Source organism: Schistocerca cancellata, chromosome 6 (genome assembly GCF_023864275.1).
Source record: "Schistocerca cancellata isolate TAMUIC-IGC-003103 chromosome 6, iqSchCanc2.1, whole genome shotgun sequence".
Taxonomy (NCBI): domain Eukaryota; kingdom Metazoa; phylum Arthropoda; class Insecta; order Orthoptera; family Acrididae; genus Schistocerca; species Schistocerca cancellata.
The window spans coordinates 265,999,031-266,071,119 of NC_064631.1; the positions used below are offsets into that span (position 1 = coordinate 265,999,031).

Here is a 72,089-nt window from a genome sequence, read left to right on the forward strand (position 1 = left end):
TATCTCGACAGGTAACGTTCCCGTTTCGTTTTAAGGCATTTTCTAATTCGTGCCATGAAAATGACAGGGGTTTACGTGTGAAATACTGGAATTTTGAGGAATTTTTTCCAGCCGCTTTCTCGGGAGTAAAACAACAGATTGAGAAGACCTTAACTTCTCCTTGAGATATGTGTTGGACATTATAGTCTGAACACTTCACAGGCTACATATTCCTAATCAATAAAATCGAAGAAGCGGTCATATACCGTGTATGTAATTGATGCTGTTGTTGTGTCTTCAGTCCACAGACGGCTTTGACTCAGCATCACCCGATTTAATTCGACTACATTCCATTATCCTCGTTTGGTTTTTGTTGATGTTCATCTTATATCCTCCATAAAGACACTGTCCATTCCGTTCAGCTGCTCTTCCCGGTCCGTTGCTGTCTCTGAAAGAACTACAATGTCATCGACGAACCTCAGAGTTTTTGTTCCTTCTCCATGGATTTTAATACTTACTACGAATTTTTCTTTTGTTTCCTTTACTGCTTGCTCTATATACAGATTGAATAACATGGGGAATAGGCTACAACCCTAATCACCGCTTCCCTTTCATGACCTTCGAGTCTTACCCTCGAGTCTTATAACTGCCATCTGGTTTCTGTACAAATTGTAAATAGCCTTTCGCACCCGGTATTTTACCCCTGCCATCTTCAGAATTTGAAAGAGAGTATTCCAGTCAACATCGTCAAAGGCTTTCTGTAAGTCTACAAATGCTAGAAACGTAGGTTTGCCTTCCCTTAATCTATTTTCTAAGATACGTCGTAGGGTCAGTATTACCTCCCGTGTTCCAACATTTCTACGGAACCCAATCTGATCTTCCCCGAGGTTGGCTTCTACCAGTTTTTCTACTCGTCTGTAAAGAATTCGCGTTAGTATTTTGCAGCTGTGGCTTCTTAAACTGATAGTTCGGTAATTTTCACATCTGTTAACAACTGCTTTCTTTGGGATTGGAATTATTATATTCTTCTTGAAGTCTGAGGGTACTTCAACTGTCTCATACATCTTGCTCACCAGGTGGTGAGTTTTGTCAGGGCTGGCTCTCCCAAGGCTTTCAGTAGTTCTAATGGAATGTTGTATACTCCCAGGGCCTTTCAGTGCTCTGTCAAACTCTTCACACATATCTCACATTTCATCTTCATTTACATTCTCCCCCATGTCCATAATACTGTACTCAAGAACATCGCCCTTGTATAGACTCTCTATATACTCCTTCCACCTTTCTGCTTTCCCTTCTTTGCTTAGAACTGGGTTTCCATCTAAGCTCTTGATATTCATGCAAGTGGTTCTCTTTTCTCCAAAGTTCTCTTTAATTTTCCCGTAGGCAGTATCTGTCTTACCCCTAGTGTTATATGCATCTACATCCTTACATTTGTCCTCTATCCATGCCTGCTTAGCCATTTTGCACTTCCTGTCGGTCTCATTTTTGAGACGTTTGTATTCCTTTTTGCATGCTTCATTTACTGAATTTTCATATTTTCTCCTTACATCAATTAAATTCAGTATCTCTTCTGTTACCCAAGGATTTCGTCTTTTTACCTACTTGGTCCTCTGCTCCCTTCACTGTTTCATCTCTCAAAGCTACCCATTCTTCTTCTACTGTATTTCATTCCCCTATTCTTGTCAATTGTTCCCTAATGCTCCCCCTGAAACTCTGTACAACCTCTGGTTCTGTCAGTTTATCCAGGTCCCATCTCCTTAAATTTCCACCTTTTTGCAGTTTCTTCAGTTTTAATCTACAGTTCATAACCAATAGATTGTGGTCAGAGTCCACATCTGCCCCTGGAAACGTCTTACTATTTGCAACCTGGTACCTCAGTCTCTGTCTTACCATTATATAATGTGTCTGAAACCTTCCAGTATCCCCTGTCCTCTTCCATGTATACAAGCTTCTCTCATGATTCTTGAACCAAGTGTTAGCTATGATCAAGTTATGCCCTGTGCAAAATTCTACCAGGCGGCTTCCTCTTTCATTCCTTACCCTCATTCCATATTCACCTACTACATTTCCTTCCCTTCCTTTTCCTACTGTCGAATTCCAGTCACCCATGATTATTAAATTTTCGTCTCCCTTAACTATCAGAATAATTTATTTTATCTCATCATACATTTCAACAATCTCTTCGTCATCTGCGAAGATAGTTGGCATACAACCTTGTACCACTGTTGTAAGTGTGGGCTTCGTATCTATCTTGGCCACAACAATGCGTTCACTATGCTGTTTGTAGTAGCTTATCATCACTCATATTTTTTATTCATTATAGAAGTTACTCCTGCATTACCCCTATCTGATTTTGTATTTATAACCCTGTATTCACCTGACCAGAAGTCTTGCTCCTCCTGCCACCGAATTTCACTAATTACCACTATATCTAACTGTAACCTATCAATTTCCCTTTTTAAATTTTCTAACCTACCTGCCCGGTTAAGAAATCTGACATTCCACGCACCGACCCGTACGACGCCAGTTTTCTTTCTCCTGATAACGTCGTCCTGAGTAGTCGCCTCCCGGAGATCCGAATGGGGGAATATTTTACCCAAGAGGACGCCAGCAGCATTTAACCACACAGTAAAGCTGCATGCCTTCGGGAGGCTGTTTTGATTAGTGTTGCAAGGCCAGATCAGTGTTATCCAGACTGTTGCCCCTGCAACTACTGAAAAGGCAGCTCCCCCTCTTCGGGAACTACACGTTTGTCTCGCCTTTCAACAGATACCCCTCCGTTGTGGTTGCACCTACGGTACGGCTACCTGTATCCCTGAGGCACGCAAGCATCCACACCAACGGCAATGTCCATGGTTCATGGGGGGGGGGGGGGAGGGGGGGAGGAGGGGACGGGACGACGACGACGTAATTGATATGTTGACAAAACCATTTTTAAGCGATGAATCTTTAAAACCAAAGGAAGATTATTACTTTATTTTCATTCCAAGTCTACATCATAATACCATCTGCTATCCAAATCTATGTCTGAACAATGTGATTGAAAATTTGTGATGATTGGTTCAAGTCTTATTCATCTTCACCTCCTGTGAAAGCTTATTTCCGAAAATTTTCAGAGTGACACATACAGTGTCCCAACGGTGAAGGGGGATGTTGTCTGTTGCTTCACGCACAAGCTTTTCAGCGTCTGTTATCCCGAATGTTTTGTTTTTTCCCCAAGTAGCTTGTAACCTGCGCGCAAATTCATTTTATCGGATTATAGTGACAGTAATATGTGGGTAAACGCAAAACTGTGTGCCACATTCACGAGCAAGAAACTAAAATTTGTACGTTGTGTCGCGTGAGTTTTGTAAATTAACTGCAGGAGTTCAGGACGAGTCTGGCTTATATTGTCCGGAACATTTTTATTTTTCAGCCAGAGCTCAATATCCCCTTTCCTGCTGCTCGTACTTGGTCATTTCTCTGTACAGCTGAATGATAACTGGCACGGTAGTGACACTGACCGACTTCGAAGCTCGGTATCTCAAGAACTGTTCAGCAAACGACTTATTGAAAGTGACAGCGTTATTTTTAGAATGGTAGTCACTACTGTTTGTCTTACACTTACATACAAGTTTACTCTCAGAAACCAAATCAAAGAACAGCCAGCATGCTGAATAAGTATCCGAGAACTTTTTCCTAACGGAACTTAGTACCATCACTCACTTTCCAGCAGGTATTCACGGAACGATTTTGATTCACCCATGTTTCATCAAGGTAATTCACTGTAGAACTACCTCCACCTGTTGTATCCTGCGTCTTTGTAGCGGAAGTGGTTCGTGCTGCTTCTGTGTCACTTCTTTTAATTAAAAACTGTCTTCTTAACATACTTGAAACCAATGTATTTCAAAATTCTTTGCATTGACGAAGCTCTATCTTTGAAGTCGATTTGATCAGTTTCTGTGATGCTGGGTATTCCCTTCTTATATACGTTTCAAACATCGTTATCAAAACCATCTACGGTATTTGTGTTACAGGTTTCATGTGATTTCGATGACTTTCAGGTGACACGAAAATGAATTTCCCTGAGGTTTCTACAGCTCAGACACTTTTGATTACTATTCTCTATACAGTTTGTAACCTCCCCCTCACTTATCGACCTTAATGACAGGGAAAAATTAAACCGCGTGTACCTAATGGAAATTTGGGAAAAGCAATCGTCACCGAAGTTAATTTGTCGGAAAAGAGGGAGGAAAGGGTTACATCTAAATGAAAGGAAAAATGCTAATGAAACTGGTGGAAATTAATTTTGAAAAGGGGTAAAGTTAATAAAGAGAGTAAATGTGCGGCCGTTACGTCAACAATTAACTAGCTTTAATTAGTTATTTGAGATTTGGGGGAAATTACGGTCGCCAGTCCTAAGGACAATTACTATAGTAACTGAAAAAGAAAGGTTATTACACATATAATTACCACTAGAAGCGTGGCAACTGAAGGTTGACACGTGTAGTGTGAAAACTGAAAGTTTGTCAGAAGTAATACATTTCGCTACACTCTAACTTCATTTAGCAAAAGAATTAATAAAAGCGAAAAATCGAAAGTTAATTTAGTGAGTGTAGTTAATAGTGAGCTTTCTTTCTGAAGCACATCGAAATTCAGTAAAATACGATTAGTCTTGGACTACCTCAACAATCATTTCAAAAGCTACTTGAATCTACGCAATTTAGAAATAAGAGATTTAACTTTGAACTTGAATTAAATGATTCTGAACAATTAACAATAGTAAAACTTAGTACGTCCCAAGCTGAGCTGCAGTCACAGGTAAGCTAAAATATGGTAACAAAAGTCGCACTCATAATTTGTGCTTGTGTAATTTAAATATTGTAGCCAGCTATGAATACTTTAACTGGACTTTGAAATTAAAGCAGTGAAATAGAATAATATTGCTTTAATGCTGGCGTTTGAAGTTCAACGACACTCGGGTTCATTCCGGAAAAGGAAGGGACCCTGCTTGGTAATGCAATTGGGACAACGAGCAACAAAGGTTCATGCTACGTTGCTGTAATTTGGTGATTTGAACAGTTTTAAAAGCTGAGGTCTGCCATACAGTTCTAAAACTTTACGTGCTTCCAGTCTTCCTTGTTGGTTGATAGAAGGTTTTAAGCTGTAGATCGAGGAGGTGGCGACAGTCACTCATTGTCGGCCATCGCTGTTGCAGAAGCTGGATGTTGGCGCGCCTCATTTTCGACACGGTCACCAGGCGAAACGGGCTCTTGATGTGCGCCAGCTAATGCTTCCCGTCGGCGACACCGTGTCAGAAACTATCTTAGCAAGTCGAGCGCAATTACATTCAGCCAAACACCGAAAGCGCGGCAACTCGCGGGAGCGTCACACAACACACCTGCTCCACTCGCTACTCCAGGCAGACTCTCTCTCTTCCCGCGCTCCAAGCGACAGAGTTCCCACTACCAAAGATCCTAAGCACTTTCGTTCTCCAGATGACCTTTCGATGTATTCGTTCGATAGCATAGTTTTCCCTAGGCAAGACCCAGCGTAAAAATACAAATAATATTCACAAAACAAACCAATTATAAATGCATAAATACACTCCTGGAAATTGATATAAGAACACCGTGAATTCATTGTCCCAGGAAGGGGAAACTTTATTGACACATTCCTGGGGTCAGATACATCACATGATCACACTGACAGAACCACAGGCACATAGACACAGGCAACAGAGCATGCACAATGTCGGCACTAGTACAGTGTATATCCACCTTTCGCAGCAATGCAGGCTGCTATTCTCCCATGGAGACGATCGTAGAGATGCTGGATGTAGTCCTGTGGAACGGCTTGCCATGCCATTTCCACCTGGCGCCTCAGTTGGACCAGCGTTCGTGCTGGACGTGCAGACCGCGTGAGACGACGCTTCATCCAGTCCCAAACATGCTCAATGGGAGACAGATCCGGAGATCTTGCTGGCCAGGGTAGTTGACTTACACCTTCTAGAGCACGTTGGGTGGCACGGGATACATGCGGACGTGCATTGTCCTGTTGGAACAGCAAGTTCCCTTGCCGGTCTAGGAATGGTAGAACGATGGGTTCGATGACGGTTAGTATGTACCGTGCACTATTCAGTGTCCCCTCGACGATCACCAGTGGTGTACGGCCAGTGTAGGAGATCGCTCCCCACACCATGATGCCGGGTGTTGGCCCTGTGTGCCTCGGTCGTATGCAGTCCTGATTGTGGCGCTCACCTGCACGGCGCCAAACACGCATACGACCATCATTGGCACCAAGGCAGAAGCGACTCTCATCGCTGAAGACGACACGTCTCCATTCGTCCCTCCATTCACGCCTGTCGCGACACCACTGGAGGCGGGCTGCACGATGTTGGGGCGTGAGCGGAAGACGGCCTAACGGTGTGCGGGACCGTAGCCCAGCTTCATGGAGACGGTTGCGAATGGTCCTCGCCGATACCCCAGGAGCAACAGTGTCCCTAATTTGCTGGGAAGTGGCGGTGCGGTCCCCTACAGCACTGCGTAGGATCCTACGGTCTTGGCGTGCATCCGTGCGTCGCTGCGGTCCGGTCCCAGGTCGACGGGCACGTGCACCATCCGCCGACCACTGGCGACAACATCGATGTACTGTGGAGACCTCACGCCCCACGTGTTGAGCAATTCGGCGGTACGTCCACCCGGCCTCCCGCATGCCCACTATACGCCCTCACTCAAAGTCCGTCAACTGCACATACGGTTCACGTCCACGCTGTCGCGGCATGCTACCAGTGTTAAAGACTGCGATGGAGCTCCGTATGCCACGGCAAACTGGCTGACACTGACGGCGGCGGTGCACAAATGCTGCGCAGCTAGCGCCATTCGACGGCCAACACCGCGGTTCCTGGTGTGTCCGCTGTGCCGTGCGTGTGATCATTGCTTGTACAGCCCTCTCGCAGTGTCCGGAGCAAGTATGGTGGGTCTGACACACCGGTGTCAATGTGTTCTTTTTTCCATTTCCAGGAGTATATATATACAAACAGTAAAACAATTAGAATATATAAAGACACAGAAATGTCAACAACGGAAAAATTATAGTGCAGGAGATGGAAATAGGAAGATATGCATTTCCGGCGTTACAAGTTCTCTTGCCAACATGTGCTTCTGCAGTTCTTTCTTGAGTCTTCAGAATGTCAAAAATTGAAGTATCGCCTTCAGATTCACATCTAAAGAAGTTATAAATGTGGGACACAAACCTCCTCGACTGCTTATGAAGCACCTAAATCCACATCTACATCACCATGATTACTTTGCAATTCACAGTTAAGTACCTGGCAGAGTGTTCATTGAACCATCTTCATGCTATTTCTCTACCGTTCCCCTCTCGAACAGCGCGCAGGGAATACGCACGCTTTACTCTTCCTTTATTTAACTGTGATTATCGTTCCTCCCTATGTAAGTAGGTGCCAGCAAAGTATTTTCACACTCTGAGAAGGAAAATTGGCGACTGTAATTTCATGAGAAACTCTTGCCACAACGAAAAACGCCTTTGTTTTGATGACTGCCACACTAATTCGTGTATCGAGCGAGGTGGCACAGTCATAGCGGGACGACGACCGTTCAACCACGCGTACGGCCATCCAGATTTAGGTTTTTCGTGATATCCCCAAATCACTCCAGGCACAGGCCAGGATGGTTCCTTCTAAAGATCACAGCCGATATCCTTGACGAAATCCGAGCTTGTGCTCCGTCTCTAATGATCTCGTTGGGGGTTGGACGCTAAATCCTATCTTCCTTCCTTCTTCTCAATTCGTGTATCACATCGGTAGCAGTCTCTCCCTTATTTCGCGAAAATACAAAACGAGGTGCCCTGCTTAAAGCTTTTTCCATCAATCCTATCTGCTGTGGATCCCATACCTGACAACAATACTCCAGAAGAGGGCAAAAAAGCATAGTGTAGGTAGTGTCTTTAGTAGAATGGTTCAAATGGCTCTAAGCACTATGGAACTTAACATCTGAGGTCATCAGTCCCCTAGACTTAGAACTACTTAAACCTAACTAACCTAAGGACATCACACACATCCATTCCCGAGGCAGGATTCGAACCTGCGATCGTAGCAGCAGCGCGGCTCCGGACTGAAGCGCCTAGAACCGCTCTTCCAAAGCGGCCGGCTTCTTTAGTAGACCTGTTGGATTTTCTAAATGTTCTACCAATAAATTGCAGTCTGGTTTGCTTTCCACACAACATTATCCGTGTGATAGTTGCATTTTAAGTTATTCGTAATTGTAATCCCTAAGTATTTAGTTGAATTTACATCCTTTAGATTTGTGTGTTTTATCCTGTAAATCAAATTTAGCGGATTCCTTTTAGAACCCACGTGGATGACTTTGGACTTTTCATTATTTAGAGTCACTTGCCACTTTTCTCATCATACAGATACTTGTCTAAAACGTTTTCTAATTTTATAACACTTCCTTGCAAACGCCAGATATCAGTTGTGTTTTAGATAATTTTCCATAGATTATTACATCTGCCTCACAGGAAACCATAAAACCAGTCGCACAACTAAGAAGATACTCGATAGGCACACAATTTAGTTAAAGTTTCTTGTGGGAAACTTCACGTTTATTGCTGTCACATGTCATTTTCATTTGGAAATCACACTAAAGCGTATACATATACACATTCACAGCTACACTGTTACGAGAAAATAACATCGAATCTGAATGAAATATTCGGTCGCTCTGAGAACAAAACTATAATATAACAGTATACAGCAACAGCGCAGCTTGTGGGAGAGAGATTCTCGCAGTCTAGTTTGTAACTCATGGCTAGCCGCTCGGAAGATTGGCAGTTAGCAGTTGGAAATGAAAATGTCGTGTGGCTAGGGCCTCCCGTCGGGTAGACCGTTCGCCTGGTGCAGGTCTTTCGATTTGACGCCACTTCGGCGACCTGCGCGTCGATGGGGATGAAATGATGATGATTAGGACAACACAACGCCCAGTCCCTGAGCGGAGAAAATTTCCGACCCAGCCGGGAATCGAACCCGGGCCCTTAGGATTGACAGTCTGTCACGCTGACCACTCAGCTACCGGGGCGGACAGTTAGTAGTTAATGGCGAGGGATGCGCAGAACGGCTGAAACTATGGCCGCCTTCCAAGAAGACGCCAACTATAATCATACAAAACAGAGACATTGTATACACAGCTCCATGGCGCTGTCAGTTAATATTTGTATATAGATAAGGTCTAGCTTTAGTTATCTTGGCTATGTGTTTGACTCGTTGCTTACAGTGTGTGTTGGCGTTCTGGACGTGTCGTCTGTTTCGTTGTCGACGCAGCATCACACATCTCTGTCTTACGTTGACATGCACAGCGATCTCTCGATTCACTTGTGGCTTGGCAATGATAGAGAGTTCACCAGTCGGAATACCGCTTGCTATCGACGACGTTACCCAGCTGCATTCCCGTAAATTTTTTGATAATAAGTGAGGTATTGTACGAATTCAACAGGCCTCTCACTCGGTCTTCGTGCCGTTTGTGAACGAAATTTGTTAACCGTCAGTGCCGAGTAATGTTTGTCCTGGGAATTTGCAACACGTGATATTTACCAATCTGTAAATGATTACTATTATAGTATAAGGGCGGACTAGATGTCTCCGTTTGAGGGTGTTGCTACAGCGTATATGTAACGTGTATAGGTTTGTGATTGGATTCAGGATTTCCTAGAAGAAAGAACACAACATGTCATTCTTAACGGTTCAAAATCTGCAGATGTAGAGGTAATTTCGGGAGTACCGCAAGGAAGCGTGATGGGACCTTTATTGTTTACAATATACATAAATGACTTAGTTGACAACATCGGTAGCTCCGTGAGGCTATTTGCAGATGACACGGTTGTCTACAAGAAAGTAGCAACATCAGAAGACTCGTACGTACTCCAGGAAGACCTGCAGAGGATTAATGCATGGTGCGACAGCTGGCAGCTTTCCCTAAACGTAGATAAATGTAATATAATGCGCATACATAGGGGCAGAAATCCATTCCAGTACGATTATGCCATAGGTGGTAAATCATTGGAATCGGTAACGACCGTAAAATACTTAGGAGTTACTATCCGGAGCGATCTGAAGTGGAATGATCACATAAAACAAATAGTGGGAAAAGCAGGCGCCAGGTTGAGATTCATATGAAGAATTCTAAGAAAATGTGACTCATCGACGACAGAAGTAGCTTACAAAACGCTTGTTCGTCCGATTCTTGAGTATTGCTCATCAGTATGGGACCCTTACCAGGTTGGATTAATAGAAGAGATAGACATGATCCAGCGAAAAGCAGCGCGATTCGTCATGGGGACATTTAGTCAGCGCGAGAGCGTTACGGAGATGCTGAACAAGCTCCAGTGGCGGACACTTCAAGAAAGGCGTTACGCAATACGGAGAGGTTTATTATCGAAATTACGAGAGAGCACATTCCGGGAAGAGATGGGCAACATATTACTACCGCCCACATATATCTCGCGTAATGATCACAACGAAAAGATCCGAGAAATTAGAGCAAATACGGAGACTTACAAGCAGTCGTTCTTCCCACGCACAATTCGTGAATGGAACAGGGAAGGGGGGATCAGATAGTGGTACAATAAGTACCCTCCGCCACACACCGTAAGGTGGCTCGCGGAGTATAGATGTAGATGTAGATGTAGCGAGCCTCGATGCTCTTACGCAAGCTCTGGCATGTAGGAAAAAGATGAGTGTGGCATTAGTGTGTTTTCTACGTGTGTGTGCTAAATGCGGAAACGTGAACTGTGACGGTGTTATCATCAAACACGTCAGAACAACGTGCTGTTATTCTTTTCTTGGCTGCTGAAGGACAAGCAGCGGTACCGGTGAAGAAAGAATGCCTATGGGGCTGCAAGTCTGCGAAAACCAACGTTATGGAATACCGCTGCAAGTTCAGTGTTGCTTCGTGGTAATGGACATTTTCATATCGCAAATGTCGTAACGCAGAAGTTACGTCAACTAATGGGTGACACTCGAATATCCGCCCAATAGTCCTGACCTCTCCCCATACGACTGTCACATCTTCGATCCCTTGTGAAATGCCTTGAAATGTTGACGATTACCGTCGAAGGAGCATGTGCAGTAGAGGGGGGATGATGACCCAATGTTCACAGTGGTTTAGCCTTATTGGTATACCGATTCTGTGTATAGCTTTCAAATGGTAACTTTTCTAGCGGTCCCTGATATAATTGCAGTTTTTCTTCTAACAAAGGTTAGTTATAACGCATTTTTATGACATAATCTACATTATCTTCGATCTTCGTTCTACTGATTTTGACGAAGGGCTTATACGTGCCATTTATCACATTTTAATCGTTGTACTAAAATACAACTATGTTCAGTTTTGAACATCGCTACCGGGGCACTAGCTATGGAACCGAGTGCTTCTTTTGCGTAGGGGGAACGAAAACATACCATGACCAGTGACGAAGAAAAAGGATACGTCCTGATGGTTGCAGATGCTTTATACAGCACCGTTCTACACAGTTTGTTAGTAGGTCCTTCTTCCTGCATTCGATTTGTCTCATATTTCCTGTTGCACTTACTCGATCCCTTCGAACAACCGGTTTTTTTTTAATCACCAATCTTTCACTCTTCGTATTTACTTCACGAAGGCGAGTACAGTGTTCCGCAATTTTGTTTACACTTTTAGACAACCACAGAAGTCCTGTCATTTTATTAGTAACCGTATTCTGTTTCATAAATTAGAAATATCTAATTCTCTCTTTACAGGCCAGACTCTGTTATATGCATCAGTGAAGACTGTGAAACAGTTTCTCGTGTAGAGTCACTACTCATAACAAAGCAGGGTTACACTGCAACAGCAGAGAAGCTCTTGGGTGATGATGTGGGAACAACGCCCCTGATGGAGTGAACACAGATGTTAGTTATACTTAAATTCCAGCTGAAGAGTGTGCATGAACTAACAGGTCATATGGTGCAATCATCACTTACTGCAAATTTTAACTGTATGTCCATCCGAGACAGCTATTTGATAGGAACAGCATGTTAATCAGTGTTAATCACGGCGAAAATTAGCTTTGACTTTTCATTGGTGGGTCAACAGCGTTATTAGCGAAAGGAAGGCGCTGTACACGTTTCAGCTGTCCTTCTGTTTTAAATTTATGCTGCTTTCCATACAGTTGTCACAGAATTATAATCTGTTTTCCGTATAGACTGTGCACCTTGCATCCAACTTTGTTATGAACAACCCCTCACGGAGACTGTTAAGGACATGTGTAACATTTCAGTGGGGGGGGGGGGGGGGGGGCAATCGACGGGTCGGTCAAGTGCAGCTACGAACAACAGCGGAAGGCACAGAACGAAACGCATTCTGTTTTTACGTGTGTTTTCCTTCTCCATCATTATGCAAAAACATTATCTAGCACAAGAATTTTTAAGATAGGTTCAAACAATGTAGTTTTCAATAAGACCTAGTAATTTCTGATATTTGGTTTAAAGGAGAGTTTTCGTAGTGCAGAGAGTGTGCAATGAAATCATTATTAAAATACTGGCGTGATAAAAGTTGCATAGGATATACACGAGAATTTATTCTGCTCTGTAGTGAATAGACAAGAAAGGAGTGTGGTTTATGAAGCAACAGCAAAGTTACTTGAGAATTGTAAACGCCATTGCAATATGGCAGAATGACGTATCCGGTCATAGGCGGCTACGCTAAATTTGTTCCTCGAAGGACTACTTACAATGTTTCAAACGTTTTTGCTTTCGTTTTGAAACAATATGTTTCTCTTATTTTGCACCTTCGTTATGAAGGCATCAAATATTTCAAACGTTTTTATTTTTTAGAAGCTTCGTGTACACAGCCATTTCCCTATCCTTTTTTAGCTTTCTCACAGAAGCACCTTTGAAGCCTAAGAAGTATGTAGTTTGTTACTACCGCGGTATTGTGCTCAGTTTATAACATTCATCTTACTTGTATAACAGTTCGTATGTAAAGCATATTGGGATGTTTTCTCATCCCTTAACATTTCAGTTGTTTTTTCAAGTTTTTATTGTTTTTTTTCTTTATTTCGGTTTTTATTTGCTGTGCCATTCATAATACCTTCTTCAATGTTTCTATTACAACCGATGTAATTATGTGTGAATTGCCTACCACTGCAGGAAGTGTTAGAATTAGATGTACAGGTGGAAGATAAAAAAGTCGGCTGCACTGCATAATGGTGCGTTTCTTGGGAGAGGCTAGTTCCAACCCGTTTGCCGCAACGGCAGTTTCTTCCCAGAGAATAGTGAGAACAATTCTGTATTTAACTCGCTGCCCTTGCGGTGGGACATATTAAGGTGCGTTTATACCTGTGCAACTTTACGTGCGCACTATGCACATACGGTCGTTGCACAAAGAGGCAAGGCGGCCCATGAACCGGTGCAAAGTCACGCGTGGTTCTGAATTGTGCGCACGGTCCACCGTGCCGAGGCGCAGAAGTCTATCCATACCAGGCGGTGAGCTACGTGTCAGTACTTGGGTGTAGACAAACACAGCCGCATGGTCACTAGCCGCCAGGCACAAAGGTGTAAACGCTCCTTTAGAGATCATTGACAGTTTAGATTCAGTGAGTGACCAATGGTTCTCCATTTCATACTTGAGTCGCAGGCAACCGACTAACTCGTACGCATCGAACTTTTTGTACGGAACATAAAATATACATGTATGTAATATAATGAAAAAATGATTGGCAGCTCCTAATGATCACCGAGATTTCTAGTGCACTGAAATAATATCCTCAAGGAGTTCCCGGTAGAAAGTAGTCACTAGTGATCAGCTGCATAATTTGGTGTAAAGCGCTGTTAGCGCTCAAGTATCAGAGAATAATGTAAGGCGTATACTGTTCTATACAGAAAAACTGCGAGAGGGCAGATCTGCCAAGAACGTATAATTGTTTAAAGAGCGTTGGTTGGTTTCAGAGATGTGAAAGTTGCTAGAACGATGTGCGTGCCAAATCTTGTGGTGTTATGTCTAAAGCAAGTGGAAGAAAACCGCGATTAATGAATACTTGAACGTACGTCCCGCTGCTACTCAAAAACATTCATTGTCAGTCTTCTCCCACATCTATACTGACCCCTTTGACTCCTCGGTCACTGTTTTAAAGGTGTGAACGACCATGTAAAAGACGGTAAATAACAGTTTGATCATCTTCACATTTCCAGAATTTAAGTAACGCACATAACACTCCAGAAGTTGTTACACAGGCAGAAAAACAATCTTGTTGAACATAATATCTTGTTGAAAATGTGCTAAACAACTTCCATATCTATAGCAGTGTACAAAGACAAGCCATTGTCCAATGTTGTTACCAGAAAGCTTGAAAAGTTCTTGAGCGATTTCATTCTGATTTTTACTCGATACTCTAACAAACGTTCCGACGGATATACGGAACGCAGTTTTTACGTATGTGGTATATAAATATATATATATAATTGTTATAAATGGGAAAAGTTGTTTTCAAAAATCCCGAAATGTTCTTGACCGATTCACTTCAAAGTTGACGAGTTCGGACGGAAGTACGTTGCATATTTTTTAAGGATTCCTGTTATATAAATATACGTATGGTAATTCACAAAGAGGAAAGGTTTACAGCAAAAACATCTGAATGTTCTTGACTGATTTACTTCAGATTTTACACGATAATCTATTAAATGTTCGGTTGGGGATGAGTAACATATTATTTTAATATATGTGATGTGTAAATACTTATATAATAAAATATAAGCACGAAAGTTCTTAACCAACTTGTCCCACATACTAACACGATACACTACCAAACAGACAGATGGATATACGCCACTTCCGGCACCTCTCTTCGATTGTCCATGCAGTCTTCTCAATATACAACTTACTGCATTTACGTGGAATACAGTAAAAATCTGAATTATGGAAATCCAAGACATCTTTCAAAGAGCCTAATAGGGCACGCGTTCTTGGAGATGGATGGAAAATGGATTTAACGATACTTCTGTGCTAGATTCTGCCGATTCTGCAGGATACTTTGCCGGCATATGTCAGATATTCCATTGGAGGCGGGACGCAGCAAAGATGCTTATCCTACAGGCATCAACTGAAGATGACGCAAGGTACGCTGGCGGAATATCGTGTTACGAAAACGGCTGCACGCGGCTAGACACTTGATTCTCCGGGAAACCATAAAATCACAAATCAGATTCCTCTGCGGTGAGGTGATGCTAGATAAACTTCGCGACAGAAAAGAGCATCTCTCAGAACTGTCACCTTGCTGAGGTGCCGTGACCACAGCATAATACCAACATTCGTGAAGACAACCAACCATATAAAATCCGCGGCCGCCCACGAATCACAAGAAAAGCTAGTCCGGCGCCTGTAAGAGAAAGGATCCGATACACACGTCGGCGACTGGATTCGATATCTAAGGAATTACTCACACTCCACTTAGAGATGGCTTGTTTACTCTAGCCTGGTTCTTGGGAGTGGGCTGTCGCCGTTTCTTGGGTTCATTCCGACCGACCTCGGCGCAGTGCTACTACCAAACAAGTCTCAAAGTTCGAACGTCTGGCAGCGAGAGGACATCCACAAGAAGAGCAACAACGGGGTACCATAATCAACCTCACTGGGAAGCACAGTGATAAAGCGGCAAAATCAGTTCTGGAAAACACCGACTGCTATACCTGTAGCAGATTTCATCAGTGGAACAAGTAATTTGCACCCTTCCTACCAACTATGCGGAAGAAACAGGTCGGGAACCGTGTCTTGCTCACACTAGATACGTCCCACCGAAGACTAACATTACGAAAGAGGAAAGAGCTGTAATTCGAGAACGACGGAACGATCCTGAAACAGTCATTCTACTTGTGGACAAAGGATGTGGTACTGTACCGCTACAACTATCGAAGTATAACCCCAAAACGTATGACCTACTCGAGAATCCAGCATACAGAAAATTGAATGGATACACACCAGGAACTCTGTACATTTCATTCAACAGGTGCAAGGACTACGTCTCGGTGAACAGAACATTATGATGAGCTCTGATATGCTATCCCTCTTCAAGTAATGGCTGCTTGCTGTTTCTCTCAAGTTGATCAGGGATAAATTCAACCCAACAATGACTAATCTCTTCCAAATTGTCCTCACACCATTCTTTGTCTCTAGTGCGACTGCTGTGAACAAAAGGATGGCGTCGCCGTGGGATGCCCTTTGCTACCAGTTGTGGCAAACCTAGTCATGGAGGACTTCGAAGAGAAAGCTCTTTAAACATCTGTATTTAAGGCTATATGGTTTTTCCGACATGTTGATGACACACTTATGGTGTGGCCATATGGAAGTGAAAGACTTCAAGAGTTCCTCCAACATCTCAACTCTCTACACTCCATTATCATATTAATGATGAAGGTGAAAGAGAATGGCGTCTTAGTCAAGCGCACAACAAATGGCACTATGGCAAGCAGTCTGTACATGAAAGCCATCCACACTGTTTTGCAATTCCACGTTGCCAGTTGCCATCACCTACAGAGCGTGAGGGTGTGATACGTACACTAGTACACAGGTTCCGAGCAATATCAGAAGAAGAAAGCTTACGAAGGGAGCTTAACCATCTTACGCAAGTTTTTTCAAGAAGAACGGATACGACGATGGACAAATCCGACGTGCTTTCAGGCAGAAAGTACAACCCCAGAAACAGGCAACGGTGTATCTGGCGTAAGCTGCAAAAAATCGAACAGAATCGGCAGAAACCTGGCTCGATGTAGAGCGTTAATTGCGTTTTCCGTTCACCTCCAAAATCTCGTGCATTATTAGGCATAGCGAAGATGAGTTGGGGATTCATAAATCAGGAGTGTAGCGTATTACAAGTAAATGCGGTAAGTAGTACGTCGGTGGGACGGACAATTGAAGATAAATGCAAGGAACACAGAAAACACTTCAAAGTTAAGGAACGAACTAAATGTGCGGTTGCAGAACACTGTATGGATACAGGGGACTTCATGAAATATCAAGAAAAGGAAGTGATAAGACAGACATCGTCGTTTCCGGACTGTGGTCTAAAGGAGGCTACTGAAATGCGAGTGGCTGATGGCCTCATCAACAGAGACATTGAGTTCACTCTCAGCGAAGCTTGGAACCCAGTAAAGAGCCAACTAGAATCATAGAGTCGGACGAAAGTGACTTTCGCACCCGACGCACGCCACAGGCTACTGAGGGATCAAAGTTCACTCCCAGTTTCCGACGGCAACTCCCCCCCCCCCCCCCCCCACACCCTGCCCTATCAACCAACCCTCCCCATCGTCACTCCACCGGTCGCGCCGTAAGGCTGGCAGTGCAGAAAGGAGTGAGGGACCGTAACAGTATAAAGGAGTTGGATGTAGCAAAGACTCTCGTTGTACAGTTATCACCTAAAGATAACGGGGAGATACGTTCTACATCTACATCCATACTCCGCAAGCCACCTGACGGTGTGTGGCGGAGGGTATATTGAGTACCTCTATCGGTTCTATTCCAGTCTCGTATTGTTCGTGACGAAATATCGTTTTACGAAAACCACTACACCCGGCTAGACACCTGACAACCATGTAAACAAAATAGGAGCTGTATCGTATGCCCGTACTAAGCATGGTAAAGTGCTGCATTTTTTCCGTTTCTTTATTTGTGTCCACTCGCTGGAAATCGCAATATCTTCAATCAAAGTACGGCAACAGCGTGAGACATGTCAAACAAGACTGGAATTCTTGCTCGGAATATCGAGGGTACTTATGACCAGTCAACGCCTTCGTTTTTAGATCAAGAAACTAAGAAGACAGAATGAGCAATGGAGATAATACAAATATGTGTTAGCACTTGTGGAGCAGTATGTTCGCTACATAGAGCTGGGTTCTTCGGTAGTAACAGCATCAGTTCTGAGTGTTTTAAGCCGCATGGCAGGAGCGAGTATGTGGAGCACCTGTGGTTCACTATCGCCATTACGTTTCGTAGCTTCAGCTTGTTCTAGGCCTACATTGCTTCACGTTAGGTGAAATAGATATGTCTCCGATATATGGCATGGTATATGCTCACTACAAACAAAAACCCATTTGGGACACCCTACAACAAGGTGTTAAGAATTTCTGTTGTATGATGTCCAGTCTACCTGGTGCGGTATATAGATGTCTGAAAATGCCAGTCGTTGTCATTATTTGCGTTCCTCTTTCTATGGTACTTCCTGCACCAAAGTCCTGCTATACATCTATCTAAACTATCTATCTATTTTGTAAGAGTTGTATTATGTCACCGTTCAAAGTAGACGATAATCTACCTATACCACTGGCAATGAAAAACATCCGTTGATTCTTTACCAGAAGGTGTGTACTCATGTACTCTTTTTGCTGTACACATTCAACGACCTCTATCTGCAGTGGCATTTGATGGAAACACTGTTCGATTCTGTACTGAATTTTCGACTGAAGTAGCCTGTTAGTTAACCACGACAAACTGTAAGTCCAGTAGAACAAACAACCACAGCAAGTAGTCGGAAGTTGCTCAGGTATCCAGTCAGATGTTAATAAGACTTCATTGTGGTGCAGAGATACACAGTTCATTGACAATTGTCATACAGTCACCACACTCAACGTAGAAAGATAGATCTCGAGTTGCAATTGAAAACAGTCAGCTCAACAACGGGGAGCAACGTCTTGTGGAGGAATATAATGGAATGATCATGTAGACACAGTTGTAGGTAAAGCATATAGCTGACATCGGTTCACTGGCAGGACACTGTGAACTGCAAACAATTTACGAACCGAATTGCTCACAAAAGAGGCGTGTGGCTTATTCTAGAATATTGCTGAAGCGTATGGGAAACACAAAAAATAACACTAACGCGCGTTATTGAACAAACGGTCCCGGTGTTTTTACCAGACTGTTACTCAAGAATTCCATTAAAGCAAAGAAGTCGCCGTTATCAGGACCTCGCTGACTTTGAACCGGTCCTTTTAATAGGACTACGAAAAGATGGGTGTTCCTTCTGCGATACTGTAGAAAGACTTGGCAGGAATGTGGCCACTGTACATGATGGCTGGCGGCGGTGGTTACGAGACTGCGCGGTCACAAGAAGGCCGGACTCCGGACGGCCATATAGCCCAATGAAGACGTAAGACTATCGTGATTGGCATACAGCTCTGGCGCGTTGCACTGCACCTGCTGCGGTAAACAAAGCAGCAGTTGCCACCACTGTAACAGAGCAAACTCTCACAGATTACTGCAACGATGCTCCGAGAAAAGACCTGTAGCGTGGATTCCACTGACCCCAAACCACCACCGTTTTGACCTCAGTGGTTTCAAGCGAGTGTTCATTGAAATGGGGAGTGCTTCTGCCTCGGTGCCCGTGATTGCCTTGACTTCGTTTGAAGAACGCCAGTTGAGGGTCTGAAACCTACCTGTTTCCGTGCTAGACACGTGCAATTACGGTCTGCGGTGCGATTTCGCATGACAACAAAATCACTCTCGTTGTTATCCCAGGAACCTTGACTGCATATTTGTACGTCGTTCTGGTGATTGGACCTGCTGTGCTCCCATTCATCAGTGGCATTACAGGGCGTGTTTTCCAACAGAATAACGCTCGCTCACATATCGCTGTCGTAACGCAAGCCGCGCGGGATTAGCCGATCGGTCTAGGGCGCTGCAGTCATGGACTATGCGGCTGGTCCCGGCGGAGGTTCGAGTCCTCCCTCGGGCATGGGAGTGTGTGATTGTCCTTAGGATACTTTAGGTTAAGTAGCGTGTAAGCTTAGGGACTGATGACCTTAGCAGTTAAGTCCCATAAGATTTCACACACAATTGAATTGTAACGCAAGGTACTCTACCGAGTGTCGACACGTTGCCTTGGCCTGCTGGATCACCAGATCTGTCTCCAATAGATCGCAAATATACCATCATCGGATGACAACTCGAGCTTCATCCACAAACAACATTAACCGCCCCTGTATTGATAGAGCAAGTGCCACAGGCATAGAACTCTATCCTACAGACTGAGATACGCCAACTGTAGAATATAATGCATACATATTTACATGCTTGCATTCATCATTTTGGTGGTTTCACCGGTTATTACTGCACTTCCCTTTTGCATTGGCTTATCTCGCGCTTGCATTAACCTGTTATCTTGCCGTGTTAATTACTTATTTGACAAAATTAATTCTGAAATTACATTACTCTCCATTATTTATGTTTTGGTATTCCGATTTTTTCCTGTCAGTGTGTACATATTTGCTTCTTCACGATTATTTGTTATTATTCCAATGGCCATAAGATTATTATTTCAATTACGAAGCTGAGAAGTATTTTCGTAACAACTCCAAGGGAAAAGTATGGAAACACGACTTATAAAAAGAGATAGAATGCATGAAGAAGCAATAAAGTAAAAATATATACATATACTGAAAGCTGAAACAATAGACCGAATTTTTCAAATGTAATACACAGCGGGACGCACTCGTTCAGTGTAGCGCACAGTTTTAATATCTACATATGGTAATTACTCGAACCGATTTTCAGAAACCACAACATATCTATGTCCCCAACCGACACTGATCACGCGACCTAGGCGCCGAAACTATTACTCATACAGTGTGACTTTGGGACGGTGTCTTGTGTTTCTACGGTAGTTCCAGGTAGCCCTACAAGTTTTTGGATATTCGTCTACAGTGTTTCGTAGACGGAGTGATACTGACACACAGGCAAGAGACGTCTATCACAGTTATCTGAACTTTAGGACGTTTATTTATTGATTTTCAGATACTGTCATTTGATTGAAATATGTGAGTGAATGGATAAAAATGCAGTCGGTACTCTTTATGATAAAATATGCAATAATAATAACGATCTCACATTGCTTACTTCTAGCACACTATGCACGGAAATTCGTTTATATTGTAATGGTGACCATCTTCGTACGGTTGTAGCACTGGATACAAATAGTATCTTGAACTCCTCCACTTAAGGGAGTGTTTGGGCAGCGTAAACATGTTATGATGTTATGGCAGAACTTACCTGGATTGTCTGATAATGGAGTACAAAGGTCAGAAACTGGTGACCATTTCACCAAATACAAACTTCTGTGCAACTTGGGCGGTTTAGTAATTTTATTCCATCTCGGTTTATTGAGAGCATATTTGGCTGGATATTTGACTATGAAATGATGGCTTTAAAAAACGTGTTTGTCGCACATCTCCAGCAGCAAATGTGTTTCGTAACAGTAAGCATAGCTGAAGTAAATACGAATTGACGCCTCTTTAGCTATAAAGTTATGTAGCTGAAACGATGGCGTCTAAAAATATTCAAAAACCTATAGAGATATAATTTTCAGAATTAAAGTTCAATTTTCAGGCAAGATTCACCGAAGAAAGCGAGACAGACATACATGTTATACAATGGCCACATTAAGAAAATACGTTTAATTGCGACGTAGTTTCGTTGGTGGTTCATAACTCACACTTCCAAGGCGAAAATAAATGCTTTGCATTCCGCGTTAAATTACGCTTATACTTTCGCGTCATTAAGCAATATTAAAAATTCTAAATCTGTGTTGAAATATGGTTCAAAAAATAAAAGGAAATTTTTTGTCAGTATTGACAAAAAATATCTAAATTAAGACAGTTCCTCGCACTCACATCTGGCTCGGTTTGTACGTTGGGATGGTGAGTCGAGAATAGGTATTGGTTTTTACCTATTTGCTCTCGAAGGCACAGCCTGAAGAAGTTAGTTTATTGTGATTTCTGGAGATTTTTCATATAGATGATCTACAATAGTTCATCATATTGACACGTACATTCTTCTAGAATGATGTTCCACGAATGCCCTTCTCTGCTATTAATAGAGAAAAATATGGTTATTTTTTCGCACGGAACGCAAAACTCGACATCTCTCGGCCTTCCATCTAGATGCTGAACATGACACAGTTATCGCTACTTACACATAGGATGTTTTCCGTTAACTGTGAGACTGCAAGTTGCTGGTGGGGTAATACAGTGAGAACTGTCTATTCAAGGCCGCGGAAGTTGAGAAAAATCCACGCAAGTTTTGCATTATCGGAGCGCTAATTCTTCACGGAGGCGCCCCACCTCGTTACCCTGTTATCCTGTCATAGGTATTCATACGTCAGAGCGGCGATATAAGAACTCACCAGATATCGCTCACCACTGTCTGTGTGGAGCACAGAGGTAGCCATGGCGAGAAACCTGATCTTCTATTGCTGCCTCGTGGCCGTTTTTGGCGTTTCGGCGCAAGCTCGATAACCTGGATGTGGATGACATTCTCAACAATGACCGTCTCCTGAAATCCTACATCCAGTGCATGCTCGATGCAGACGACGGAAAGTGCACTGCCGAGGGCAAGGAGATTAAAAGTGAGTGCGGCAGCTAAACTTTCTTCTTTCTTATGCCTCTCTCGCTTCTCCTTCCATTGTTCACCATCGTCAATCCTCTCTTCCTGTTTTCTTGGTACCAACAGATGTTCGATTAAATAATACGCTCACTCATTATGGTGTAGCACTTTGATATGCAAAATGACCAAATCATGCTAGAGGTTAATAACTACAAATTCTGTACGGTTGCTTAGGAGATCTCATGGCATCCTCTCAGATCACTTCGTTTCTTATTCCTTGTCAGCTGCCTGAGCATAATACGATGGTATTGTGTTTCACCATGAGCAACAATAACTTGATAACAGAAAAATCACGCGATGTCAAAAAGACATATTATTTAATCTTTATCAAAACAATCTCACATTCATTTGCAGCATTTCTGTTTCCTATCAAATTGGAAATTTCATGTCCTGCTGAGAAATATTCAGGACATTCAGGGTAACGTTTAGAGAGCTTAAAGTGTCCCTTTTGCTTTAATCTATACAAAAAATTATATGCTGTATGACAATCACAATGTTTACTGCCTGCCTGCTTTATATCTTTTGTTCGCACCCTCAACTAATCCCCAAAGATGTATGGATTAGCTTCCTACCAAAAATGTGATACCTCTCCTATTTCCACCTCACGTCAATCTCGTTTAGACTTTCTCAGGAACTTTTCGCACCATGAACGCTTTCATGTAAAAGAGAATCATCATCGCTTCTTCTCTCTACAAATCCAGTTTTCATCCTCTTTCCAATAATCTTCTTCGATTTGCCGTGTCAAGATGTTTCATTTCATATTAGTGTTGAGATGTTTCCTTTTCTGTCGGATATTCTTATACGATGACGTTTCGCGCAACATTAATCCCCTACGTCTACTTTAAAGGCCTATTGCCGATGTAAGTAATTTTAGCATTGCCTATTGTTCAATATCAATTATTTTCTCATCATTTTAAGATCCAGCTGTTCATACCATACTTTAGTAGTATAATATTGTTTATTTAATTGCAACTCTAACTTAATTAATCGGACAACAACGCTAATGGAGAAGTTGTACGTCCAGTTCCACACTGCAGCATCAATAATTCAACGATTAAAAGAAGACACCCTGAGTTGTATGTTCCCCTAATTTCACCATTGGCTAATCTCTGGACAAATGTCCTACTTTAATACTTGACGTATCACTGCCGCCGGCCGCGATGAACGAGCGGTTCTAGGCGCTCAGTCCGGAACCACGCGACCGCTACGGTCGCAGGTTCGAATCCTGCCTCGGGCATGGATGTGTGATGTCCTTAGCTTAGTTAGGTTTAAGTAGTTCTAAGTTCTAGGGGACTGATGACCTCAGAAGTTAAGTCCCATAGTGCTCAGAGCCATTTAATCGGAATTCACCTTGACCTACAAGCGTTTCTTTTCATTTGTTGATGAAATGGTACGAATTTTTAATGTGACTTTCAGTTCCACCGACATGAAGTTACAGCATTGAGGCAAGGTGTCAAGCTAAGTCGCAGGAGGGTAACCCTATAGCACTCACAATAGGCCTCAGAGGAATCTGTGGTTTGTGCGCCTTGTATGATCCGTAGAGACTAGGCGGGTACGCAAAGTTTTGGGATGTTGCTTCTTATCGTCAAGGGAAGAGAAGACGCTTTCTCCAATAGATTAGTGATTTTTAAATCTTTGAAGTTGAATCCTTCTGAAGTTTTCTATAAGTAGTGGGATCCACAATATTATTGATCCTTTCATGATAGTCTTCACTCGTCATCAGGACCGCGGCATCACTCTTGTCTGCGATAAGAAAGACAATGTTTTTATCTATACTGACATCCATCAACCCCTTCCTGTGTGCGTGCGACACATAACTGTTAGGTGGTTTGCTTGTACGTTTCCATACTTTAAGAGAAAGTCTTACACGTCGATCATGGCCTATTAGTCTGGAAGTTTTAAGTGATGTCAGTACCAGCCGTGAAAGCTTAAATTGTATGAAATTAACACTATATTTCGGACAAACACTCAAAACCGAAAAACTAACTTTTGGGGAAAGTGTTCTTAGAAACTGAGCCGTAACTGCACGTTTCCTGGAGAGAATGTCAGATTCAGCGTGCTCCAGCGGCTCTTCATCATGGAGTCTCTTCCTCCACCTCATATGGCTATTATACACCGATGAAATATAACGAAACGTCATTTATAATCCGGTAGAAAATGAGGGACCTAATTAGAGCGTAGGCAGATATTGGAATACATCCAGTAAATAATTGAGGACGTAGATTGCAACTGCTACTCTGAGACAAAGAGGCTGCCAAAGTAGAGGAATTCGTGGAAGGCTGCATCAAACGAGTCAGGAGACTGATGACTCTCAAAAAAATAATAATAAAGAAAAGGAGAGAGAGAAAGTTAAAGCTTGTATGTGAAGGGATGGCTGAGTCGGTACGAACACATGCTCATGTGTGACACCATCCAGCATATAATTCTCACATTACGAAAAAATTGTACGTGAATTCACTGTTTATACAGCGTCCTTCGCAATGTTCATTTGATACCATTCTCTACAGGCGCGTAATGCTCAGTAGTGCTACCATCGTGTAGAGGTTCTCGTTAGTGATGGCACCCGTCGTTAATGTCACCCTATATTTATTAGTAAATCCAATATTTCCTCCACTACTGTTGTGAGCAGGCGATCGTTTCCCAAGGACTTTCTTATAATGGCGAGGTACTAAACAGAAGTGATAATAATAACCCAAAAATATTTTCGACATTTGATTGGGGTACACCCAGGTGCTAAAAACGCCCTCTCTTAAGTGAGATAATTGCGAAATGACAACAAACCAACATCATAATACAATAATCTCAGGCGTATTGGCGTATCTGAATCCTTGCAGATAAACTAAATTTTGAGGAAAAAATGGCAAGAAACCTTTTGAGAGGTCATTCAGTAAGTAGACTGCAGTAACGAAATGATTATCGAATGGTATTCATATTACTTTGTCGAACACTTAAATGTCACTGAACAGAGAATCATAGTCATCATCCTTCGCCAGTGCAGACGCCCAATAGTGAACATGTCTTAACCTTTTTCTGTGTTCGTATATCTGTTGCTCCTGGAGATCTTCCCACACCTGTTTCTACGATTTTCTTGGATCTCAACTTTTTACTTTTCAATATAGGTCCTTTTTTCTGTATGTCACTGTTTCTCGTTCTTATTATAGAATTACTCGGCATAAACATGCAGCAACATGCTTCGTCTACAATAAGTACTTCTACTTTATATGAGAATGAAGTCTTTTCCGGCGACACTGTTGGATAAAACATTCTGTGACTTCTTGTCGCGTTAGTTGAGGGAAAAATCTCGAGACTAAGACGATTTCCACCACCGCTATCGTCTGAAGCAACTGTCTTAAAATCGCTGGTGTGGTGGCCTTAAACATCCCAAAGACGGCTTCTGATTGGTTGTTAGTTACGTCACGCTGTCGCAGACGGTGTCAATGTCTGCGCTGGTGGCGCCGCCGCTCTCACCGTAGCGTAAACATTGCGACGATTATCTATGGTTCTCCTCTGCATCGACAGCACGCTACCATGCACCACTAAGATTATGGGATGGATGTCTCGGCCACTCAGTGTACCGCAAGCCGACGCTCACTGATTTATATCTGAGCGCCCAGAGTTTTCATCATCCAGTACAGAAGACAGCGACTTCGATTACGCTCGGACAAAGAGCAAAAACCGTTTCTAATGAAGACGACTTGAATCCCGGAACCAATCATTTGAAGCATGTGTTTCGGAAGTACGGCTGTGGATCACGTGATATCAAGTCAGCTTTCACCAAGAAAAGGAACGTAAATATGTTGGACATTCACGTGATGAGCCACCGATTGCATTCCTTCCATTCTGAGGCGCTGCATTTAGCAAAATTGGCAGGGTCCTGGGAATACGAGGTGTCAGATCTGTTTTCCGACCTACTAAGAAGATATAGCAGATGCTACGCCAAGTTAAGGACAGTCTCGGCCCCAGGATTCCCGGAATTTGCAACGTCCCACCTGAATGCGGAAGCAATTACATCTTTTAGTCCACCCGCACCGTTTCCGACCGCTGGTTGCAATCAAGCCTTCGAACGAAGCACTTGGAATACGGTTTGAATTCATCCAGGAGTATATGACACTTTATGACAATATCGTTTATTTTGAGAGATGCATAAGATACCAGAAGATGACATAATGGAATACTGCAACTGGTAGTCAAACTTAAATACAATAACATCTCAAACACATGGCTGTTGGGAAATTTCATTGAAAATAAATTACTTGACCAACTGATGTCCCTTGTCCTTGATGAATCAACAGAGACTTACCATCAGTCGCATTTTAGCCTCAGCCAAGTAACCCAAACCTAACACTAGGAGAGTAGAGTGAGAAGGGCTTCGTGTTTGCGGAAAGATGAAGTTCTTGTGGTACTTCCTGCTGACAAGGGAATTGACACCGTTGTTCTTGATACCACTGAATATCACAGCGTAGTGGCATAGTTGTTCGAAGATAGCACGTACTAATGGCTAAAGAGGAACCATCTCTTTCACACAATAGAAAAACGCTAGAACTCCTGAAGAATTCTGGTCTAGCAGAGAATGGCACCATTAATCTTAGAGCACGAGCCCCTAGACTTCATCGGCTGTACTGATTACCTAAAGTCCACAAGGAAGTTATTCCCTTGACATCAATTGTTAACACCGTTAGTTGTCCTACTTACAGGCTGGCCAAATATTTAACTAAGTTGATGACTGCGATAGCCGGAGTCAACACATCAGCATATCAAAAACTCTGATGTTCACTGAGAAAATTAAATACGTTAGAGTTGACCCAAACGATCTGTTAATCAGCCTGTATGTGGTCTCACTATTTACAAAAGTTCCTCTTGGGGACACATTGAAATTTTTGGCATAGAATTTTCATCCTCAAACGATAAAGTTGTTCTGTTACGACGACCACCTACTTCTTGTCCGGCGGTATATTTTATGAAATGTAGGAAGGAATGACTATGGTTCCTCCGTTGTCTCCAGCAATGGCCAATATTTTTATGGAACATTTTGTTGAACGCGCATTAAATTCAGCATTCCTTCGTCTACTAGCTTCATTTCATCCTTATGTTAACGACACGTCTATGGTCTGGCCGCATGGTGTAGAAGCTCTTGAGCACTTCCAGGAACATACGAACAGCATGCACCCAAACAACCACTTCACCGTCGAGGCAGAGAGAGAGCGAAAATTGCCGTTTTTAGATGTTCTGGTATTACGAAAGACGGATGGACATATCGGCCACTCAGCGTAGCGCAAACCGCCGCGAGCTGATTTGTATCTGAGGGCCCAGAGTTTTCACCATCCAATACAAAAGAGAGCAGCTTTGATTACACTGGGACACAGAGCAAAATCCCTGACGAAGACCACTTGCATTCCAATGAACTGCTGTGTATCACGTGGTATCAAGTCAGAGTTCACCAAGAAAAGGAAATCTGAAAATCTCGAACATTCACATGATGAGTCACCGATTGCGTTCCTTCCCTTCTACGGCACTACATCCAGAATAATAGGCACAGACCTGGGAAGACGAGGTATCAGGTCTGTTTTCCGACATTAGTAAGAAGACAAAGCAGATTACATGCCTTGTTAAGAACAGTCTCTGCCTCAGGGTTCCTGAAATTTACAACAGACAATAAGATTGCGGACTTAATTACATAGGTCAGCCCATCCGCACCGTTTCCGACCGCAGTGCAGAGCATAAACGGCACATTAAAAATCGTGAGCTTAATAAACCCGCAGTTGCTGAGCACAGCCTCACACACACAAAACACAGTTTGACGAAACAAAAGTTCTGGCATAGGCTTCCACGTACTGGAACTCTTATAATTAATGTGGCTGTAGAAATAAGAATGTGTGAGAAAACCTTCAAGCGTGACGGCGGATATAATCCTAGCGGTGTTTGGAAGCGAGCCCTCAATGCGGACAAGAGCCGTTGATATTGTTCGTAATGTTTACGCGATGCTGGGGGGCGGTGGCACCACCAGAGCTGACGTTGACACCATTTACGACAGCATGATGGAACGTACCGACCAATCACAAGCCATCTTTGGGCTATATAACACCACCACAGCAGCGATTTTGACTGTCAGCTGACCCTGACGCCTTAGTGGAAACAGTTGAAAGCTAACGTTTATTTGTCTAACGCCTTAGTTTGACTTTTCCGATTTTCTGAGTTTACAGTTCGAAATCATTTCTTCTACAGTTGTCACACCATTCTTTCTGGTTAGAAAGAACACGTTTATAACGCATAGTTTACGAGATGGGTGAACGGCATACACAGTATTGTTTCGTTTGCAAATCTCTGTGTTTTGTTGTTCTATAAAACGATTTCTCGTTTTAATGATAATTTTTATGTTTCTTGGATTGTGTTGGATATTCTGTGCTTCATTATTTTCTATTAAAGGTCTGTGATGCAGTTGCGCAGTCGTGCGATATCAAGCAAGCAAACATCTGTACTCCTAATGCTAGATGCCTGAAGATGTCGAGATCCTGTGTGACGTTATGAAAAGCAATATCATGGATAGATTGCGCCGCTGTCGAATTTCGACATGTAGTATTTTACTTACAGGCGGCATAACATGATCTTCTCAAAAACAAACTTCAGTCTTGATTTCTGTGTGACAAACCCATTGAGTAATCTATTATTACGTCCCATTCCGTACAGTTGCGCTGGAAAGCCAATCGCTTGCTTATCCAAGCGCATGATGCCAATTTGACGGATTTCGAGTGCTGCCTTCAATGTGTTGTAGTTTTAACGATCAGCAGCGTATTCATGACGTAGGGGAACTCGTACTTTTTCCGTATACGTTTTGTTTAAGGTACAACCTTACGAACCCACATACATATGAGGTGTGTATGTGAGGCTGCTTAATGTTACCTCTACAATGGAATTTTCACGCCTACAAATGATTAAAACGATCCTGCCATTGACAGGATTCAACTAAGGATTCCCGTAAAACGAAGTATCGAATTACTTTCGCCGCATCACTTTCACACATAACTTACTGCTCTCGGGATGCTACTAGAACTAATCACAGCATGGACACCCTAAATTTTTTATTCATCACGGCACAAGCAGAGAGCAGATTGTAGCCCAAATGTAATTTCGACATTAGCTCAACGTATGTTTGACTTTCTTTAAACTGTGACCACGTATACCGTCAGATAGATCGATACACACTGGAGCCATAAATACCTGTAGTCCGTGGATTTGTTGCGGATCTTGAGAACAACTGAGCACACATACCTAGAGTAGCAGGTATCCACTGTTATTGTACAAAAACTTCCCGGAATCCAGGTACTGATGGCTCCAGTTATGCTTGTATCAATGTATCTGATTATGTATACGTGGTGTGCTTTAGGGCCCGAAGATGGCTTTAATGAGCGTCAAAAACTTGTTTTCTAAATAAAATAACATCTGAAAATATAATGCTGTTTTACGACTTTCCTCGGTAAATATCTGTAACCACAATGGATAAACAGATGTACATAGCTGACTGATACTGCGTAGCGATGAGAAACAGAAGATCTACACCCTAACTGGATCTTTCAAAAAACGCTCAGTGGGGAAGCACATGAAACTCTTCAAATTTGATTTGAGTGTTTATCTGTAGGAGCGGAGGGCACCTATCATACACTGATGTACGAACAGCAGTTGTACTGCACCGTTGGCTGAAATTACCTCAATACATGTCAGAACACGAACCAATACTTCTTTTGTTTTCTCACTAGCCACGAACAGAAATTCGAGTCAAGTGTTCTCCCGTAAGGAAGCAATTTAGCGTATGTCAGACTCAACAGAGAGCTAAAGAATCATGACTCGACGAAACAGAATAAGAACTCTGTTACAGACCATTGCCTTAAAGTGCACCTTGTGGCGAAATCAAGAGTTCTCAAAATCTGACGGTCAGATTCTCTCGACAGCAAAATCTAATGCTCGAGCACCAGATGCAAATCCCTTTGATCAATCCCAGTAGGGTTGCGCTCTTGGTCAATTCCTGGATGGACGTCCTTGTTCACATCAAACTCCGCTCCCTCCTGGACACTTGGGGTCCAACCGGCCGCTTTGGCCGAGCGGTTCTAGGTGCTGCAATCTGGAACCGCGCTGCTGCTACGTTTGCAGGTTCGAATCCTGCCCTTGGCATGATGTGAGTGATGTCCTTATGTTAGTTACGTTTAAGTAGGTCTACGTCAGGGGGACTGATGACCTCAGATTTTAAGTCCCATAGTGCCTAGAGCCATGTGAACCATTTGAACTTGGAGTCTATGTTAGCACTCACATGGCGAATCCCAGTGGCTGTTACAAAAACAGTACTTTCCACTATACAGGTGACTAATCGGCAGCCAATCACCTGAAGCTCATACTCCTTTCGACAAGTTTTCTGGAAGGTTCTGGTTCTCCCACTACAACCTTGAAACTCTGCCGAACAAAAACATTTCTCTGCTTTTCAGTGGGAGGTGTGTACCGGTGCTTCCCATGAGAAGATTCCTCAGAGGTTAACTCATGAATCGCATCTGTCCGCTCTAAAAGCATCTCCTTTTGCCTCCAACCCCCCCCCCCCCTACCCATCCCAGACGCTCTTTCTCCAAGAATGTCATTCTGAAATACTTTTCATCGCACCAGAGACAGACCTTCACTCCACTACAGTGTTCTGCCACCTTGGCATCAAAAGCTTCCGCCGCCTGCTATGCTCTCTCTCATGGCAGTAAATGTCTGCCAATACAGAACACGAACAATCTTTTTCTAGCTCACTTTAGCTGATAGCGGTTTCTGAAGAATGCATGCTCCACTTCGCTTTTTCTGTCAGTGTTCAGCCCTAAGTAACTCTTGGTATACTATAATACAGAAATTTTATAGTACGTGGTGCTAGCCAGTATCAACCGTTGATATGATTAATAATCCAGTTGTGCACTGCAAAGAGTGCTTTTTTATAAATATAAATCTACAAGTATTTTACACTCAAGGTGGCAAAATCTTGCCGTGTTACATACTCTTTCTGTCGTTTGCAATGACGCTACTTCACATAGTTTTCTTTGACATGGCTCCAGGTAGGCTGCCAAAATTCGTGGCGACGGGATGCAACGACTGCACGCCTAGCCAGCTGGAGAAGACTCTCAAGACCTTGAAGCACATCACAGAGAAGTACCCTGCAGAGTGGGCCAAACTGACGGCCAAGTTTTTCGACCCTACGTGCGAGTGCACCAAGGACTTCGCTGAGACCTGGAAGCAGCGCGGGGTCAATTTCTGAGCGCCACGCCAGTCCGACTCTCTTGAGAGCTGTCACAGTTGCACACAATTCAACAGCAAATATTATTCCTTCCCAGATATTGTCCGTCACCATAAATTCTTGTGAGAACTTCATCCAATTTGGCCACCCAACGCAACTTCTTAACTTGTACTTGTTCATAATGTTACATGAAACGTCCCCTTTGTACAATTATACACTGTGCTTAAACTGACACACAATATTTTTAGCGCAACGCAATCTGACTTTCAAAAATCCCTACAAAAGAATGGCCGTGACTAACATTAACCTATACCTTTCCCAAATCACTTACCTCACCAAAAATCTTCGTTATTCGAACTACTGCAATACAGCGAGCGCCACTACTGCCAGCTAAATAAAAGATTCAAACTACTGAAGGCACAAACTACTGATAGGCATAGTTAGCAAATGAAAGATTTTAATAGAGAACAAACAATGTATTTACCTTAATAATCATAATATATATAGCAGTTCATGCCATCCAGTCTTACAAATTTCAAATCTCCGCCATTTCTCTCCCCACATCCACCACTGCTGGCGGCTCACCTCCAACTGCGTAACGCTACGCGCTGTTCACATCCAGCTGCCCAACACTACAATGGCAGACAACAATGCAAACTAGCCACAGACTGCACACAGCACAGCCAGTGACTTTCATACAGAGCGCTATGTGGCGTTACCAATAAAAAAACCTATACAGTCTACTTACATAGCCCCCATGCTCCCCACAAAAAATTTTGCAAATTGTTTTGGGCAGTGGCCAATAAAGATTTGAAAAAATTTTTCATAATTACAATAACAAAGAAATCAAATGCACACTCTTATCAATACAATGTTGGTCAAAAGCTAAAATTTTCTCACAGTCCATAAAGACAGTCCTGATCGTTCATCACTGTAAAATAGCAGTGTTTTCTCAAAGTCTGAGCAGTAAAAGAAATTGCACAGGGAAGTAGTGGATTTCCACGCAGTCTTGAAGAAGTAGTGTTGTCCTTCCAACGGAAAGACAGTGCTGACTCTTGACATGCAGACAGGTAATGGGCCACAACAGAGCAAACCCACAGCAGAGTCAGTCGAAGTTTTGAAGAATATTAGTAGGTAGGTCATCACAGAGCAGACCCACTGTAGTCTTGGTAGAGAGTATGGTATAGGTGGGCCACTAAACGTGCAGACCCACTACAGGCCTTGTAGAAATAATGGTATTGATGAATCATCAAAGATGTAGACCCACTGTAGTCCTTGTAGAGATGGCCAGCAGCCATCTGCTGCGACTGTGCAGGTGCACAATCACCATCGAAGAGTCTTGCGGACAATATAGCAAGTCCATAACCACCACTTGTGCACTCACAAAGTTTTTGGAATTGTCCTTAGAAACAGCAATGCTGTTATCCAGTCCCTTGTTGAATTATTAACACACGTGTAAACACTAACAGTCCCTACTTCTCACATATTGTCCATATACTATGACCAACAGAAACATGTGCAGTGAAATGGAACTTACAAGTTAATAATATGATGAACTGATGTCAATTACAATTTTATAACTTAATAATACAATAACAAAGGTACAAAATACATCATTAAAGAACATAACAATACAGATAACATTTGTAGTACAGGATTTACAAAAGAATCGAAATAACATATAAATCAGTGTTACAGGAATTATGACATGAGTACATACATAAAAGATCAGAATAACTTTCTAAACATCAACTTCACACATGAGCATTAAAACAGAACAGAATAAATAATGTCTAAACATCTTTACAAAGAAAATAACATATTATCAGAAAAATTCTACAACATAACTCTTATTAGCTAAACACATAAAAACAGGAAAAACACAAATATACAAGAGTACACAAACACATAGGGGGATAACACAATGGAAAGGATAGGGTTCGTTTTCAGTGTAACATTTGGTACTGCAGTCCAACCCAAAACTTCATTCCATATATCGTCCCTCTTATTTCAACATTTGCTCCAGCCAAAAATAATCCTATCCAAGCATGCTTTCTGTATTCTGTTCACATCCTCTTTCAAAAATAGTTTTTCTCCACTGTGCACTACTTCTTTTTGGCCAAACTATTTTCTTAGAGCTTCTTAATGCATTTCTTCCAATTCATCATAGTTAGTTTATTATATAGTCTACCCCCTCTTAAGCTAACTTAAATCTACTGAGCTCTGATATATATACCAAGGGACGAGGCAATGCAGCAGCACATAACAAAGTAACACAAACAGCAAGGACAAAAAAATACAAATTGGCAAATTAAGCAACAATATTACAACTAATATAAGGCAATGAGCAGCAAACAAGAAAAATAAATCAGTAGTAAACTGGCTTAGCAGAGTAACACAAAGTCAAATGCAGTAACACTATGCCTGGCAAACAGCAGCAGCAAATGAAATAACTTATATCTAAACATGACATAGCTCAAGCAGAAAAAAACATTACACTAAAGACAATAATGCAGACAAGGGAAATGTATATTCACATCTTAATGTCTACGTAATTAAAGTGGTGCACCACAAAAACTAATTCTACAAAAAATTACCAAGTACTTGAAAAGAAAATTATATATACAGTTACTGTTAGTAGTCCCTTCTTATTGTTCTTTCCATTCCAAGAGCTCCTTTTTCGTAGAATGTGGATCAGAAAATAATTATGTAATAGATCTGTTGACAGAAAGTGTTCACATCAGCAAATGCATTTTATTTTATTTTATAAAACCAATGCTGCAACACAGCTGGAAACTAAATATCAAATGAAATAAGCAACTATGAAAAGCAAAGCATAAAAATATCATTCAATAGTGATGTGACATTTCATAAGTTAGTAGAAATTCTCTCAACCCTTGTAGAAAGACGCTTGTCATAATCAGGTGTGCAGATGCAAGTATCTTTCCAAGTAATGAGCGTGTCGTATTTGGGATGCTTTCTCTAAAGGAATGTCAATGGCGAGGATAATGGCCTCTTTTTTTTCTCCACCTATTGGCTTTCTTTTGTCAGACGACTACCTCTCAGCTGGGTGCCCAAAACGCATTATGTCAAGGTCACTTACCTTTCTTACTGAAATATTTACGACAGCAGTTTCTGCTACAGTGGCAGTCTCATATAAAAATATTTCAGAGGTCAAGAATTTGCGTTACAAATCTGTAGAAACAAAATCCTATTTATATAACAGTGTCCAAAAAATTTTCGTCGGCATTGTAATACATTCACGTATTTACATACATTTCATAACTCCTAAAGTACGATTCTTGGTTTCCAACAACCTTTTTCACAAACCAGAGTCTCCTTATTCCTTACATTACTACACATATACATATTCGTCGACACTTCTTCAATATATCATCTTAATAAATATGTAGCATAATCAAATTCCTCATATAACATCGGCTTATTGATCATAAACATACCTCAACAGCATAATACACATCGTCGTCATAAAAATAACACCATAACACCTCAGTCAAATCTCAAAAACGTCGTAGCTTTCTGAAATAATGTCAAAACCTAAAAAAAAAAATTCTCTGCTCATTTGAATATTGTCATCTACCTCAAACATACTTTAAAATCATGCTCCCTTACCAAATACATCATTCAAAGCTCTCATAGTATCACAATGGTTCCGAAAAAATATGAACAGTTCACAAAGTACAGACAAAATACAATTTCGTAAGTGTGAAGTTATCCAACTGTGTTATTATGTAAACACGTGTCACTGATGTAGTAAAAAAAAATTGTCTTTCTCTGTTAAATAATCAGGTAGCTGTGTAATTCTGTGTTAGAGGAATAAGGTACCGATGTTTAAAGTTGTATAAGCAAATGCCATATGAGCTAGGGCTCCTTGTGGTTGCCAAACACATGGTACACAAAGCAGGCGTGTACCACCCTGAAGATTAATGTAATTATACCCTCAGATGTTACAGATTACAGCAATGGAATGAAATGTATCACGGAAAACCTTTGTACCATTGTACTTCAAATATCTTTAAAAATAAATGTTTTAAGTACAAAATGAATCACTCAAATATGTGTACTGTAGCGCTAAACTGTGCGTCTTGTTGTAAGATAATCTCTGTGGAAGTGTCGTAGTTATCGTCCTCCGAAAGCTAAGTTCTGCAGAAGTCAATGTACAAACCTCATGATAAACAAAAGTGAAATGCTTTGCGTATAGATATCTTAGTAATGCTTATTGCCGTGATGAGGAAAGTACTGTGCTGTAACGTATTGTTGTCCTACGGAAAAGGCTGTCTCCTTGTAGCTATAGCACTAAAGTTACTACTAAAACATGTTTTACTTTACAGAAGAATCCAGAAAAACTGTGCAGATATAAAACAGATACACCGCAAAAGCAACATTGTAAACTGTCACTCATTAGTAGCGTCGTGATAAAATCGTGTACTGTCACATAAACTAACCACTGTGTCATCTGGTATTTCACAGAAAGTACTTTAAATCCAGAATGTATTTTCAAGTAAACCAAAATGTTGCATTAAAATCTCATTAGCAGTACCAGTATATGTTCTAAGTATGTAAGTCCTATAGTCGTTATGTAATCGTGCAACTAACAAGCAAGAATGTACAAATAACAACACTGTGTCGTCTGTTCACTATAACAATGCATTCGTAATTTCTGTTTAAAAATGTTCCCTGGGTTCTAGACTGGATAGTCTTCAAAACGTTGTTGCATGTTAACAGTTTCTAAGTCTGACAAAGCATACTAGTAACGTGAAGTGAAAAATTTTATGGCAAAGACAAAGTTAAAAAGCAGATTATCTCCCAATAAATGGTTTTACATGTGAAATGTGGTGTAACCCTTTGATCTTCCTAGTATGCAGAGTTTCAACTTAAACACATTTATCATGTGGTATACTTCGGTAAAGAATACTGGAATTTTTCTCATTGTTAGCGTCTATGTTATTTTTCCCTGAGCCAACAGGCGCATGTGGCTGCCTGCGGTGCGAGCCATTGTCTGTGTCTTTGTTGGCGCGCGTCTTTACTGGGATTAGGAGACCTAACTTCTACAAATTCACATTGTCGAGAGTGCCCTGCTCTGTTTGAATCTCGCCAGTTCTGATGCAATTCAAGTCTATCGTCACGATTATATTGTGTCGGCATGTCGGTAGATTCCATAATTTCTTTCTTGTCGGTCACATGGAGGATAATTTCTCCCTGAACCGTAACTGCGCGGTGGTCCGTTGCGTCTGAAGTTACTCTGTCTCCCGTGATAATAATAGTTCTGGTTGCCATATTGTCTGTTTCTATGATTGTGTCTGTCATATTCATTACTACGGAAATGCGATCTTTTTCTGTAACTATTACTCTGCCAGTGGTTGTCATACGGGTGGTGTCTGTTTCGGTCACGATTTACGTTGAAAGAATAGCCTTGTCGTATATTATTTCTGTCATCGTGGAATTGTGACGGATGTGATCTGTAATTGTTGTGCTGCTGTTTTCGCGTTCCGCGATTGTCAATGTCAATTTCCAGTTCTTGTAACAGTCCCTGAAAAGCTTCAATGTCGTCTTTGCAACGTCCTGCTAAAATAATATGTCGTAAATGTTCAGGCAGTTTGATTAAGCAAATGCGGATGAGTTCTGAGGGGCTGTATGGGTTTGACAGGTACTGATTCTTGTGTAACATGTCTTCAGAATATTTCACAAGACTGGAAAATTCAGATTGTTCGAAATGTTTCATCATTATGATGCTATGTTTTACTCGGTCTTGTGTAGCTTGAGACCAATATGCTGAGAGGAAGGCATGATAAAAATCTCCTTCACTGTGACAATCATGAATGACCGATCGCATTCTTACAACTAGTTCGTTCTCCAAGTAGCCACACATAAATTCTAACCTGTGCTCCAATGACCAGTTGGGAGGAAAACAATGAGAGAATTGATGGAGCCACACTTGTGGATGAATGTCATTGGCAGAATTCTTAAACGTTTTGAATTTACGTGTAGTAATGAACAGCTTATAGTCAAAATAATCGTGTCGGCGAGTAGCATATCGGTCATTGTTACGTCGTGTCGGCGGTTCCATCTCAAAATTCGGTGCACCTTGCCAATTTCTTTCATAATTTCCGAAATGCCCTGTGTTATTATTTTGTGGCTTTTCCGTATTTTTAAGTTCCTCTTCCCGTGTTGGAGCGCGAGTGTCCTCTGAAGTATGAAATTTTTGTATTACTTGTGCCAACTGATCTTGCACTTCCCGGATTTCTCTTTTGTATTGCGTATTAATTTGATTCTGATTTTGTTTGAATTTCTTAATTTGTTCATACTCTTCAGTGTCAGTGATGGCTACAGGTCTTGTGTCATTCAGATCATCATCTACCTTTGCAGATAAGTTCGTGAACTGATCCGAAAGTTCGACTACTTTCTCCGATAGTGTACTTATTTCCTCAGTGTGTTTTTCTGAACCAAGTTTCAGAGTGTCCATTTGTGTTGAAATCGTATCTACTGTGTCCTTTAACTTTTCTTGAGTTTTTGCATGTTGCGTAACCGAATCGGTAGATGCAACTGAGTCAATTTTAGCTTGAGTTTCATGAAAAATAGTTTGTAGTTCTTTTATGGCTGCTTCGTGATTCTGTAATGCATGTTCATGACGCGAAAAAATAGGTGGGATATGCTCACAAATTTGTGGTTTTACGTCATTACAGACTTTCTGACATTTCGATTCGATTTTATGTAACTCAGTAGTTAAATCTTCACGTGTTTGTTCAAGTGTGGTCTCTAACTTTTGAAGATTTTGTTCCATTGTGTCTAACTTTTGAAGATTTTGTTCCATTGCGTCTAACTGTTGCTGTGTTTGTCTCTGGTGTTGTTCCATTGTGTCTAACTTTTGAAGCTTTTGCTGTGTTTGTCTCTGATTTTGTTCCATTTGTTGCATTAGCTGTAATAACAATGCATTAGTGTCAGGAATCTGTCCCTCTACGCTGTTTGGCAGTGCATTTGCACCGGACACATTCACATTTTGACAAGCTGAAAATGTGTCTTTACTTATTTGAGAAAATGGTGAGGACGCAAAACCTGAATCTACAGTATTTGTAAAATTGTGTCCTGTCATTTCGGATTCCTGAGGCGAGCTGTTGCCGATCGATCGATCGATAATGCTTCCCTGTTCACTAATTGTTTCACTGCCTACGCCATTGTTTGCCGCCCGCTCCATTTCCCTATGCACAATTACCAAATTACTATGTTGAACATTAGTTAATTCATTACACGGTGGCGCTAACACACTGCTTTCGTCTTCACTGTCATTTCTCAGTTTACTTTGGAGCCTAGTATTACGTTTTTCCCACGCCATTATTGTCACAATATTTCACACGACAACACAGAAAATCACAATTTGATGAGCAAAAATAGGGGAACACATTAACATAGCACTGAAAATAATATCTAGTTAATTGCAAGCGCAGCTGCGAAATACATGGTGCAAATCTACATGCATGCCACAACTGTTTTACTGTACAAGAATGCAAAACTACAACTACAAAGGAAATTCTCTCTACAATTCCGCGCTAGCAATAAACAATTGCTACACTAATTACACAAACTACAAGAAAAAAATCAGAAGATTCCAGTGAGGTACCCTGGCAGGGTCGCCATATGAAACGTCCCCTTTGTACAATTATACACTGTGCTTAAACTGACACACAATATTTTTAGCGCAACGCAATCTGACTTTCAAAAATCCCTACAAAAGAATGGCCCTGACTAACATTAACCTATACCTTTCCCAAATCACTTACTTGACCAAAAATCTTTGTTATTCGAACTACTGCAATACAGCGAGCGCCACTACTGCCAGCTAAATAAAAGATTCAAACTACGGAAGGCACTAACTACTGATAGGGATAGTTAGCAAATGAAAGATATTAATAGAGAACAATTAATGTATTTACCTTAACAATCATAATATATATAGCAGTTCATGCCATCCAGTCTTACAAATTTCAAATCTCCGCCATTTCTCTCCCCACATCCACCACTGCTGGCGGCTCACTTCCAACTGCGCAATGCTACGCGCTGTTCACATCCAGCTGCCCAACACTACAATGGCAGACAACAATGCAAACTAGCCACAGACTGCACACAGCACAGCCAGTGATTTTTCATACAGAGCGCTATGTGGCGTTACCAATAAAAAAACCTATACAGTCTACGTACAACTTGTACTTGTTCATAATGTTACAATAATTTTGATATGATATATATTTGTATTATTAAATATGTGTTTCACCTTGTGGTACGCCGACCGATAATTAACTGCTTCAAAATATAAATCCCTCTCCAAGTCCCACTTTTCTGTAACTGTGTTTGAATCATCATGTATAACACTAGCAGCGAACTTGGGGGTAATCTTCCCCGACGGCAAAAATGAAACTTTCTGAGATGTAAAAACGAAGGGATTCAATTTCGTTTCATCTGTGACAGTAAATTATTTTTAAAAATCGTTACTATTATCACTGTTTCGTAAGAGTGCAGTAATGATTGCGTAAGTTACCTATGCAATAAGCATCTAAGAGAGTACAGTTTAGACATGCACATCGCACACATTTAAATATCTCACAAAAATGCGTCTCCAAGTGGTTGGTAGTCGTTGTAATGGATCGCGTATTGCTTCATTATTTACTTCGCAAGGGGTAGAGGAACTAATTGACAGTACAGCAGAACTCTAACTTTACAGCAGGATTCTTACTAACGTTTGAAAATCCTCGAAGCGACATAGAGGACACTGAGACAAATAACTTTATGTGAGACACAGGGGGTCACAAATATCGAAAATACCCCAAAAATAAATAGGAAATGTTGAACATATGACGTCACCAGATGATGTACCTCACCGCACTTGCAGCGGTTTGGGTTGGATGTGGAGGGAGGATTGACTGATGCGATGCTTGCTCTCGAACATACGGTGCAAAATATAGCACTCTTCGTACCTGTTATCTGTTGTAAACTTAGAAATTATGAAATTGGTATCCTCACCATAACCAAGCAAGAGCTGTTCTTAGTTTTTGTTTATTTCGTTTTGACCTTTTTTTTCTTTACAGACATTATTTAGCAAAGAAAACGTAGGCAATTTACTGTTAACGACGCAGTTGGGAACCGTGCACTAATTTACTTTTGACGCAATGTAATTTGCTATAAACCAGCGGATAGCGCGAGACCTGGAAAAAGCAATAAATACTACCTCACTGTAAACACTTGATTGTCTCACGCAACGAAGAATGTACTGCCCGCCAAGCGCAAACTCGACCCTGAACTTAGAGTCGCGCGTAGGCCAGGCTTCACGGCATTGGCTCAGCCAATGAATGTGTGGCCAGGAACGTCATTCGGTGACGTCACATTCTCTACATTTGCCATCCACTTCTCAGTTATTTCCCGACATTGTAGACCCCATGTGTCTCATATTAAACAATTTATCTCAGCATCATCTATGTCGCATTGGAGGTGTTTAAACGTTAATAAGAGTCGCTTTTTATAATGACTACTACATTTCTGTAGGTCCTACACAGAATTATTGTTGTGATTATTATTTTTACTATTAATAATATTAATGTGTCATCGTGTAGGCCGCTGGAGTACCATATGGTGCGTGTACTTGATATGAGGTGTTCTCTGGCGCCACACTGCTTTCACCTTCTCACTGTGTATTCTCTTCCTTTCTTCCGACTATCTGGCTCTTGTCTTGAATTTATTTACCTCTTGTGGTCAAAGTCATGTTCGTATTGCTTTATGTACCTCCCAATCTACTACATTAGATATCTATCCGGTCTCTTGTCCATTCTGCAATCTGTATCCTTATCTGGCCTTACTGCGTCATTGGATTTTTCTGTCTCAAGTTATATATTCTACTGTACCTTTCTGATCAATGAAAAACTTTTCTGACGCATGTAAGAGATCATGCCTGATGATTTGTACTGTCTGACTTTCATATAATGCAAAGCTGTTAGAAATAAGCAGTACCAGTTGTTGCATTGACTGATTAGTGTGTGATTTAATAAAACGCCCACAAAAACTAAATATCATTTTTCTGTCGTCATTGTAAATATAAATGTTCAAAGAAAATTATTTTTTATTCTATTATGGGGTAATTTTGATGATAACAGTGGCGAAGTGCAGAGATGGTGTGGGGCTAGTCTTTGGTTTCACTTGGAGTTAATAGTGTCACAAAAGTTATGAATGACTAGTATATATCCTCCCAATTAAAAAAGGGAAATAAAAAAATAAAGAAAATATTATCCGTGAGGCACATCATCGAAACAATAATTGTACCGCGTACAGGGTGTTTCTAAATCTCCGATACAAAAGAGTTTGGTGAAATACACTTCAGGGAGTAAATAATGCCTAACGAAGTGCCACATATTGGCGGCGAAATATTTTACGTGTTTCGGGGAAAACTTGTAAAATATTATTTTCTATTTTCTTGCGCCTATTGGATGGGAGACTTAACCTAATTGTAGGTACCATAATTGCTATCAATAAAATAAGTTGTAAATAATTATCAATTGTTAGATACACATGAAACTTACACTGTGGAAATGTCGTCCTGCATATACGATTTCTTTTCTGCCGTTGATAAACTGCATGTGTCATCACTACTGTAACAGCCGTTAGCACTGAACAACCTCAGGACTCTACTCAGTTCTTCACACATCAATGTTATCCTAGTTACAACTTAGTTACTATTACTTTTTACTCTGCTGACGCAGGATGGAAGCAATTGCTAAGCAATTCTTTTTTTTTTTTTTTTTTTTTTTTTTTAGGGCGAAAAAGCACGTTTGTCGATATGGGTTTCTGTTCAGTTATTTTAAGACAATAAACCACATCGAATGTGTAGTAGTTCTGTACTAAAACTATGTTTTAGACGATGTACAGCTTTATAGTGTCTGTAACTAATGAACCTCTAGCATTCACGTCTACGACGATGATATCCTCCTGACGTCAGAAAGCCTGCCAACCCTAAGGAGAAACATCATCTGCGCTAGGCAGAACAGGGTGTTCTGCTGCAGATGAACGGTTCTGAGGCTGATGGTAACATCGGACCACCGGCGGTTAATCGATATATAACACTCATCTTTGTGAGTTCCCAGCGAACGGTATCCAGGTGACCGCATATACGCAGGTGAACAAATTTAGTCAAGAAAGTATTCGGAATGCCGCTTTCAATGCGTAGCAAACATTTAAAACCAGATTGTTTCTCATCTAGTGTACCGATACCCAAACTGGTACTTTAACACAAATGAAGGAGATTCACTCATATCTCATGAAATAGGATAGTTGCGGTAGGTGTGAACAGTGTTTCCAGACTCTCGGTGCCTTGATGCCTGGTTTCTCCTTAGCTTTGTACTGCTTCTACCATAATAGTGATGTACTGACTCAGAAACGAGGATGCGGCGATCCGCTCTAACTACGGAAGTGCCCATTTCTGTGGGCCTCCTGTCAGGGACCACTGCACAGTAGACGAGTGGTACATAATTAGTGTGAGGTGTAAGCAGGTGCAAGGAGAACAGGCAGCACGATGAAGTTCAAGTCCTTTTGGGAAACACAGAATCTACTCTGTAGGAATCAACATGGATTCCGGATACAGCGATCGTGTGAGACCCAACTCGCTTTATTTGTTTATGAGACCCAGAAAATATTACATACAGGCTACCAGGCAGATGCCATTTTCCTTGACTTCCGGAAGGCGTTCGATACAGTTCCGCACTATAGCCTGATAAACAAAGTAAGAGCCTACGGAATATCAGACTAGCTGTGTGGCTGGATTGAAGAGTTTTAAGCAAACAGAACACAGCATGTTGTTCTCAATGGAGAGACGTCTACAGACGTTAAAGTAACCTCTGGCTTGCTCTCCAGGTTTCGAGACGGTGCATTTCTGGATGAGGTTTCGAGTACATTGTTTCCCCCTGCTTATACCTCCCGAGGAGATCACGAATGTAAAATTAGAGAGATTCGAGGGCGCACGGAGACTTTTCGAAAGTCGTTCTTCCCGCGAACCAAACGCGACTGGAACAGGAAAAGGAGGTAATGACAGTGGCACGTAAAGTGCCCTCCGCCACACACCGTTGGGTGGCTTGAGGAGTATAAATGTATATGTAGATGTAGATTATGTAAGCCTTGTGGCAGTGAGGGAGACACAAGATGTCCATTGAAAGAGATGGACTGTAAAATTATGTTTAACTTCAAAAAATGGCTCTGAGCACTATGGGACTCAACTGCTGTGGTCATAAGTCCCCTAGAACTTAGAACTACTTAAACCTAACTAACCTAAGGACAGCACACAACACCCAGCCATCACGAGGCAGAGAAAATCCATGACCCCGCCGGGAATCGAACCCGGGAACCCGGGCGTGGGAAGGGAGAACGCTACCGCACGACCACGAGATGCGGGCTATGTTTAACTAAAAACAAACTTAATTAACAAGTAATTTAGTACAGTATTAGAAAGAGTAGCGGCATAGTGAACATCAAAAGTAGGAAAGACACTGTGCTAGGTGACATAAAAGTATTCTAGAATGTGAAGAGCGAGATTACGCTATATGACTGAAATACGGAAGGGGAAAGAAAGCTTACCGCTGACATAAAGAAACAAAACTTTTTCAGCGAACCGAGCTGTACTGATATGAAATATTAATCGCGTCTAAATGAGATGGGCAGATGGAGTGACAATTGAAAAAATAGTTGAAACACAGAACATGTAAAAGATTGCCTTGTGTGTAACGGGACACACAGGAACAGTAAACTTCTCAGCAAATAGATCAGTAGAGAGCTGGCCGTCAAGTGGAAGGCTAAGCAAGGCAAGGAAATTCAAAAGAGACTGTCGAGGATATTTGGTGTCATACATGTTGGTAGGGAAAATTTAGCACGTAGCAGAATAAATTAAAGATGGTCTCACATTAGTTGGATAAAAGTTGGGCTAAATAAAAGGCTGCTTATAGGGATATACCGATAGACGTGAACCGTGTCAGATATTTCCGAGGTTATTACGTGGAATACGACAAATTAATGACAGAAAGGAGATCAGTCTCGGACGTAATATCATATGCGTATTTTTGTTGCAAGGCAGACCTAGATTTCAACTGACACTGCAGCTATCGCCACTGCATCATACATAGTTATGAAGACCGAACGTAAATTATAACGACGCATTGTGATCTAACTAAGGTATGTTCAAGTATTAGTCCAACTAATACTTATACACGCCTGATAGTCTACATGACTACTTACATCTCACTGATGACAGATGCTCTGTCAGTTCAAGATCTGTAATGCAATGAAAAAGACAGACGATGTCGAGACGGATGCTGACATTCTTTCTGTCCTAGTTTACGTCACATCGTGGGACAAAATCATTTCCATGGAATCAAACATGATACTACAAATTAACTTACAGGCCACGGCTCTAAGACACAATGTTGATGCACTTCGGCAAAATCAATTTAGCATGTACATATCTATAAACAGACGAAGAATATTTATCTATTGTTTATCAAACTGAAAATAAAACTTCAGTGTTTGCCAACTGAATGTATCTGTGTACCAAACATGTTTCGCGTCTTTATGCTATGCATCTCCAGTGGCCTATAATACAAACAAAAATATTTAATTATACATACTACATTTTGAAGTGAGATCCGTAGTCATTATTGTCAGCCGTTTCAATGTAACTAACTCTATTTACAACTACTATTTGAGAATTTTACTTACATTCATTCTTATTTTGTATTGATGCATCCCATCTTTGTTCTATATATGTTTAAAGCTTATAGTACCGGTTTCTTCCAACTTATACGTCACGTTTAGACACTTGTCTGCAACTAGCCTGTACTTGAGCCCACTGCACACCTTCTTCACATGCTTTAGGAGTTCTAGAGGGAGACAGGAGAATGTAGGGCGTTTAGAGGTGGGCATGGAGGGAGGATGGATTGTGGGGCACTATGTATGTATGTGTGTGTGTCTGTGTGCGTGCGTAATATTTTTTTATCATAAACTGAAGAGGTAAAAATTATATAAATGTGTTGTACTTCCTCTTTGGTCTATTAACAGAGCTCTTTCTTTGTGTTATGAATAGCGTTCGATAAGTAGTGCAACGCAGTTTTTCTCTGCCAGTTTCGGGTCAAAAAATGTGGAATTTGTTGCGGCGGAGTATTCTCGTTTCAGTACGTATAGTTTCATGAAGATCCGATTTGTGGCAGCAGTATATGTATCTTTCAAAGAGGCGTCTGTATCGGCGTTGCTTTCGAGGGAGAGAGCTGTCATTCAGTTTCGTAGATATTTGTAGACGCTTGCAGAATATCTGCAGAGACATAGGAGGGTGAGTCGCTGAGCGAGGCGCAACAAGTTCGCGCAAACCTCTCCAATATTCTACCTGCCGGCCAGCTACTTGCAGATGTGACTTCTGCAATGTTGGAACGTGCGAACGCTCTCAGTCGAAGTGATTGACGGACGTCAAATCTCGCTCAGTGACTGGACGCCTCTGTTGGTAGTGCTGACCCACGCGTTCACCAGTTGGGATACTCAAAAGGTGTGTGACCACTGAGTTCCTCGCTGCCTAACAAAAGACTTCCATATGTTTGGCCCAACGAAGGATGCGCTCCTTGGGGAAGCAGTACGTGGATGATTGGAAGGATAGGGGAGACGGGGGCACGTTGGCCATAGGGGCAAGATGGCCCAGTCGAGTTAGTTCATACAATAGACGCTAGATTGTGCTGTGAATCAATCAGCAGGTTGGTAGCACTGTTCTGCTCTCTCTACAGAAGCAATATGGCCGGCGGAGCAGTTTTGAACAAGTTGTGTTGATTAACTGTTTTTGTGCGTGTATGAGTAAAATTCTACTCGTCTGTTAAATGTGTGTTATGTAAAGTTTGCTTACTTTAGGCACAAAAGGTGAGTAATATAATTAAACGTCGTAGATTAAGGATTATTTCTATATGGCATACAATCTAAATTGCTTTAGTGGGTTTTGTGACGAATAGAATTTATTGTGAACTTGACGATGGGGCAGGTTGGCCCAGAGACGACGGGGCACGATGGCAACCCAGGCCAACCTGCGCCGTCCTATAAATTTTTTTAATCTCGATGAAAGATTTGTTATTTTTAATGGTAATAATATTTATAATTCTTTCATTTTGTGAAATTATTAACATAATTTTCGAAGTTAAACATATTTCGATACGTTTCTGAGGTCAAAAGATCGTCATATTCGCGAGATAGAGAGCGTTTTAAAAAGAAAACATCAATCTGTAAATTTTCTTATTATCTTAAATAGCGATCTGAGTAGTCATAATCTGGTTCATTTCTTTGTTTCTATAACATCAGAGTTACGGCCTTAGTTTAAACCATTTGTTTTATCTACAGGAACATAAAAATGGTGCAAAATTATAAAAGAAAAAGTGGAAGAGGAATTATTTCTGAAGATATGGTGCTAAGAGCAGTTTTAGAAGTAAAAGAAAAGGGAAGATCTGAGAGGGCTACTAGCGAGGTATTTGGGATTACAAGAAAAACTCTGGGGAGGTACTGTGCTAAGTACAAACAGACCTCATGTCAGCCTACACAGTCAATTGAACTTCAGGAAACTGAAACTGAACCTCAACCAATGCCAATGGACCAAAACCCTCAACCTGGAGGAGACCTACACATACTTAATGACAAAAAGAAGCCTTGGATGATGATGATGTTTGGTTTGTGAGGCGCTCAACTGCGTGGTTATCAGCGCCCGTACAATTACCCAATCTTTTCTCAGTCCAATTTCGCCATTTTCCTGGATGATGATGAAATGATGAGGACAACACAAACACCCAGTCATCTCGAGGCAGGTGAAAATCCCTGACCCCGCCGGGAATCGAACCCGGGACCCCGTGCCCGACACGAGCGGCGGACAAGAAGCCTTGGGATAAATTGGGCTATGATAAAAGATTTCAGGTATGAAATGTTGTTAACTAAAATTATTTTTATTTGCAAAGCTATTTTTCAATTTCTAATGTTTTTTCTCTATCCCTGCCATTGTGATTGTGTCTATTTCTACGTCGTCTTGTGCACTGTAGGCCTACTGATTTCTCTCTCTCTCTCTCTCACACACATACACACACACATGAAAAGAAAAACTGTGCCTCTATGGGTAACTTAACTAGAGTTGTTTATTTTCAGATATTTAATTCCGAACAAGAAAATATGCTTGGAAATACCTCATGAAGGCAAGTGACATATATTATGGTCTTTCCCCGAAAGAAGTCAGGCGGTTTGCGTATAGATATGCTATTGCATGCAACAATAAAATACCTCAAACATGGACCGAGACCGAAATGGCGGGAAGTGATTGGTTCACAGGATTCTTGAAGAGGCACCCTCATCTCTCCATTCGGACTCCTCAAGCAACTAGTTTAGCCCGGTGCACCAGTTTCAACAAGCATAATGTAGAATTGTTTCTTAATAATCTCGACATAGTTTTAAAATGATTAAAGGTGACCCTGCGGACATCTGGAACATTGACGAAACTGGAGTAACTACCGTCCAGCGTCCTGGTCGTGTAGTCGCTCGGAGAGGTTTTCGCCAAATAGGGCGAGTGACATCGGCTGAGAGAGGGTCACTTGTTACGATCGCTTTTGCGGTTAGTGCATTGGATAATAGTGTGCCTCCATTCTTCATCTTCCCGAGGGTCAACTTCAAGCCTCATTTTATCCTTGACAGCCCGATTGCGTGTGATGGAGCAGCTCATCCTTCGGGATGGATGACAGAGACAAACTTTGCAAAATATATGAAACATTTTTTTCTACACGCTTGCTGCTCAAAAGAACGCCTTTGCTCGGTTTTGATTGATAATCACAGTTCACATCTTGACTCTGAGGTTCTAGATTTTTGTAAAGATAATGGACTCACCTTTCTATCTTTTCCGGCGCATTGTATCCACAAGCTGCAGCCTTTAGACAGAAGTGTTTATTAGTCGTTTAAAAAGTTGGTGAACTCAGCTTATGATGCATGGGTTACCAATAATAAACGGCCTATGACTACGACATCCCGTCTATAGTGCGAATAGCACTTCCAAATGCTACAACTCCCAATAACATAACCAGTGGATTCACGATAACTGGGATCAACCCCTTTAACAAAAATATTTTCACTGACAGTGATTTTATGCCTTCCTACACTTCGGATAGGCCAGACCCAAACACTGAAAACAGTCAATCAACTCGAGCTGAGATAAACGTAAGACCGTTTCCCACTTCAGAAGAGTTCAGGCCATTTGAAAAAGCACAGCCCAGAAAAAGTATTGGAGCAGGGAAAATGAAAAAAGTTTCTGCCATTGTGACAGACACTCCAGTAAAAAAAAAAGCCCTAGAGGAAGAACAAACAGGTGCAAAAAAAGAAGGCGAAACTATTGGAAAGAAAACTTAAATCACAGGCTAAAAAAGCACTTTTTCAAAAAGAAAGTAGGAGCAATGGTAGAATGAAATTAACTAAATCAACTGCAGTGGGCTTCAAACGCAAGAAGAAGCCAATGGACGATGACGATGATGATGACGATGAGGCAGTTCAATATTCACTGTGCCTAAGGTGTCTCAAGCCTTTTTCAAACAGTTAACCTGGAGCACAATGGATTCAGTGCACAAATTGCAAGCATTGGGCTTACTACACTACTGGAAATGGAAAAAAGAACACATTGACACCGGTGTGTCAGACCCACCATACTTGCTCCGGACACTGCGAGAGGGCTGTACAAGCAATGATCACACGCACGGCACAGCGGACACACCAGGAACCGCGGTGTTGGCCGTCAAATGGCGCTAGCTGCGCAGTATTTGTGCACCGCCGCCGTCAGTGTCAGCCAGTTTGCCGTGGCATACGGAGCTCCATCGCAGTCTTTAACACTGGTAGCATGCCGCGACAGCGTGGACGTGAACCGTATGTGCAGTTGACGGACTTTGAGCGAGGGCGTATAGTGGGCATGCGGGAGGCCAGGTGGACGTACCGCCGAATTGCTCAACACGTGGGGCGTGAGGTCTCCACAGTACATCGATGTTGTCGCCAGTGGTCGGCGGAAGGTGCACGTGCCCGTCGACCTGGGACCGGACCGCAGCGACACACGGATGCACGCCAAGACCGTAGGATCCTACGCAGTGCCGTAGGGGACCGCACCGCCACTTCCCAGCAAATTAGGGACACTGTTGCTCCTGGGGTATCGGCGAGGACCATTCGCAACTATCTCCATGAAGCTGGGCTACGGTCCCGCACACCGTTAGGCCGTCTTCCGCTCACGCCCCAACATCGTGCAGCCCGCCTCCAGTGGTGTCGCGACAGGCGTGAATGGAGGGACGAATGGAGACGTGTCGTCTTCAGCGATGAGAGTCGCTTCTGCCTTGGTGCCAATGATGGTCGTATGCGTGTTTGGCGCCGTGCAGGTGAGCGCCACAATCAGGACTGCATACGACCGAGGCACACAGGGCCAACACCCGGCATTATGGTGTGGGGAGCGATCTCCTACACTGGCCGTACACCACTGGTGATCGTCGAGGGGACACTGAATAGTGCACGGTACATCCAAACCGTCATCGAACCCATCGTTCTACCATTCCTAGACCGGCAAGGGAACTTGCTGTTCCAACAGGACAATGCACGTCCGCGTGTATCCCGTGCCACCCAACGTGCTCTAGAAAGTGTAAGTCAACTACCCTGGTCAGCAAGATCTCCGGATCTGTCCCCCATTGAGCATGTTTGGGACTGGATGAAGCGTCGTCTCACGCGGTCTGCACGTCCAGCACGAACGCTGGTCCAACTGAGGCGCCAGGTGGAAATGGCATGGCAAGCCGTTCCACAGGACTACATCCAGCATCTCTACGATCGTCTCCATGGGAGAATAGCAGCCTGCATTGCTGCGAAAGGTGGATATACACTGTACTAGTGCCGACATTGTGCATGCTCTGTTGCCTGTGTCTATGTGCCTGTGGTTCTGTCAGTGTGATCATGTGATGTATCTGACCCCAGGAATGTGTCAATAAAGTTTCCCCTTCCTGGGACAATGAATTCAAGGTGTTCTTATTTCAATTTCCAGGAGTGTATTTTATGGGTGTTGTAACTGTGCTGATCCCTTGGATGTGGACAGTGATTAAAGTTGATTGGTTTGTATGAAGGCACTATAATTCTTAATAATTTTAAGCTTTCCCTTTGTCATAAGAAAATGTTAAGCATTTAACTCTATATTCAACTTGATTTGATGCATTAAAGTATGTTTCTTGATAACTGTTCGTTTTATTTTGTATTCGAAAGTTATACTAGTTTAGTAATATTACATGGGTCAACGTGCCCCAGCCTCTGAGCCAACTTACCCCGAGGTAAGGGCAGATTGGCCCACTGACATATGTCCAGTAATTAATTTTTTTAATCTTTTTAACTCATATTTTCAAGGTTAATAATTGTGATCCAGATTCAGTAAGACTGGTCAAAATTTTTTGCAATAATTTCATAAATTTAAATTTGTAAAAAAAATTACTATATATATTTTTTAAAATTATGGCCAACGTGCCCTAGTCTCCCCTAATGAAACAGCAAGGCTTTGCCTCCAACTACGACCAGTAGAGTGGTACCATGCTGCCGTACAGGCCCTCCAAATATGGTGGCGTAAGACCTTCACATTTAACAGAGATTATGTTGATAAATAGGGTTTTGTATTCAAAAGAATTGGGAATAATATGGTGTATTGGAATCCTGAATACATTCAACCCGCTTTCAGAAAATAAAAATGGGTTGCATTACTTATCGATCACCATTCGTTGTTGGGCGATAAAATTTTCCATCACGGATCATTTTGAGTAGTTTTAATGTTCTATGCAGGTAGAATATTACCTTGCCAGGTGTCAGACACAACCTCACAACTTATCGCGTCATCGTCTCCTATGTCTCCGGACCACAGTCCTGTGACGTAACTTGATCTCCGTCTGCAATCGGTACTACTGCATTTAAACGTAGATTAATAGTATGTTTGGTCAAGGGTCATTTTAGTTGCCTGATACGTCCAGAAACGATGACGAGACGGATTGATCATCTGAGCAAATTACTCTCTTCCAGTCATTGATGGTCACTGATGTAAGGGTTCTCACAGTTTTCCCTTAAAAAAAAAAAAAATGTTACACGCGGAGGAAAGCTAGGCAAAGTAGCTGGAGTCTGAATGAAATCTTTGGGAACATTAAAATAGGCTAAGCAATCTTTCTTAACCGAATGAAATTTTCTGCCATCCTACATCTACACAGAAGCCTGAGTTTCGGCAACTGCACGTTTGTATCACAAAATTTCATGGACTTGCAATTTTGAGAATAGAAGAAATATTAACATACGAGGGTTGCCCAGAGAGTAGTGCGTGACATTTTTTTCATCAACAATTCTGTAGTGAACATAATGATGATTACACACATGAAAGAATGGTGTTTTACCTACACCCCCTATTTTTCCACGTAACCTCCATCTCGTTTTACAGCCTTCCTCCAGCGCCTGTCGGTACTAATCGTTGTCCTGGTGGTGGAGCCAGTGCTTCACCTCCTCATCGTCCTCAAAGTGTCATCCTTTAACGTAAAAATAAAGTGGAAGTCCGAGAGGGCTAGGTCAGGAGCTCCGCCGAATAGCCTTGTGATGACCTCGCCCTCCGTGTCCAGCGATTAACTATAGTTTCGTCGCCAGCAGATGCTTCATAGACTTTGCACAAGTGTTTGTGAATATTCCCCACAATTTCTTTCTCTGTAGTGATAAATTCAATGACTGCACGTTGCTTGTGACGTTCAGCACCTACAGACGCCATTTTGAAACTGTCCTGTAGCTACGTTATCTGTCGCAAGTGCGGAAACTTGGCGAGCTCTCTCGGGAGACTCCAAATAATACACACGTAACGTTTTGCACTCGTAGCATTGTTTTCGGCTGGGGAAAAAATGCGGTGCTTTACTGTCTGGCAACTCTCGTATATCAATGATCTCTAAGAGTCCACTTACAGTGTGTATCATGTACCACTACGCGTATCATAGCCCCTCGTGGGAGTTCTGTTTCACTTGTGAGTGGAGAGCGGTGGGGACGACTGTAGCTTAAGAATTTCTGTATCTGTCACATTGGCCATTCCAAGAAATACGGGAATAAACTAATACCTTCTCAGGTCCGTTGCTCTCGCAATGTTATCAGTAAATTTTCTTGAAAGTATACTTGATTAATGTATTATTTTAACGTGTTAATGGTTCGACACCGAGGAGCACACAGTCTGGAATCGATCGCATCAGGAATATCTAAGAAGAGTCTTTTGTGATCGAATTGAATTGTTTAGGGTTTTTTAAGTAATATATGACTTAAGACTTGCTTAGAGTTAATTGTATGCGGTTTTTCCATCGCAAATCGAAATCCAATTTATAGATGTTTTATGGTCGTGATCGTTTTCAGTGTTGTCAAAGTAGCAGTAATGTGTGTTAGTCTTATTTACACATCACACCGTGTTATGTTGGAAAGTAGGTAAAAGACTTTGATATATGATATTGTATAAGAATGCTGAAACCGAGTGAACATATAAATTTCCACAGTAGAGTACTTTGGCGTGAAGAAAGTTTGAAATGTCCAAAAGGAGAAGATTGGCGCTGAAAGACCAGCAGAGGGAAAAAAATAGTAGATGCTAGAGTGGTTGTGGTGCTTATTGTGATTAACAAGAAGATTTAGTGGGGCAGGATAAAAAAAGAAAAATCAGTTACTGAGTGTTTGCTTGTCGTGTATTGTAACCACTTTCCGATTGTAATTTGCTAATTAGTTGGTTCGTTTCATGCACCATTTGCACGATAAATCGTAAAGATGTGGAACGAGTCCTTTTGTTTCACATCGCAAATTAACTTGAAAATACGGCTACGCACTGAACTTTGATTATTCCTATTGCCGGCCAGGGTGGCCGAGCTGTTGTAGGCGCTACAGTCTGGGATAGCGCGACCGCTACGGTCGCAGGTTCGAATCCTGCCTCTGGCATGGACGTGTGTGATGTCCTTAGGTTAGTTAGGTTTAAGTAGTTCTAAGTTCTAGGGGACTGATGACTTCAGAAGTTAAGTCCCATAGTGCTCAGAGCCATTTGGGCCATTTTTATTACTGTTATTAACGTGTTCTCCCAATAAATGGAAGACAATAAGCAAATAACTCAATCAACTTTTCTCTATGTTCGTCTTGTTGTTCCAGTCGGCTTCCATTCTTTCTAAAAAGGCTTGTTTAGGTTCTTCCGAACACTTTGGTATATACCCTTTTTATTTTCGTGGCTCTGATGTAACTTCCCATTTGTCTGTTTTGTGTCTGAAAATGTCGCTTTCTAAAACGTCTGTTGGTCTTACGTTTGAGCTTTTTAGGTACTTTCAAATTTCGATCAGCCAAGGCGTTTATTCTAATATCTTGTTAATCACTTTTCTGATACCAGAATGAGATTTTCACTCAGCAGCGGAGTGTGCGCTGATGTGAAACTTCCTGGCAGATTAAAACTGTGTGCCGGGCCGAGACTCGAACTCAGGACCTTTGCCTTTCGCTCAAGTTAACGACGATTTTCAATGAGTACATGTAATTCAACGATGGCAACACAAATTTTCAGTGGTGTAAAAAGACTGACTTTAGCATACTTGATCTTTAACTTATGTTTTGAGCATGCTGATGCGCCTGTGCATGACTACTGAAAACAATTTTGTTAGTTATAAATCCTTTTATATTTCTATACTACTTATGGTTAAAATTCCTTTATTTCTGCTTATGCCCTTTGTGATTTATCTTCGTTTGCGGATTTAGGTGTGCAATATTTGTTAATTACAAATCTCATACTGCTAAATTATGGCTGAAGAGGCCTAGAGATCAGTGGACGGCTTGTATATGTTAGTCTTTGTATTATTTTTTCTTGTTTGGATAACTGAAATAGGGGTGGTAACGTTTGAATTGCTTAGACATGCGTGCGTAGCCTCTATGGAGATGCTACACCGCACAAAGAGGAGTCAGAGGTGATTTTTATTCTTCGAAGATGCGCACCAGGTTTATTTACTGATCTCCAGGAGAGGAAAGGAGATGGACAGTTGAGATTTTGTGTTAGATGTTAACAGTCGAGTTTTGATTTAGTAGCAGCAAGGGGCCAACGATGGAGATTTTTGTAATTATGTTATGAATCAGTAGAAGACTTATTCCGGAGAGAAAGAGAATTGATTTTCACATTGATACAACTACATTTGGGAAGAATGGATTACAGGTAATGGTTAAGTTTGTTTTATTTGCTACGCGTATCATCTTCTAAGCTCTCCAGACCAATTTCAATTTCATTTGTCCAGTTGGCAATAGATGAATATGAAGGAACAGAGTCCCCAAGTGTATTCTGGAAATCGGCATGAATGTCCATTGCTTTCACATCTTTTTCTTTATTTTTCTTTTCTTTTTACGAAGTGCTTAATCACTGCTCAAATCTCGATTTTTTTCGTCTTCGCAAATCACAACGCAGGAACAACAGAGCCACGTCACCACCACATCTCTCATCCAAGAGCACTAACGAGCCACGTGTTTACAGGCAACAGGCCAATGAATACCACGTGACAACTCGTTGCGCTAGCGCTGACCTCTCGTTGTGATTTCGAGAACTTTTCGAATCACCATCGTACAATGCACACATGAAGAAAAGTGTTGCATCACCTCGGTTCTCAGAGTTCCGGAACCTATAGAGGAAATTCGAATAGAGATCAACATACACATCATTTTCCTCCTTTTTATTGCTCATGAAAACCACACATTGCATGTTGTACCACCTCACAGCGAGACCTTCTGAGGTGGTGGTCCAAATTGCTGTACACACCAGTAACTCTAATACACGGTAGCACGTCCTCTTGCATTGATGAATGCCTGTATTCGTCGTGGCATACTATCCACACGTTCGTCAAGGTACTGTTGATCCAGATTTTCCCAGACTTGAACGGCGATTCTGATTAGATCCCTCAGAGGGGTTGGTGGGTCACATCATTCATAAACAGCCCTTTTCAATCCCGGGCATTCTCGATAGTTTTCATGTTTGGAGAAAGTGCTGGCCACTCTAGTCGGGCGATGTCGTTATCCTGAAGTAAATAATTCGCAAGATGTGCTCGATGGGGGCGCAAATTGTCGTCCATGAAGACGAATGCCTCGCCAATGTGCTGTCGATATGGTAGCTCTATTGGTCGGTGGATGGCATTCACGTACCGTGCTGCCGTTACGGCACCTTACATGACCCCCAGCGGCGTACATAATGCCACCCCTAAACAGCAGGGAATCTCCACCTTATTGCACTCCCTGGGCAGTGTGTCCAAGGCGTTTAGCCTGACCAGGTTGCCTCGAAACACATCTCCGACGATTGTCTGATTGAAGGCATATACGATACTCATCGCTGAAAAGAACGTGATGCCAATCCTAAGCGGTCCATTCGGCATGTTGTTGAGCCCATCTGTCCTGCGCTGCATTGTGTCGTGGTTGCAAAGATGGACCTCGCCATGGATATTGGGAGTTGCGCAGCCTGGAGCCTACTGCGCACAGTTTGAGTCGTAACACGACGTCCTGTGGCTGCATGAAAAGCATTATTCAAAATGTGGCATTGCTTTCAGGGTTCCTCCGATCCATAACCCGGAGGTAGCTGTCATCCTCTGCAGAAGTAGCCCTTGGGCGGCATGAGCGAGGCATGTCATCGACAGTTCATGTCTCTCTGTATCTCCTCCATGTCCGAACAACGTCGCTTTGGTTCACTCCGAGATGCGTAGACACTTCCATTGTTGAGAGCCCTTCCTGGCACAAAGTAACAGTGCGTACGCGATCGAACAGCGGTTTTGACCGTCTAGGCACGGTTGAACCATAGACAACACGAGCTGTGTACCTCCTTCTTGGTGGAATGACTGGAACTGATCGGCTCTCGGACCCCCTCCGTATAATAGGCGCTGCTCATGCATGGTTGCTTACATCTTTGGGCGGGTTTAGTGACATCTCGGAACAGTCAAAGAGACTGTGTCTGTGATACAATATCCAGAGTCAACGCCTATCTTCAGGAGTTCTGGGAACCGGGGTGATGCAAAACTCTTTTTGATGTGTGTATATCGAATCGGCATAGCTGGTTCACCTTCCAGAAAACTGCAAATAAGTTCTGACTTGCGTGTCACAGGCCAATCTAAGGGATCTAAATCATTGATGCCATTATAAAAAACCTTAAACTTCTTATTAAAATTTTTTGAAGTCAAATCCGTAGTGCCTTGTCATGTCAATAAAGTTCTGTCGGTTGAAATATGAATATGAACGTTCGCATTCATTTTCAAAGTCTCTTACACGTAAAAGTCGGCCAAAATGTTGGCGTTGGACGAAATCATTTCCTCGTCCACGATGGCTCTCACTACGATCACGTGTCTCATAATCTTGTGTCAAATGCTTTTGTATGTCAGCTAGATGACTGAATAACCTACTAATTTCTTGTTTGTGCTGTTTGTTTATCGTCATCGGTCCTTTCTACAAACGCTCTACATATTTAAAATTTTCGATTTCTTTAAACTGTAATTGTCGTATGTGCCAAGTGATCGTCTGTATTTACTTCGATTTGCTGAACTTCGAAACTTCATCGATCTTTGCTTACAGTGTTCCAAATTGTTCTTTTGCACTGGTGTCGGGTTTATATACTTGAGTTTGTAACGTTGTTGCTTTAATTTGTGGTGTAAGCGGTGCTGATATTCAAGACCATAAAAGTGGGTTAAAAGCTGTGAGCTGTCTGGGGAAGTTAACCTTGCATTACTGAGCAACTGTTTCACCAGGTATCCAGTCTAGCTTACCAAATTCGCAACCAGACTAACATTAATTATAATCTTTTAATAGTCATACGACAACCAGTGACAGGTATATGAAAAGAGAATTTAAATAAAAGGAAATAAATCAGTTTATATTTGGAAATTTATTTTAACATTGATCATTGAAATTTCAGCATATTAAACTCGATTCATAACTAAGCTGGTGCCTTATTTAGGATTGTGAAAATGTGAGATTGTAATATTACGGAACACATCAAATATGGAGCCAAGATTGGGAGACTGCCTACAAGACTGCATTCATAAAATAACACACGAAGAACATTGAAACATATGCAAGAGGAAACTAACCACAACCAACCGATTCAATCTTCACCCAAGGAAGTTACGTTCGTAGCGCAATCCTCTCCGTCATGTAATTACCACACACTGGTATACTAAATTCATATTAACTCTCTGTGAAATCTTCCCGAAAAGAGTAGCTGAGGGCTACTTTGATGATTACACCACATGCTTCACGTACTCAACTTGGTTTACACAAAGAGTGTAACTCCACAATAATTTTGATAATTAAAATAAATTAGATAGAAAAGCAATTTACAAAAGAAAAAACCTCGAACTGGTTACTATCGTCTTACTATTAACCTGATGGGTCAAAAAATTGTATAAGCACGTGGTACTGGTCTCACGTGGGTTGAACATAAATAAAAGTTGCTATATTGAAAAATATTGTCAAGATGAGACGTTATAATCTCACGCACATTCACATTGAAGATTGATTATGCTAGTTAGAGTTACTGATCAACACGTGGTTCCACTTTACTCATAAAGTAGTGACAAAGCAACTACCGGAATATATTCTGAACTTCACACTCGAATTACACTGTGTTGCAATTTAAGATAACATTAGATATTTTAGAGCTAAACCTGAAATAAAGGTGATTAAATTTTCAGTTGAGCTGAACTTAAGAAATCCATTGTCCTACAGACTTAGCAGACACACGCTTAGCCAGAGATCTTACCACTTCAGACGCTCGCCGCGGACAGACTGACCTGGTCCCTTCCTGAGGGTGGCTCACAGATACAAACGGAAGTGGCCAGAGGGGCAGCTTCCTATACCAACATGACAAGGGACGGAGAGGACCATACTAAGGATAGAAACCTCTTTGATTTTAGAAAGCGTAGCTACCTGTTCCGACGTTGGTCCTACTGTTCTCTAGCAGACAGGCTTGTCTGCTACCCTCAAGCATGCAACTAGAAATACATTTGCTCATTCATCCTCTCACACAGAAGGGAAGGGGGATGACAGTATCTTATCTTATACAGTATATAAAAGAAAGCGGATGTAAGTTCCATATGAGACTGTGTGACATGAATTACATATAAACTGTGTTTTAAAGTGTAGTAGTGTGACAGATCGTTCTTGTTTATGTGTAAAAGTAACACGTTCCACTACTCAGTCTCCTCCCAGATAGTCAGAAACGCCACAGTAAATTTTGAAGAGGAATTTATGCTGTAAATGGCAACATATTTTAGAAATTAACATGAAAGGAATCCAACAGAGACTTTTCATAACCCCAACGCTCCGGGAAAAGACTGTGCAGGGAATTTTCTGGCCATGCTAGCACATTCCCAAGCAGGCTTCTCGCATGCAACTTAAACCAAAAATGTAAAGAATAGGCAAAAAGTTACCAGCTACTTGCTAAAACACAATAATTTCAACACATCTTTAGAATCTACCAATTTCAAAGAGAAAAACACCACAATCTGTGACACCTATTTAAAAGATAGTGTAGACCTAATTTGGTCAGCAAGTAAAAACAATTGTTCCTGTGTCATTAATATGAAAACAGTTCCTGGTTGTTACCCTTATGGAGTTCACCAGTATTTGCTCATTGCAAGAGCCAACTGATCACAGGAAAATTTATGACTGTTGATTAACTAGTAAAATTTATGGAAATAGCAAAGGTGTCACAGCAATTAAAAATAAACATGACATAACATCAGTATTAAAAAGCAGAACATTACAATGCACAATCTGCAAAAGCAAAAAAATTATAAGAGAACAAAAAACATGTTTTACAAAGTGGTTATCGCAAAAAAATTCTATATCTTATAAAACTAATAATTTGTAGAATTAAAATAACTCTGTGGCACTAATTTAATCACTCTACTATATTTCAGTTAGTTAGCAAACAATGATCACTGTGTCACTATACTGAAACTACAATTAATTATGTGATTGTTACTCTTATGGGGTTCCTCACTATAAATATGCCCCAGCAAAGGTTAATCGATCATAGTCCAATGAGAATGAATAGCTATCTGACTGATAAACGAAGCAATGCCACAGGAATGAATTTACGAAACAAAATATCACAAATCTAATACATCACACAAGAACAAACATTGATCAATAAAACAGCTCTGAAAGTACAATAGTCAACGTCTAATAAAAAAACCAGTAAATAAAACACCTGCAAAATACAAAAGTCAAAGTCTAAAAAAAACAATAAATAGAACACCTGCAAAATACAAGAGTCAGTCTAAGAAACACCAATAAATCGAACCCCTGCAAAACACACGAGTCAAAGTTTCTCTGACAGAAACACACATATATGCATTGAACTAAGAAACGTATAATCACTGTTCACTGACACACTCAGTAGTTCCACTGTTCCGAGGCACAATATAAGGGGAGGGGGGGGGGGGTTTCGTCGCCGCAGCTGTCAGTAGGGATCTTTTTGTCCATCTGTTGCGTGCAATCCCGCCGTCTCTGCCCTCTCATGAAGTTTCTCTTGGTGGCCCGTGTCACGTGCATCTCGATTTGGTTCCATGTTTGTGTTGTCAAATTCGTGTGGTATCCTCGTTTGACACGCCAGATTGATATTACTGGGCAAGGATGACACTTAATGGCTCTTCTTTGTGCCACCCTTAGCTACCAGAGAACATCGAACTATGATTTACTGTCGCTTGACAGTGGGCATCCGCCAGAAAATGTTGATAGGCGTCGTTGAAGTCTACCAGTTTCTCTGGACAGTATGTGTCAAAAAGGCTCCACACCCCTTGTGTTGTTACATTATTGAGTTATCCTCAACTGGCTCGCCGGTTTGATATTCCTGGGCAAGGATGACACTTAATGGCTCTTCTTTCTGCCTCCCTTAGCGACCAGAGAACATCTAACCATGGTTTACTGTCGCTTGACAGTGGGCATCCGTCAGGAAATGTTGATAGGCGTCATTGACGTCTGCAAGTTTCTCTGGACAGTACCTGTCAAAAGGCTCCACGCCCCTTTATCCCCTGTCTTCTGTCGTTTCACTGCGGCCGTCTCGTCACGGTCGCGTGCGTATGGTGCGTTGCCAGCAGATGGATTTCCGCGCGGTGGATCGCTCGGCCATCTCAGGTCATCGCCTCCGCGAAGGGTCGCACTGGTGCGGCCGGCCATTAGCTCCGGGTGTTGCCCCACTGCTTGTTTATGTGTAAAAGTAACACGTTCCACTACTCAGTCTCCTCCCAGATAGTCAGAAACGCCACAGTAAATTTAGAAGAGGAATTTATGCTGTAAATGGCAACATATTTTAGAAATTAACATGAAAGGAATCCAACAGAGTCCTTTCAAGTTCCCAAATTCTGTACCCACCTGCGTAGCTGGGTGGTAACGTGCTCGCCTCCCATGGAAGTGGGCCCGAGTTCGATTCCCGGACGGGTTGGCGATTTCTTCCACTCGTGGACTGGGTGTTGCGTTGTCCTCATCATCATTTCATGCTCATCCGGGCGCACAAGTCGCCCAATGTGGCGTCGACTGAATTAAGACAGGCACTTTGCTGCCGAATTTCCCCGAATAGGGGTCTCACGGCCAACGGTACAATTTCGTTTCATTTCCCAATTCTGCATCTGTTCCGAAAGCTTTTGTGTTTTACACTTCAATTTCGCACCCGCGTCACTAGAAACTACATTGTTAGTTTTTTCAATAACTGAATCTTTCTCTTTTCGATATATACCTGTAATTTCTGTAAATGTTGTCGCTCTCTAAGAGAATTGACGTTGTAATTGTGCCTGTGTTTTTGAAATTTCTTCTATTCTTGTACAGATTTTGCTTAATTATTGTTTCATCAAAAGAATTATAATTGTTTTTCGCAAAAATGCTGCCGTTTGAAATATGTGTATTCTCCGTATTCCTCGAAGCCTGACTGTAGGGTAGGGAAGCATCTATGAATAGCGTTGCTTTGTCTGAATTGTTCTCTGTAGCATTAATAGGTGAGTGGTTCGAAGTTATGGTATTGTTGTCACTTGAATTTTGTATATTGGGCGTCTGATAATGATTGCTACATGTCATGCTGTTCAACGTGTTGGACGGTACGCTAATTAAAATAGCACATAGAATATTCAAAAAAGTAAAGAAATTTTCTGAAATCATCCCAATGAGCTGTAAAAAAGCACAAATGAAAATTAAACAGCGCAGCAGCAAAACAAATCTACAAGGAAAAAGCGAACGGGTGAAATGCACTTCATCTACAAGGAAAAAGCGAACGGGTGAAATGCACTTCATCCGACAGCTTTAAGAAAATCTTAGAATATTCCCCGGCGTCCGAACCGAAAACGTATGTCGCCAAGTGAAAATTATTTGTGTCGATTACTTTCAATGAGTGAAAGTGAATCTGAAACTGAATCAGAATTTGTAGGTAGCTTAATTCTAAATCTTTGTGACAAAATACAGCTGCGAGAAGGACAGATAAATCTAACTGCGACAATCTTATGAAAATCCCTCTCTAAAACTCATTGTAACCACAAAATCTGACAATGAACTTTGATAAAAAGAAACTGGCTACTTTGAAAGTAAAGTTGGTCCCGTGAAATTTAATCAAAGGGAGAATATTTTCTCTGCACGGTGTGTTTTATCTTGGTACTACGTTAGCAGAGCTGCAAAATCCTACTACAGAGGTACAAAGCGTGCTCTAAATACATCGCTATCACACTTCGATCATAATTTTTTGATAATGAATCTTAAATAATTGAAAATTAATTGACTCTTTAGACGTGGACAATGACTCTGGTTCAAATAAACTCAATTCCTATTTCATTTCTAAAGACGTAATAAAATTCACTGAAACTTCCAAGATATTTAAGCTTTCTCTGAAATCATTTAACAATGACCCAAGAATTACAAAACTTGCACTGACAAATGTTGAACTTCGCACGTATATTGCATCCTTAAACAGAATTCCAAAATCTAATTCTTAAATACATTTCTTACTCAATGATCGACAAATCCGAAGAAAAAAATGAAAAACAAATGGATTTATGATCTGTATGTGTGAAGAACCAAGATGTTGCATTATCTAACTGCTGCCGCAAAAAAAACCCACACTTGATCATTACCTGTAATTCATTCTTCACAAATATTACCGTACCAGTGTAAAAATTTATTATTTTTCTCCACTAAATAAGTCTTCTACTGATTCAAAAGATAATTTTAAAAATTGCCATTGTTTGTTGCTGCTACTAAACAAAAACATCTAACAACATCTAAGGCCAAAGCTCTTCTCTTCTCCTCGCGATCAAGAAGTAAATCTGGCGCGCTTCTTCGCAGAGCAAAGGTAACCCATGACTCCTCTTTATAAGGCACAGGACCTCTGTCGAGGCTGAGAGAGCATGTCTAAGCAATTCGAAGCTTCCGAGCTCGATTTCAGACGCCCAAAACAATAAAAATTCATATAAAACTTAATACACATACACACATTAAAGGTGCAAGAACTCGGTCATTCGTAGGACACCACGAAATTTCAAGCAAATTACAAAGGAAACAGCTGACAAAAAATCGTACAACCTGTGCTAGCGTATGGGAACCACTGAAAATAATACCCATCCAGGTTACTGAACGTATACAAAGACGAGCAGCATGAATGATGAAAAATCTCACGAAAACGCAGAAGATCGTGAACTAATTGACACAAGATAATTACGGGGCACACACAGATATTCCATCTGTCGTTCTTACAACACTCAGTACCCGAAGGGAACGGGAAGAAATCTTAACATGGTACAATGGGAAATGGCCACCGCCATGCACCTCACAGTGGTCTGTAGAGTGTGAGTGTAGGTGTGTATGAGGAGAGGGACTTAAGTATGGAAACACCAAAAACACATTATCTTATCTAATACGGTGTAGGAAAAACGCTGACATTCTAAAGACCTTCAGGGCAACTACCTCAAAATGAAAAAAGGGTGTACAGTTTTTTTACACCACCCTTCCTGCAAAATAATCGCAAATTCGGGTAACAACGATGGAGGTGGATAGAGATCACACATCCTTCTATCCAAAGTAAACCAAAAACCTTAATAATATTTAGATATGGTAACTGCGGTGGCCAGGGCAACAATTCATCCTCGTGCTCACAAAATCAGTCCTGGACGATGCGAACTGTGTGAAGAGAGGCCATGTCGTATTAGGACACGGCATCAGAAATGAGGAACAAACAATATATCGTGGGGTGGACCTGATCAGCAAAAATGGTCACATAATCCTTGTCAATAATGCGATCTTGAGGAAGAACTGTGTGTTCCATGGAATACCAGGGTGTTTCACTCTGCCTCGTAGGCTCCACAGTCCACGTTCTATGGGTCTGGCACCATATTTTACTGTAACAGGCATGTCCGTCACTGATGTGTGATTTCGGACTTCCAGCTCGCTCTGCATTTCCCAGTTTATGGAGCTCCATTGATGGTGTGTTGTTTTAGTATCGATTATGAAATTCAGTTCTAAAGTGACTTTTGCATCTGTTGGTCCCTTATTTTTCTTTACAGTCCTCTTCATTCACCATCTGTCATGAATACCAAACAGACACTTTCCTCCAAGTTGTGACTTAGCCGATGAAGTTTCCGTGTATTTAGTAAATTTGCAACATATTGAGGGCATTGCAAAGGTGCTTTTCGTGGTAGAACAGCGAAATCTGCAGGCTTCACTAGTATCCAAATTTTTGTTCAAATACGCATTTCTCGCGGTTTTTGTCCAACCCCTTTAAACGCAAGATCACAAGATATGGCACGCACATCGATCTAGCAACTTTCACCTGTTTGAAACCAAACAACGCTGTCTAACCAATAATACTTATTCGCCAGATCTGCACTCTCGCAGATTTTCTGCATGCATAAGAATTATACCACAAATTATTCCCTGATACTTGAACGCTAACAGTGATTTACATCAAACTCTGCAGCAGACAATTGTATGTACTTTCTATCAAGAACTTTATGAGAATATTATTTCACTGCTCTACATACCTCATTTATCAATAATAGCTGCCAAGCCTTTTTAATTGCATTAACATGCATCCGTACAAAAAGTTCAAAGCATACGTATGAGCGACTGGAGTAAGAGATGGAGAGCCGCTAGTCACTCACCGAATCTAGACTGTCAAGGATTTCTAGTACGTCCCGCCTCAAGGCAAGCGATTTAATTACAAGATTGTTCTCATTAGGCTCTGGAAAGAAACTGCCGTTGCGGCAGACGAGTTGGAACCAGTCTATTTTAGGAAGCACTCAGCATTCTGGCGTGTAGTCAACCTTCTTATTTTCTATATACCTATATGGATATTATGTCTGTTCTTTCGGACATGTCCGAAAGAACAGACACCATATCCTTTAAAGGATATAGTTCTGGCAATACCAGCCATGACCTTCTTCTTCCGTGCAGATGCACATATATTCCCCGAACTCTTACGGGACTTGGTAAGACTGTCTACTCACGAGTAATGAGTGCGTTGGGGTGGGACGCTACGAATGTAGTGTGTGGACATGCAAGGTGAGAATGTGGGTCTCGCGGGAGGCGTGTGCGAGGTAGTCCCTGCAGTCACACTGCCCACTGTGCACGCGGTGGCTCAGATGGATAGAGCATCTGCCATATAAGCAGGAGATCCCAGGTTCGAATACCGATCCGGTCACACATTTTCATCTGTCCCGTTGATATATATCAATGCCCGTCAGCAGCTGAAGGTATTAATATAATTCTAATTTCTTTCTTATCTTCTATCCAAGCAACTACTTTCACACTTTATGTCGTGGCAGTTTATATTTAATTATATCGATTGTAATATAAACTTTGAAGAAGGTATTAAGAATGGTACAGAAAACAAAAAACGAAATAAAGAAATAAAAGAATACGAATTTGAAAAAAAAACTGAAATGTTAAGGAGAACATTGCTACATGATTTATGTACGAACTTCATTTGAAGTAAAATGAATATTATAAACAGAGTACAGTCCCTCGGTAATAAGAAACTATGTACGGTAGGACCGACAGAAGCGAGAGACAGCGCGCGACAGCTTCAGGCGACAAAACACAACCGCAGGTGTAGTTACGGAAATGTCCTGCGTGAGCGACATCTGTGTCGCTGCCTGTCTCCCGCTGCAACTGGCGACGTTCGAATTCAAACGTTTTTGAGTCTTGTCGCTGCAGCACGCGCGACAGAGCAACGACAGCCACGTGCCTTCTCGGCAAAGCAGTGGAGCGGACGCGGCGGCAGCTATAAATTACTTAACGTCCGATTTTAAGAAAACTATTCAGTGAAAAAGATTGATTCTTCCGCAACCTATAGCTTGATATCTTTAAACGATAAAGGTCTGAATTTATTTTCATTACTCGTTATAGTTACTGTACTACACGAAATTGAGTACATGGCTGCAAGAAATTTTTAAGAATCTGCAGAGGAAAACTTTCCGCATAGTTCATTTAACGCCATACATTATTGCGTATAAAATAAAACCAATACATCAAAATTGTATTTAAAGTTGAGAGCGGAATGATATCTCTTTTCATTCTTGAGATACTGGTTGTTACATCAGCGGACGGGTAGCTCGCGGCGCACCGAACCTTTCCTGCGCTTCGTGAATCAAGTGGTCGTAAAAATCGACGTATGTCATAAAAGGTTCAAGATATCGAAACGACGAATTTAGAAAATGACAGCACACAGAAAGGACTATTTCCTCATATGATTAACACTCGATACGTTTTTGTGAACGCGTCAGCAGAGCGAAAACAAAGCTCCCTACAACTTACACCATGAGGTTTTGTCCAAATTTTCATAGCCAAACAAAGGGAGAGAAACAGGTAAACGCGGTATCAAAGTGACCAGCATGAAGTCTAGTTCAGAATGAAAATATTTAACTGCTTGAAAGTAATCAAGGTAATTAACGAAAAACTTAATTAATAAGCTGAAGAAAAATTGAAATATTTCACGAAAAGCTGCTGCTATGGTATGTAAATGAAGTGCCAAAAATTGCATCTGTTCAAGACCTAGCTATTTTGCACATAAAAAGATACATTGGGGCGGTATTTAAATGTCAAAAGGGCTTCCTTCGAATCAAGTACGTTAGGAAGGCAAACGAGAAGTGGGTAAGATCATGCTTTCTGAATAAAACTTGAAATTAAAAAATGAAAGAAATCAGTCAAATATTTTATGAAATGATTTGCGTAAAAGAAGTATGTAGGTCAGAGAAACGTTCTACGTACCTTTGAATGATGCTCTAAATCATGAACAGAAAATGAGGTGCACCAAACGATTCCCTAATATTTTTTATTTCATACTTTTAGACAAATCATTACACAAAACGTTTGACTTTCATTTCAAAAATTTTGTAAGCTTTACTTTTACAGACTATTTAGAGAAACCATGAGGCTGATGTATTAAGTTTGGAGCATCAAATACCTGTAAAATTTCATGGAATTAAATGTGTGTGATATCCTGGGATAGGTGTGAAGATCAAGTTCTTTGGCAAGACCTTAAAATTATACTTAGCGATGCAGTGTAAACAGTATACACAAAACTTAGTATACAGAATTGTAACTAAGCAAGTAAAAATACAAGTATAGCCCAGAATCGAACACAGAACCTTTTTCAAACATATAAGCACTGACTGTATACGCTACCCCTACACCACAGCTAGCTTTTGTTATCGAACTGTGAACTTTTGTTTGTATTTAGCGTAGTTAGTCATGTAGTAGTCGTTCATCTGCATTTATTGGCTATTAAAAGTTCTTGATCATACAAAAAACATTCGTATTTAATTTATTGACGAGGTAGTCGAATGTTCCTCTGCTCATTCACGTGTATTCGAAGAATTTGTCTGGTGATCTTTGTAGTTGATGATATTTATGAAATTCTCCATAGATATTCCCCCCTTTGTAAATTTCATGCACAGCATTGCTTTTCGCATTATTTTCTTAAGTAAACCTAATTCTGTAGCCTTACTCTCCAGCTACAGTGTTATACATGTCAGGGACGACGTTTTATAGAAACAGCTGGTTGGCTCTAAGCAGCCAACTTATAGCGCGACATGGTCGCTCGCACACAAGAAACCTAAGCTTTTCGCCTGATGCTGCTCCTTGTCGCTGGAGTGTCGTGTATCCAGAAGTCCCTCGCTTCTGTCGCTCATATAGTACACGACCTTAGGCCTTAACGGTTCTTCTGTGACCAAGATGAAGGTAAATGGCTGTGTTCAAGTTGTTTCAAAATAAAAACAAAAACATTTGAAATATACAATGATTTCATGACAAAGGTAAAAAATAAGAAAAGCTCGTTGTTCCAAATCAATGCAAAAATATTTGAAACAGTGTAAGAAGTCCCTTGAGGAACAGATTTTGCATAGCGCCCTATGACCACGTGCATAATCCTATGTCATCTTGCAATGACATTTACAATTCTCAAGTCAGGTAACTGTATCAGAAACTTTAGTACTTATTGACTCATTACATCAGCAAGCTACCATTTGACTTTCCTGTCCTTTCATAAACCTCAAACCTTTTCTGTGTATTCACTAAAGGGAGAAATAAATTCTTGTGTGTATGTTATGTAACTATTATCACACCAGTATTTTAATAATTATTACATAGCACTGTCTGTGAAGTACGAAAACTCTCCTTCGAACCGAAATATGATAAATTTATAGGTCTTTACAGAAACACTACGTTGTTTGAAACAACATTAAAAATTTTTCTAGTTGAAAGTGTACTTGCATACTGATGGGGAAAGAGAACATACGTAAAAACTACTTTACTTTGCCTTGCGCTGCTGTCCGTAGAAGCACTTGACCAACTCATAGATTGTTCCCTCCACTGGAACGTTGCACAACAAGTTCTTAAAACTAAACGCCGTCAATTCCTTCTCTGTAGCGGGTTTTTCATAATGAAAGGTGAATGCAAGTAGCTCAGTCTATGTTAAATATAGATTATAGTTCTGTGGCAACTGTGTGGAAAATAGCCTATATTTCTAGCAGAAAGACACTTGAAATGGCTTAGAGCTCCTTACTTTCGATAGCAATACTGTTGAACCACCCGTGAAATGTGAAAGCTGATTTATGCCGTGATTCACACTCTATTCCTTTCAAATCCCTGTCTAAGACGGTCTTAAAGTTAAATTTTGCAGAAGTGATGAATACAGCATATGACCCACCAGTTCATGCACACTCCTCCCCTTGAAATTAGTAGAACCAACATCTGTAAACGCTCCGTTGGCGACGCTGTTCTCATAACATCACTCAAGAGCGCCTCTGCTATTGCAGTGAAACACAGCTATGTTCTCAGCGCTAACTGTTCACGAGAAACTGTTTCGCAGTCATCACCGAAGCATTTATCTCTCCCTTGACTGAAAAGAGAGATTTAAATAATTCTATTGGGCAAAACGGGGTACACTTACTAATAAAATAACAATACTTGTCTGGTTGTCTACAACTGTGAACAATAGTTGCAGACATTGTACTGCGCTAAATGAAGTAAATACAAAGAGTGAAAAAACAGTGATCAAAATACTGAAACAAAGCAGTTGTTTGAACGGATTGAGCATGTGTAGCAGGAAATATGAGACAAACCAAAGGCATGAAGAAGGGCATGGTAACAAATTTTATAGTGCCTATAAAGCATCTGCAACCATCATGGCGTATGCTTTTATTCTTTGTCACTGGTCGTGGTATGTTTTCGATCGACTCACACAAAAGAATCACGCGGTTAAATAGATAGTGCCGATGAGGCGATACAGAAAAACTAAAGAGAGTTATGTTTTAGTACAACGGATAAAATGTGGGTTATGATATGTAAAAGCACTTCTCGGGTTACCGGGTTCGACTCCCGGCGGGGTCAGGGATTTTCTCTGCCTCGTGATGACTGGGTGTTGTGTGATGTCCTTAGGTTAGATAGGTTTAAGTAGTTCTAAGTTCTAGGTGACTGATGACCATAGATGTTAAGTCCCATAGTGTTCAGAGCCATTTGAACCAATTGAACCAAAATCAGAAAGAGAAAATTCTAATATGATGTAAGTTGTCACAAAAATGTGTTATAAATAACCTATGTTAAAGAAAAACTGCAAAAACTCCAAAACTTCATTTGCGTTGCCTTTAATTTCTTTTCATTGACTCTGGAGTCTTTGAACAGTTCAGCGCCATACAGAGCAACGCTCTCACCTATAGTTTAGTATATACATCCTCCTTGTCCTATTTTATGTCGTTTTATTCTAGATGATGGAGTGTATCTGCTTAAATGCCCTCTTTCCATTTCCTGTCCTGTACTTCATTTTCTTGTTGCTTCCACCTTTATTCGAAATGGTTGTCCGTAAATATATATGCGAACGGATACACTTTACTATAGATCCCTTCTTACACCTCCGAGAACCAAGTATTCAGTCTTTATGAAGTTATTTAATGCCCCACAGCTCATATTCTTCTTTAAACTTATTTAACATATGACACATCCTCTTCTTCCTCGACAGAAGTGACCTGATTGTCGGCGAAATTTAGGGAGATCCTGGTGTCGTCATCGACTCTAGTTCCGATTTTTTCCACTTCCTTTTCCAATTTTTCAGTGCTTCATTCAAAAATACGCAGTCTGTTCAGAAAGTAAGTTCCGATCGGTCGCGAAACGGAAACCACTGTGAAAATTGAAAATATTTTATTCGTAAAAGTTAGGCACACATTCGAGCTAGTTCTCTACATAATCGCCGCTCGGACTTGGACACTTGTTGTAGCGTTGTGCCAACTTTCCAATACTCTCGACATAGAAGGCAGACGGCTGTGCTTCCCGCCAATGCTCTACCCTGGACTACAGCTCGCTGCCTGTGCAAAACGTCGTCTTCAAATCCAGCGGTTGATGTGAGCAGAGATTAAACTTACGGGCAGTGAGTTAAGAGTTGTATTGTGTGTGATCAAACATTCATCATCGAAAAAAGCTCCGGGAACATCTTCATTGCCCTCGAGAAGGTGGCAGAGAATTGTTATGAAGAAGAAATCTCATGGCAGTTGTGTTATGTGGACTGCATAGCATCAGGCGAAATCTGTCAGCAGGCCCTCATACTTGGCGGGAGACGCTGTTTCCTTAACGTGCTCAATGTGCTTTCAGAACTAAAAAAGAACGACGTGACGCAGTCGACGGCGTACTAGAGACACTGCCCACACATCTGTGCAAAGTTTCATCGGAATTTCACAGTAGATTCCATTTCGCGATCGATCAGAACTTATTTTCCGAATAGCCCTCATTCTTTGAAGAGGGTAGGCGCTAAGCTTTGTCTCACTGCTTTACTAACATCATGTTTATGTTATAGTAACGTCCCAACATCAACAATTCAAGTATTATCTGAATGCACATTTCCAAGGCTTATTGTTGCTATGGTAAAAATATCATTATTTCATTTGCTGAGCTAAGAATCTTCGTAACAACTCCAAGGGAAAAGTTTAGAAACTAAAGAATTATTATATAAATAGATAGAAAGGGAATAAAGAAACAATAAAAAATAAATAAAAATATTGAAAGATAAAAGAAATCAACATTGCACAGTGCGATGCACTCGCTCAGTGTAGCGCATATTGTTAACATATGGTACTAACTACATCTTTTTGACTTTTGGAAACCACTCCCTTACTATGTCATCAACGGACACTGACCACGCTACCAAACTATTACTCGTACAGTATCACTGTGGGATGTGGGACGTGGGTTTCTGTCTTTCTAGGGTAGTTCCAGGTAGCTGTACAAGTTTCTGGATATAAGTCCACAGTGTTCAGTGGACAGAGTGACACTGACATACAGACAAGTGGCCTCTATCACAGTTAATACATTCCATTTACTGAAAATAAATGGCGAGAAAATAATTTTGAGTTTCCAAGACAAATAAACAAAATAAGTCATTTTTTTCAGAATCTGTCTTCTGATTGAAATACGTGACTGAAATGGAGAAAAATGCAAGCTGGGCTTCTTGTGATAACATATAGCAATAATAATAACATATCTCAATTTACTTACTACTACTTTATTAGATGGCAATGCGCAGCAATCTATTATGATTCAGTAAAATTACAAAGTTGCACACAAGTTGTATGTTATTTCAATGGTGACCAGTTTCAGACATTTGTAGCATAGAACAGTCATACGCAAGTATTGTCTTGCATTCAATCATTCATACAAATATGTGGGCAGTGTACACATACACTCCTGGAAATGGAAAAAAGAACACACTGACACCGGTGTGTCAGACCCACCATACTTGCTCCGGACACTGCGAGAGGGCTGTACAAGCAATGATCACACGCACGGCACAGCGGACACACCAGGAACCGCGGTGTTGGCCGTCGAAT

At 41.4% G+C, this 72,089-nt stretch overlaps 1 protein-coding gene across 1 annotated transcript; it reads left to right on the forward strand.

The window, feature by feature from the left end:
• The first annotated feature begins 9,103 nt into the window (after window positions 1-9,103).
• LOC126088279 (ejaculatory bulb-specific protein 3-like) lies at window positions 9,104-31,683 on the forward strand. Its single transcript, XM_049906408.1, has 4 exons — window positions 9,104-9,177; window positions 11,753-11,867; window positions 22,260-22,377; window positions 31,484-31,683. The coding sequence occupies exons 1-4, from the start codon at window positions 9,104-9,106 to the stop codon at window positions 31,681-31,683; spliced, it is 507 nt and encodes a 168-aa protein (XP_049762365.1).
• The last annotated feature ends 40,406 nt before the right edge of the window (window positions 31,684-72,089 follow it).

Excerpts from the sequence above, each read along its gene's own strand:
- LOC126088279 (XM_049906408.1), top strand. The coding sequence starts at position 9,104 with ATGGCCGCCTTCCAAGAAGACGCCAACTATAATCATACAAAACAGAGA. Across the intron at positions 9,178-11,752 it reads ATACACAGCTCCATGGCGCT|GCCAGACTCTGTTATATGCA; the intron begins GTCAGTTAATAT and ends CTCTCTTTACAG. Across the intron at positions 11,868-22,259 it reads AGAAGCTCTTGGGTGATGAT|CTCGATAACCTGGATGTGGA; the intron begins GTGGGAACAACG and ends TTTCGGCGCAAG.